The following is a 72,089-nucleotide window of genomic DNA, read 5'->3' on the forward strand; positions in this document are numbered from 1 at the left end:
TCCTCCAGAGGAACCGAACCAAGAGACGACAGGAGGATTAAGATCCAAGATCGAGGCTGAGGCTCATAAACACTTGAACAATGATGTCCTCACCCTGGTGGAGGATGTTACAGCTTGTACAGATTGTTAAGGTTTTACATAAGAAGTGCAACGCAGAGATTAATCCAGTAAACACAAACCTTAAGAGACAAAGGGACATCGGGCCCCTGAGCACCAACATGTGAAAGGACCCGACTCCGCTCACACGTCAGAGCTGGAGCCACAGATTCAAACACGTCAGACGTCTTCAAGGTCATTTTGAGTCTCTTGACAAATGTTTAATTGACTCCTGTGTTAACATTCACTTTAAACTGTGGCTCCCCCCCCCCCGACCTTGAGGTTTGTGCCAAGCCGCTGCTCGTTCGTCCAGAGATCATCAGACAATGGGCTCCAGGTCTCCAACAAACAACAACAACAATAGAAACAGATGTAATATCAGTCATTGTCTGTAGAACTGAGAGAGAAGCAGTTGCCATTAGCAACAGAGCATGCGACGGAAACTGACATGTGGATTGTATGTACAGTGCACACACACACACACACACACACACACACACACACACACACACACACACACACACACACACACACACACACACACACACACACTGCAGATCATTATGTGTGTTTACACAGTTGCTCTGGTGACATTATTCATGTGATAAAGGATGTTGCATTTAAAACTATACAACTTAAAAACAAAGAACCGACACAATCTTATTTTTATGAATAAATACTTCAGTTCATAAGTTTATAAAATGCACCAGAGCTCAGATCGATACACTCTTATTAGTCCTGGTGTTGGATCAGCAGCTGAATGACGTCACTCCACTTGTGTTTCTGTTAAACCTCAGTTACACTTCATTCATTCTGCATATTACACTGCTCTGTTGGTTTTTAACCATTATAATTTATTTTATCTTTACCAAAAATGTTGGACAGAGATTGTGTGTGACAGCATTTCGTGTGTAATGCCACTTTCCTCCATGTGGTGGGGCTACAAATCTGTGATATCACAGGCTGATACGTGGTGAATGGACGTGAGGGATGAAAATGTGTGAAAACATTAGTAACTGATTTGTGTCCAAAACGTCGTTATGATTTTTTAATTACTTCTATTCCAACAACGATTGTAATCACTAAATTCAAATGAAGTGTAATTACTTTGAGACGTTTAGATATTAGTCGCCCACAGGGGGCATCACACCTGTGTTGTATTTATTAAGTGCTTATCAGTGAAGAGTAAGAATGGGCTTATGACTAGTGTGTGTGTGTGTGTGTGTGTGTGTGTGTGTGTGTGTGTGTGTGTGTGTGTGTGTGTGTGTGTGTGTGTGTGTGTACCAGTGCCCAGTAAGACATGTACTGGGTAGCCTGGTGTGATATTAAGAGGTCACCACAGTTCAATCTCTCTGCAGCTTCTCCCATTGGCCGATCCCCGTGTGCCAGCGAATGATTAGCCTTCACGCCGAGTCCCTGTCTTAGTGCAGTGGGCATAAGGTGGCCCCAGATTAGTGCTAAGTGGTTTGTGAAGATGGTGTGTGGAGCAGATTGGTGCGGAGCTGCTGCCTCTGCAAGAATTACTCTGATTGGTCGGTGTTGCACGTCAGGAGGCGGGGCTACGTTTGACTGACGCACGGCGAGAAAGGTTAAAGGTGCACGATGAAACTCAGGAATGAAAATTTGTTCGTAAACCAAACACTGTGTGTGTGTGTGTGTGTGGACGCAAACATTTACGTTTCAAGCACACACAATAAATCCAGGTGTTTTTCATCATCTGAGACAAATAGAAAACAGTCGTAGAAACAGTCGTTCGTGACACAACTGTCTTTACACGAGGCCGTCTGACTCCGCCCTCTCGTGAGCACAACTGGTACCAGCTGCTGGACCTTTTTTAACTTTCAAACCGTTGCTATAAAAAGACAACTCACCAGCACTCCCACTCCGGCAGACCTACACCCAGTTAAATATAGAATTGGTTTTATGGATTTTTAGAAGTTACTATTTGTTTACAAAGCTTTTATTCTGCCCTGCAGTCGTCTCTAAACTAAACCTTTCTTTGCCGTCTCCTTTTCCGCACCAGGTCTTGTTATTTCTTCACCCACTATTAATAATTTTCATTTTAATTTAACGCGCTCCCTCGCTTTATCGTCTTCCCTATGATTCTTAAATCGCATCATTATTTTTATTGTTTTCTCTTGACTTATCATTCGTGTATTTACTGTGCTTCTATCGCTGCGTTTCTTATCTTTGTTTCCAGGCTTCTCGTTCCTTTGCCATGATTATTAAGCTCCTTGGCTCCGCTCCTGCTGTTTTTAATGTTCTGTTTAAATAAACACGACTTGATGTTTTGGCAATGAAGTGTAAAAAGTGTTGAATCCTAAAAGATAAGACGATTGAACACGGTGTCAGGGATCAGACGTCTGTGACTAAACACTAACCTTTATTATTACTTTTAACTTCTTGATAAAGCCGGCAGGCTCGTTATCTGACTTGTTTCCGGGAAAAATGAGAATTAGTGAAGTTTAGAAAAGCTTGTAGGCAGATTTCTTTCAACCTTCAGATGGCTTGTGTTTCTCTTTTAGGGAAAGTAAAGTGTATTTGCAAAAATGGGAAACTATTCTTTTAAAAAACTAGAATGACGCTCAGTAGAACACACACAGTCCAACAGTCCCCTCACAAAACTGAATCTAGATTCACTAGGTCTGGATTTTTATTGGGATCTGCAGCACATCACCCACACTCATGAACATCTGTCCCCTAAACACGTCTGTAAAACGATTTCTTGTGTGATCCGCACTAAAATGTAATGAGTTCCTCTTCCTCTTCTCTTTTCCTGATCTGTACCACATCCCTCCACCGAGTTCTGTTTTTAATCTGTTCGGTAGTTTCTGTGTAATCTTACTTCAAATCAAACCAGAAAACTCACAGGGATGAAAACACGACCTCCTGGGTGGACACGACTTTATCAGCCACACGATGAGGTCATATTTCTACATCTAGTTTTTTATAAAGTATATATTTCTGACTCCACATCAGATTCAGGGGTTGGACATTTTTCCGCGGTCCAGCTGTGTTTCATGTCACAGCCACTGCGAGGCTCGAACTATTGAGACGTAGAACAAAGATGAGGAGAGACTCCACTGGAGAGGCTCTACAGCACTGAATAGGAAGTTGGATGAATAGGATTTGGAGGGGTGACAAATTGAACGAGGGATTAGGTGTGTGTGTGTGTGTGTTGTGTGTTTGCGTGTGTGTGTGTGTGTGTGTGTGTGTGTGTGTGTGTGTGTGTGTGTGAGCTACACCAGCTGGCTGAGTCCTCCTTCCCATTAAGTGAGGGCGCGTGTGTGTGTGTGTGTGTGTGTGTGTGTGTGTGTGTGTGTGTGTGTGTGTGTGTGTGTGTGTGTGTGTGAGAGGCATGAGCTTCATCCCTTGTACTGAGACACATAACCATGAAGTGTATAAGCCCACTTTGGATGATCCCCTGGAAACATGTGCGTTTCAGAAGTTTCTCTATTGTTACAGTGACAGTGAAGTAAAAGCACAGTGAAGTAAAAGCAGTTATTGTCAATATGTGCATATGTTATATTTTATGTGATGGATTGGTTTCTCTCCTTCTCTTCATTGAATTCCAGTCACCTACATGTTTTAGTAGCGAACTGTCAGCCAAAGTTCCCCCTGAGAGATTTGATCAATATTAGTCACATTACTTCACTAAGAACTATGCAGTAAAATATGGTCATTGCATAGTTTTCTTTCTCGATTCTAGTCCAAACAATCCATTATTTCAAATTTGTTTTTATATTTGGCTCAGATTTTAAGACTTTTCACAAGATTATATTGGTTCTGTGCTTGATTTATTTCTCAGTATTTTCTAAGGAGCTTTAGAAAACTTTGCAAAGACAAAGTTCAGTCGTGTTTTGCAGGCTACGGAACGAGCATGTTTTTAAGTTGCCAAACGATGTGCTCTCGAGTGAGCAAAGATAAAATCATGAATTACAACCTTTAAATTGTAATAAGATAAAGAACTGTTCTTTTATTGCTGTGTTGAATTAGTGTTCATTTCTACACTATGTCACTGAATAATGGTTTATTTATATATTTCCCTTTAGACCTTGAAACTTCAATGTTTTTACATTTCTTTCTCATGATTATTATTTACTTATATATTACATATGCATATTATTTTAACACAACCAAAACCGCATGGTGCTGCCACTGCAATGTTGTGTTACGACAAACCAACTAGCAAATAAAACACCATCTCAGAATCTGAAATTCACCCTCAGCCATCACAGTTTATTCACGTTGTGCTTTGATAAACCAGTACTTACGTGTTCTGCTCAGATTGAAATGAACTGAATGTTAATAGTTATGTATTCTTCAGCTGCAGTTTCACGAATGCAAACGAATCAACAAGCCAATAATAATTATCCTCGGGCGGCGTGTAAAGACTCGTCATTGATTGACCAATGACTGGCAGGATTCGCCCTTGTGGTAAATTGCTTTAGAAAAATTCCTCTTCTGCCTCCTCACATTGATTTCGGAGGGACAATGGGGAAGTCAATAACAAATCTAAGGTTTCACCAGCGCTGATTTAAACGGGGGCCGAGCTCCATAAAGAGGTGTTTCATTCTAACCTTGCACAGACGAGCTTAAGCCTTTGCAAGGTCAGTTATTGTTGCAGAAGAAGCATCTGAGCGTCGGCTGAGGCAGCTGAGCGCTCGGCCGATCGGAGGACGACGTATGGTGGCGTGCACGAGGACGACAGGAGTCAGAGCGGGACATTAAAGACAGCGGATGACTCACTAAACCTCAAACAAGCAGCGCGGTGAAGCCGTATAAGCCTCAAACTAGAATGTCACTCAGAGCACATTCCTCCACCGAGGCCCGACAGCACCACAGTTCTCCAAAGGGTAGTTCTGTGAAAAGAAAAAATCCCATTTATTTTCTGTATAGAGAGTTTGATTATCAGCCATAATATTTTAACCATCCAAGGTAGACTCGCCACAAACTACGAGATAGGGGAACTATGTTGAATTGTTCCACAGGTTCAAAGGTTTGTATTATCAACTGTGTTGTGAGGAAATGTTTTATTTGTGATGTCAAGGAGAAGAACTACTCTACAAACATCCTTTGTACCAGAGGTACCCTGTGTCTCTGATTGATGCAGCTCACCGTTACCATGGAAACGTTTACCACAACTCCAGAAATCACTAGGTTACTACACAATACAAAATACTATAAATATATATACAAGATACAAACTGCAATATAATGCAACACCATATAACAAGGGACAATTCCCATGGTTTATGGGATGTGTAGTTCCTTTACTCTTATACACTGAGAACCTTTTTTTCCATTTTCCAATATTCTTGGCACTGAATCTGATGTTTTATGGTCACGATTCATCTTGTAGCTGAATCGGCCTGGTTCCAGGTTTCACAGTCTTTTTATCAGGATTTTCTGATTACCTACAAACCTAATGGGCACAAAATGACATTAAATAAATTGTGAATATAGCCGAATCCACTGGATGTTCACTTCCATAATGAATCCGTGAACATCAGTCATGTGGAGCAGTTTCTGAATAAAGGTAATTGGCATCACTCGGTTTCGGGGGGGAGGGGAATGGAGTACCTGGCAGACTTTGTCTATGTGGACAGTAAAATACCTTCTTTGTGATGCAACACTCACACGTGCACAGTCCTAATGCATGTACACACACACACACACACACACACACACACCCCCACACACACACTCACACACCCTTTGAATTCCCCGTGCGTCGGCCTTAAGAGGAGTTCTGTTGCCGGGTAATGAAGAGGAGGGGAGGCGGCGAGGCAGGTGCTGCTGCCGGGGAACACTGGGCCACTTGTGGCTCCTCTGACCGTCGCTCCACGCTCGACCATCCCTCTGCCGCCGCCCCCTCCAGACACCCCCCCCCCCCTGCACGCTCCACATTCACTCCATCTCACCCTCATCATCACAAACAGGAGTGAGGGTGATTCCTTTCCTCTCCTACCTGCAGCCTCTCATATGATTTATGATTTATTCATTTAAACAGGATTATTTCAGAAGTTTTATATTAAATTCTACTCACTGTGGACAGCGAGGATCAAGGGATCTGAAATAAAAGGAAATCAAAGTGATCAGACTCCCATTTAGATCAAAGTACAGCTCAGTTTATTGCGCTTGGATAAACGACAACAAAAACTAAATCTGTGTGAACTTGAATCACTTTAACAGAAAATCTATATCACATATTTTAGAGTCATAGATACCGACACACAGGCCTTTGTGTTTGAGTTAAATATGATATATTTTAAATATAACAATTACTTTTCCTCCATCTCCACCACATCTGGTTAGCTGGTGGAGATGATACCCTCCATGCACGACTCACATGTACATCATGTACGATACAGTACGCAGCTCGTTCTCTCCTTCCCCCCCGAGGGCGGTAAAGAGACAGACGAGAGCCGTTAAAAACTTTATGGATGTTTTTCTGTCTCAGTGTGCTGAAGGGCCCGAGGGCCGGTACAGAACTGTGGGGAAACTGTGATGATTCCCTCCCAGACTCGTTCACATCATCACGCTCACTTACACACACACACACACACACACACACACACAGTATGTGCATCCACCACGATCAGTGCTTTGCAACACAGACAAAAGAACGCAGAGGGTGAATTTTTACGAGAGGAAGTAAATGGAGCAGATGCCTTTTCCTATAAGACTCGTTTTATTGCAGTAATATTCTACTGATGTGAAAGTTCTGTCACAAAATAGAGTCGTACACATCCAGTACGTGAACTGAAATACTGGAGCTTTATAGTGGCTGCACATAGATATATATATATACCTGCCAATCAAACAAACACACACATACATGATGAGACATGATTCTTCTTGTGTGTGTGTAATTAAGCCAAATATATATATATATATGTGTGTGTCTCCGTTTTGTTCAGAGAGTTGGTTTGTTAGGTTGTGTTTGAGTTTGGCTTTGTTCTTTTGACCAGAACTTAACTGCTTGTTTCTTGAAAATTGCTTTTTAATGTTGTCTTTTGTTAAATAAAGCTCTTATTTTCAAAACCCAGCCACGAATGTCGTTTCATTTTTCTTTTTGAATCATTAAAATATATAAAAAATGTTGATTGGATCAACAAAAGTATGACATCATCCTTGGCAGCCAATAAATCCACAAAGAGCACAGACAAAAGCACAAATACAGAAATCATAGCAACAACTCAAAGAATAACATGATTGGAAAAAAGCAAAGGACAAAGCTGCAGGAGAACTTTATAATTCATGTCACGATGCACAAATTTCACGTTTCAGCCGTCACTCAGGATGTAGAGATAATTTCCTCCCACGGCCCATCAGCCAATTCAAAGATCATTGTATTTGTTGTGTGTATTTTCACACCGGTGACGACTCTCAGCGATGTGAAGGTTGTTTTCCATTCAGCAGAGATGACAGGTACCAGTGTGACAACACAGGAGAGACGAGCTCGTCCACGAGCGCTGCTCCCCGAGCCTCGAGGCCGGCTCACACCAACGAGATTCACACCCCCTCTCCTCTCCAGCGACCCGCCGCAATCTATTTCTCATTCTCTTCTCATTGTTGACACACTGTCATTGCAGAGGCCTCGCTGCCTAGCAACAAAATCCGGGTGGACGTTTTTCCAATCTTCTGTCAGGGGGAAGCTCCGCCCCCCTCCGTCCCTGGAGGGATGATTGAAAGGTCACTTCACTCCTCGCCGTGTCTGACAGTGTACAGATTGTCCTTTGTGGAAACTGGAAGTGTGTGTCTGTGTGTGTGTGTCTGTGTGTGTGTGTGTGTGTGTGTGTGTGGAGGAAGGGGACACACTTCTCCGTGGGTACAAAACACTCAGTGATGAGTGGGCAGAGCAGCAGGGGAGTGAAGTGTGTGTGTGTGTGTGGGGGGGTTGCTGCCAGATCGATGATGCCACACTTTCTTCATCACAGGCTGAGTGTGACCCCCATCGCACGGCTCCATTGTTGTTGATGCGGGGGTCAGGAGCCCTGCCGAGTGGAATTAAAGGATCGGTCTGTTACTCTCACTCCTTTTATTTCTCACAAGCTGCATCATAGAATCGGATTTTTCACATTTCACTCCCCCTCCGAACCAGCCGGAGCCCACAGGAGAGACCGGGGCGAAGATAGAACACTGCTTTATACTCTCACAACATCTCTACTTGATGTGAGCACGTTGGATCCCATCCACATGTTTTAGTGTAAAATGCACTTTTAAAAAGAGGCTGAAAAAGTTGGTGTTTCGCTTAAAACAAAATTCGACAAAGTGCAATGGAAGCTGTCTTAAGAGAATTAAATATGATGCACATGTTAAAGATACAATATTACCTCTGTTACACCACAGTTAGTGGGTATACACTAAATAAATACACATAAATCTGTGTAGTTTGATTTAGTTCGACTTTATTCTCAATATTTCAATTTTTTTTTTTTTTTAAGATTTAAACCTTATTTTTGACTTTATTCTCAAAATGCTAAAAATAAATAAAATATTCCTCCTCTCATTTTGTCTGATGTTTGACCATAATATTTTTCCTATATCTTGGCAATAATCCTCAAGAAAGATGAACAGAAAATGTTTACCAGTAAAAATGTAAAAAGATCTCATAGAGAAAACATGAGCTTCGTTCACTCTTCAGATTTCAAACTTGTTTCACTACAAAAGGAGCAGAGGTTTCTGCTTTTTCTCACCTGATCAATAAAGTTGTACATCACTGAGCCTCCTCCTGATGGATGGATGCATAATGGAGAAGAACTAAAGCGAGCTCCTCTCTCTCTCTCTCTCTCTCATTAACATTCCCCACAGTCACCTTCAACAGTACATTTGCATGGTGGCGAGTGGCGGCGCTCAGCGGGGAGATGGATTTCTCTGTTCTCGTGTTAGAATATTTGAATGTGTCATCAAAGTGGCAGCTCGTGAGCCACTGAGCTCGATCCCAGCACTGGAACAAGGAGTCTGAGGATAATATTAGCATACGCTGCCTCCGAGGAACCAACGCAGACAGGACTTTATTGACTCGCTGCAGTGACTGTGGACTTTTGTGCCACTGGCATGGAATAGAGATTGCAGAATAGTCTGTGGATGCATGTTGTGTGTCTGTCTCTGTGTGTGTGTGTGTGTGTGTGTGTGTGTTCCTTTCTCTGATTCAGTCAGAGCGCTGTGATAAATCTCTCAAATCCTGGTTCTGTTCAAACACATCCCAAGAATCTCATCACTGAGCTGCAAGAACAAGTCAAAGCGGATTCAATAATAATTATTTATATATTATATTTCATTAGGCTTCACTTTAGTAGTTAGATTATGAGGATGTTTATTTCAAGTTATAAACTGTCTTGTTTTGTTTTATGTTGTTTTTCAGTTCTGCTGATTTGACGTCTTCTATAAGCCCAGAGCTTTATTGCATGATTTTCTTTGTGAGTAGATTTTTGACATTTATGGGGTTAATAAAACCCTTATTTTAAAGATTAGATACAGCGATTAATAAATATCTATAATAATAAGAATTATTCTCCTTCAGTTGCTTATCATTGCATTTAACATTCATCATGTCAAAAAGATTTCTCACCCGAGGAGGATTTATTCTCAGTGCTCCTTGAAAAGTGAGACGACTTTTCATAAAATGACATAAATCATTGAAATATTCCGTCCTCCTTGTTCTCACTTGTAATTAATAAGCGTGTGTGTCACTTCCTGTTCTTGTTTACTTGGAAAGTGGAGTCGTGTTACACAGAACCAGACAGTCAGTCACCACCGGCTCAGTCGCTGCCTCCGGACTCGCACCTGTTGTCTCAAACTCACACACAAAAATAAAAGTGTGAGCAGCGTGAACAGGCCCGACCCGACCACCCCCCCTGACCACGACATCTGATCCAGTGGTGGCCAACAGCTGCACCACACACACACACACTCTCCGATCTCCCTGCATGGAGGCAGAAGAATGTCTAACTTCAGTGGCTACACACGACGAAGCTTTAGCTCGAAAACACAACTGATGCTACGTTTACGCCTTAAACGCAGAGTTTTAGTTTGAGAACTCTGCGGCCACGTTGTTGTCTGGACGGGCAAAAACTGAGATGTTTGGAAACCTGAGGATTGTGGGTAGTTTGGTACTTCTCCTTGAAATTGCAATTTAAAGTTGATACAATGCAAACTTGTGGCTTCTACCTCGGATGGTTAAAATATTATGGCTGATAATCAAAATCTCTCCTCAGAAAATGAATGGGATTTTTTTAACTATACTGTGGAGCTCTATAATAACCGTGTCACTGTGGCCTGAGAAGACAAATTACACAACAGTGAAAGAAACAAAACCTGAACTCACACGTTTCAGTTACAGACTGAATTCTTCGCCCGAGACGATTCTTTCATCCACATAAGTCAATTTGGGGGGAAAATGTGCTGTGAATTTAATGGGAAACCAAAAAGAAATCCAACACACGAGCTGCAGTTGCTTTCTTTCGTCGCTGATTTATCTCGGCCACAAAACTGCAGTTAACACCCGGAGAAGTTGATGAGAAAAACAGTTTGATTTCAGGTCTGCACCAAGAATCAGCCAGTGTAGTAATGAGAGAGCGGCGGGAGTGACGCCCCCTCCAACCCCTCCCTGAAAGACCGAGCTGGGCCACTTGTCGTCCTGCTGACTGATCTCTTCTCCACAACATAAACAATGTGTGTGTCAGTGGAGCTGGCAGCGGCCCAGCACGGCCAGATTGAAAAACTCTGGAGTAATTTGGCCACTGATGAGAAAGTGATATCTACACAACTGAGTTGCTACAGGGAATGTGTGTTGTTTTGCTTTCTGTTGGAACACTGACGCAGGGCAAAGTGTGTAAGTGTGTGTGTGTGTGTCTGTGTGTGAGGCACGCAGCTCCAGTCAACCGAGCAAGAACTTATTACTCCTTCCTGTTCTCCCTGAGCTGTGAAAAAGTAACCAACATTTAATTTGTTGTCATAAGTTTCTTTGGTACAGAAAAGTTTTGGAGTGAAGGGACTTTCTCGAGTCTTAATAAATCACAAATTCAACATGTTTTCGAACGGGCAGAAAAGAATTTGTTTCCCTCTGCTTCGCTTGCAAAAAAATTCTGAGGATCACTCATGTGTTTATGCTGAATGTGTAGCTGGAGGCAGCAGCTTCACATTAACTCTATTTAAAGTTCCTGATGCTTCTGAGAGAACAGACACACACACACAAACACACACTTTGATAAGGAGACACCAGAGTCCAAACAATTCACATTTAATGCCCTGGGCTTTATTGTCTTATTTTAGTGAGAGTTCTGTCACATTTTTTTTAGTCTTTTCAGCCTCCAGGTGGGACAAGTAAACCTCAAGGATATATCCTGCCATTGGACTGGGCATTCAGATTCTGACAAAGACGAGAAGCACTACTAAGTAATGCTGCCTTTGTGCCTAACTCTTCACAGAAGAGAGAACATTAAATTCCCCAAAGGAAGGCACCCAATACTTGTGGTTTTTGGCCTTGCAGCCGTCTGGAGATTCTTTTTTCAAAGAAAAAAAAAAAAAAGAATAAAGAAAAAGGGGAAAGAGAGGAGAGAAAATGTGTCGTTCTCTCACAGCCCCTCCGTCCCCCGTCATTAGCATTTTTTGTTTTTAAAAACTGGAATGATGAAACACGTACAGCGATCACTGCCCATTCACCTCCCTTATCACCTATGCATGAACAAGTAACAAATCAACAAATGAATGAAGTCTTTCAATAAACGAATAGCTTACAATCAAGTTTACCACAAGAACGAGAAAAAAAAAAATTACAAAAATAACTCATTTTTTTGTTTTACAAAAACGTTTGTGGGATAAAACAAATAGAAAAAGGGGGAGACTCCGCTTGCATGAAAAGGACGACCCCTTTGAAAACAAAATACAAAAGCAGCATTAGGATATTTATCAAAAACCATGAACAAAAACATCACGACAAAAAAAATAGTGCTTTAATCAGAAGCAGCAAAGGCTTCTGGGAAGAGACTTCATCCCTGTTTTGTTACTTGTGGTTGGGACAATGCTGATGAAAACTCCCACAGTCACACCACCTCCTCTTCTTCTTCCTCCTGGCTCTCCTGGTCTGTATGTACGTCACCATTGATTTTCACATGATTGACAGAGAGAAGCACAGGGACCCAAAATAAATGTGTGTGTGTGTGTTTGTGTGTGTGTGAAGGGGGAGGGACCTGCTTTGTGTTCACAATATACAAAAATACCCAGGAGTCCGTAGCTACCTAACATTTACTACAGCACATGAACCAACAAAGGTACAGTGTACAAATAAAAAAAACAAAAACAAACCAAAAAACAAAAAAACTGTAAACACAGCACAATAAATAGATAAAAACAGCAGGCTCCGCACCATGCACATGATGTGATAAAACTCCTCTCTATACAACTCCCACATCTCTCACACTCGCCACAAGTTACTTGGCTCGTATTTTTTTTTCCTTTAAGTTTGACTCCCAAGTGCAAAACATCACAAATGGACAGTTCTGTATTCAAGTAATATATATACAGGGGATATTACAAATATGTAGTTACTGTACAGATACTAATTTTGCCATATTCATAATTTACAGATGTCAATCTTTTACTTTTAACAGTAACAAAAAAACCAAAACAAAAAAAGGTTAAAAAGTATGAGAGATGAGAATTGCAAGCGAGCGGCCGCAGTCGCCCGTCGTCCTGTCAGTCTGCATCAGAGTCCTGCTGTCCCTTTTGCATTCCCGATGCTACGATGCACAGCACCTAAAGAGTGGACTCTTCACTGCACCGCTACTACGTCACCTCCATGGCCACTGTGTTGTCTGCTATACTGTTCAGTGCTGGCTTGTCTTCGTCGTGATTATCCCTGCGGAGGACAGGAAAAGATGGAGAGATCAACCACTTGTTTCTTCCACTGTCACAGATCTGTTCTGTGTGTAGCCACTGAAGAGCTCTGATGTCTCGATTTCAGCGTCTCTCGTGTGGATTCTCAGTCTCTGGCAGACGCTGCGTTTTAGACGAGATCCACCAGCTCCAGCTGATACTTAAACCAGGGATTGTTTTATTAATGCAACAGCTTTATATCTTCTGATTATCCTGACACATATTTTATATAAAAGCTAATCTGATACTGCTGCAACAACAGAAATGTACAAAATGTTCCTTTCTAGGTTTGCACATTTATGTATAAACAACATTCTTGGGTTTTCTGATTGCCGGAGGCTTTGAGGCTCTGCAGCTTTAGTTCTGGTGCAACATTATTTGCATTATTTCCCTGTGTTTCTTATCTTAATGCTAAGCTAATGGGATTTTGACTGTAGCGATGCAAACTAACTCTGTAATGTGCTGCTACAGTAGAGTCTCACCTTGAGCCCATGTCCATGGACGATGCTCCGGAGACTTTGGGCATCTGCAGGTTGGTGGCGGCGGACAGCTTTAAGGCAGAGGGCGGCACGTTGCCGAGGGTCCGGGGGATGTGGCGTCCGGCCAGGCTGGCGGCCGACGGCACGCTCAGACAGATGTTGTTCCCGATGAGGACCTGAGTGGTGGCGGGGGTGGCGTTGGCAGCGCTGCATCCCAGGAGCCCGAGCGCCGCCGCTGCGTGGGCGCTGGGGGTGGAGGTGAGGGAGGTGGGGACGGCGTTGGCTGGCGAGGGCGTGGCCGAGTTAGCAGAGGGCTGGAGGAAAGTCGGGGCTGCGGAGGTGGCGCTGTGTGTCGACTGGTTGGTCTGGTGAAGGGCTGCAGTTGTGCTGGAGAGGTGCAAGCCTTTGAAAACGCCTGTTTGAACAGAGAAAAGAGCTTTTGAGTGCAAATGGAAAAACAGACGGGACGCCACAGGAATCTGAATGAAGCACAACAGATTTCACGAGACACCGCTGCACAGTCTAATGCAATTTATCACAACATGCTGCAACAAACGCTGCCTCTGTGAAACTGATAATGATCCGTTTTTGTTGACATTGCTTGAGTGATGATGATGATGAAACTCTCTGGTAATTTTCCGAGCTGTTGTAATGGGCTGCATTATATTGTTAAGTGCTTTCAATGGTTTTCCCACCTTGGTTCACACACAAGGGGAAGAGACAAGTGATCTCGGGGCAATAACTGCTTCAAAAAGTCACGTTTTTACATTAACCACTTAAATACAGTTTACACCAATTATTCCCTTTGAGGTTGTAATGTTTCCCAACCTTTAAGGTTTCAATCAATCAAGTTTTATTACATTTTTTGTATTTAAAGTCTCCGGTATAAGTTAAATGAAATCAATAATAGAATAAGTGTCTCTCACCTGCGCCTGCCAGGACCCCGTTGACTCCACTCGCCAGCACCAGCTCCTCTTTGGACTTGAAGGCCAGCAGCTGGTCCGTGGTGACGAGGGCTGAAGCAGCGAACTGGGCGCTGGCCTGGTCTAACGTCTTGGACACAAGTGCCTGGATGGAAACCGGGGAGGGAGAAAAACATGTGGGTCTGTGCCAGAGACTTTGGCCGCTCTGTTTAAAATGTATCAAACTGCTGAGCTCTGCATTTCTGCTGGCAAACAGGAACCACCAGTGGTATGAATACTGCTCGTGGGAATGAGGATGTCTCCTGTTTCCTTAAGGATGGGTGAACTGACCTTCAACTCTAAAATTATTTCCATATCTGGGAGAACTCTGGCTTGTGAGCCACTATTCAGGACTCAGGAAACGACCCGGTCAATAAACGTAGGTACATAAAAATCAGATGCTGACCCGTGTAAAGATATCGACACCTGGGAGTTTTATCTTTTTGCTTCCTCCTCTTACAACCCCTTCACGCCCATAATGGATGCTTCCTTTTGTTTTTAAAAGGAGAAATATGATGCTTTTTCAGTGTTTGTTTTCTCTAGTGTGTTATATAGGGTTTTTGTGAATGTACTGTGAAAGTTCTGCACAGTTAGAAAGCAGGAAGTCTGTGGTAAATAAAGCTCCTCTCCCCCACAGAAAATGTGGCAAACCTTCACCTCCTGTTCTATTCCAACCTGTACAGGCAATCGCAGCAAATCGTGACTTTGCATGAACCTGAACATGAGCAGAATCTCTCCTTTAATTAAAAGATGTTTTACTTCAGATGTGCAGCACAGGCTCTGGGCGGCGTGTGAATCCTCACTAACCTGTGTCTTGGTGGCTGTTGCAGGGTTGTTGGCTTGTTGCTGCTTTTGACTCTGCTCCAGCTGCTGTTTCTGCATGAGGGCCAGCTGCTCCTGGTGCTGCTGGTACTGCTCAGCCGTGAACACTGTGGACAGGAAGGAGAAGACGCTCCAGTCTGAGGCAGGATTTGGGAAAGTTGTGCATGTTGTGGCTTTCAACTGAAACTTTAGTCCAGATTTTCAGACACATTTACAAACTTGACGGGTCTGTTTGGACTTGCATGCTTTTGAAGGCCAGTTCAAGAAGCTGTTATACATGAGCTTGCTTTGATCTACATATCATCACGTTTAACATTCTTTCTCGGGTCAGGATGGAAAAGCACAGGTCAATAAAACATTGACTGAACTGATGAAAACTACATATTTTAAAGCTACACAAGGGGACCTTTCCCTTTTATTCAGTGATGTGGAACAATGAGCATTTAGCCTTTAAAACATAAAGTAAAAATGATTATTCACATTCTAAAGCAACATCATCCAACAGTGCTTTTAAATGGAAATAGCAGACATTGGCACATACTGATTTACAGTAAGTCTGTACAAAAGCAAAGCTCCTCTGGGAGCTTTCAGAGAGCAGGAGCATTGTGGCCTGACAACACACTGATCTATTGGGTGTGGGAGTGTTGCTCCGGGGTTCAAGGCAAGAAAGTCCGGTTTAACGGCAAAAACAAAGTCAGTTAAAATGGTTTATACTCCTGAGACCTGACTCTCCCGCTTTAATACAAGGTATTCAACCTGCGGTGCACGTACTAGAGCGGTCAAGAGATTTCTATTCATTGTGTCAGAAGAAGAATCAAGCCGGAACCAAACAGGGCTGCAAATATAGATTATTCTTCCTTTATCTGCTCCGTCAATTTTCCTATAAACAAACAGTTTCTGACAGTTCAAATCTTTACATTTATTTGTTTTATTTTACAAGCCAGATGCTCAGTTTACTGTCACACATGAAAAAAGACACGGATCAAACACTCATGAGAAACTGGAGCCAGAGAATGTTTGGGATTTTTTGCTGAAAATCTATTTCGGTATCAAAGCAGCCGGTTTTAACAGTTTTCTATCAATAGACTCATCGACTTATTGTTGCAGCACTACAGACTGTAAGGTGCACACGTCTTCATATGACGATGGTAAAACTGAACGGCTCAGAATAAACAATAAAAAACTGATTAAATGTTCACATCTGCACTAAATGAGATTCGAGTTGTTTCAAAACTGTCAAGAGCACTGTGGTATTCAAATATCTGGTCAGATTAATGGTGAGGTTTATTCTTTATAAAAATACTGAGCTCATGAATCTGAGATATTTTTAATTTTCTAGAAAAGCAGCCAAACAAAGCAACACTCACTACATCACTCAAAGCTTTGGTAAAACTCAACAAATTATCACATTTCATATATGTTCCTTCAATTTCATGTTTAATGAACGAATGAACCCTCAGGGTGGAATGTATTTATTCTTTTTTTTCAAATTAAAGCATTCATCACAAAGATTAAAAACCTCAGGCCTTTGCAAATCATTTCTCGATTCCACAGGCACAAATTCCAAAACCAGAAACCTTCACCAAGATTGGTCAGTATCTACTGTCACACAGCGGTGACCACAAAGTAAAACAGTAGGTTCGAAGCAACACAAACAAATGTTTATTTAATTCAAATTACGTTTTCATAGAGTCAGACTCCTAAGATTAGTGTAGAATATCCAGAGTTGCGGCCTAATGCTGACATCCACACTTTTTTCATCCTTAGAGTATCCACACTCGGGACGTTTGGAGAACAGATATATGACCAAACCTAAATCCAGCATAATTTGCTTGGCATTTCACCAAATAGCTTATATTCAAATATCCCCCACCTTGTGCTCTCTCTAGCTCTGTCACACCTCTCTCACATCTATTTATACAACAGCATTTCTGATCGACTCCCCCAAGTCACAGGAGCAGTAACTCGTTTAACATGATGTGGAACGAGGGTCTGAAAGCAGAGAGTTCCTGTGATTCCGCAGCAGCGGAGCGGAGCAATCTACCTTTGAGCCACCTCATCAAAAAGTGTTGCCCGAGAGAAGCAGCAAGCCTCGAACCAAACGCCACTCAGCTCAGTCGTCTGGCTTTAAAACCAAAACTTTCCCCTTTTATCCTCATCACTCGAGATGTACATCCACACTATTAGTGTTAGTTTAGAAACACATCACTGTGGCTACAAGTACGCCTCATGTCCATGCTCAGAGTTTTCAAGCATCTACAAATTCCAGGGCAGTGAAGGCAACACGTTGTGAACACTTCTAGCCCCACCTCAGTGTTTCTCCGAGAAAAGTAATTAATTGTCTTACTTTTTAATACTATTGTTGTTTCTCATTTGTAGTTTTTTCTACAAGTGAACAACCAGCTGCGAAGTACACAATCTACTTCCTGTTTACATCAGCACACACATCCCCAGACGTCTGTTATTAATGATAAATAAAAATTACATATACCAAAACAATGGTCAGGAATCTTTCAGGAGTAATGGGATCCGTATTGGCGGCAATAACGCATTAATACCGAGCAGCAGAAAATAGATGATACAGAATGCAGTGTTACCAGATCAGAATGTGAATTACTGGCCAGGATTGTGAATTAAAACATTAATAAAAACAACAAGACAACCTGAGAGCAGGCTGAAACCAAAAAGTGACACTGAAGACTTCAGACAACACTCCCACAAAAAGAAAGAGGTCTACAGTCTGTTGAAGACGGATGTTGACTTCAGATAACAGTTGCGAAATGAACTGAAGGAAAATTGTTTTTCTGACTGATGTTCGGCCTGAATTCAGCTCCTTCTTTAATTACAGCAGCGAGCGCACAAAGGACAATTGGGCTTTTGTTGAATTTACTCCAAGAAATTACTGCCAGAAACGCTAACCTCGTAGAATGACATCTCAACTATATTAAATGAGCTCCTTGTGATTCCAAGAAATGCAATAAAGCAATAAAATGAACTGTTCTGGACCAATAAAAATATTTAGCTGTGAAACTTTTACACGTACAAAACCAAAGACGTATAAGAAAACACCAAGCTGCACAAAAGAGGAAACTACTGACTCACCATTGACTGGGGTAGGGGCAGAGCCGGTGCGGTTCTGGGAGCTGGATCCTCCAGACAAGGTCCTGGTTAGTCCTGACACTGTCCGGCTACAATCCCTAAATCCTCTGCGAGACAAGTCTCCTCCACCCAAGGGGTGATGGGATAGCGTCCGTGGTCTGAAGTGCCTCCAGCGGCTAGATTTAATGTTCAAAAGAATCTGGCTGAGGTCCATTGGTGTTGATGATGATGATGATAACGGAGACGTCCGGGACGATGAAGAGGTGGGAAGGTGGGAGGAGCTGGCTGGGTCCGAGGTATTGGTTTCTGAGGTACTGGCGTTAGAGTTGCGGAGCGGAGAGCTTGGAAGTGGTGAGGTGAGTGGTTCTGGCTCCGGGTCAGAGTCCAGGCTCTGACAGATGTTGTCTAGATCTGTGTGCGCTCTGTCCAACAAAACCCTGAAACACAAACCAGCAATAAGCACAACACATCCTCAACAGTGACCACAAGTCATTTGAGGTCTGATGAAATGTAAAACATTTTGTAGCCTTCATCAGTGCGTTACAACATCAACATCCTTCAGTTATGTCTGGACCAAAGCACAAGTCTGGCTATTCCACGCATACCCGCCGTGTAATTAAAACGCCCAGTGGGCCAGTACCAAATATAGCATGGTATGACAAACGCATGCAATTTTATCAAGAGCAGAGAACTTCTGTAATGGAACATGACTCTAAGTTCACAGCCACGTGACGCTGTAATGTTTGTTAAAACCCAGAAAAGACTGTAGACTTTCCATTAGTAGGGCAATCTATTTTAGTTTGGTCTAAGGCTGGTGCTAGCAGAAAGGCCACGTTATAACCAGAGCCTGATCAATTTATACTGATCTTATTTCATTGGGCGACAAAAAATCTGCCAATCTGAAACATTTCATTGTTATTTCCTTCATTCAAGTTCTATACATTTGGTTGTATTTGCATTTACTTTAAATTTATAGTCATTTAAAGTTTATGGTTAAAGTGTAAAAATGTAACTAATCTTAGAAATGTATTTAAACATATAACGGAATCAGAATATTTTGACTCCCTAATATCTGCATCATCCCCCAAAAAATCCAGTTGGTCTCCTCGACAACCCCTGGCCCTGTGGAAGCCTCTGGCCGACTCCTCCAGTCACTGTGCTTTGCTCAATCGTCTGTGTAATTACTGAGGAGATAGCAGACAAAGCTGCGGGACACGCCGCTGTTTAAACTCAGCGGAGGCTAAGTTTTCTAAATTGTCTACAGGCCATTGTGGCAGGTGAATCCCAAACTGAAAGAGCCGTGTTCATCACTTTACCAGCCAGCTTGGTTATTTATCATAGAATGTGCCCGCCAAATGATCTCTGGGAAACTGCCAAAGAGCTGCTATGGTAAACAACCTCGGCAGCTACAGCCAACACTTGGCTGACTTTCCCCGGCTCAGTATTGATATTGGCAGCATTCCTACACATTTAATTTCATACTTCTAGTTTTTCTCAGACCTCCATTTCTTGACTTAATTTATAGACTTAGGTATAACACAGATAATTAATGTAAATAGCACATGAGCAGCTACTTAGTCTTTTACCTATCAAATGTCAGAAGATGTGAAATTATGTTTTAAAAGCTTCACAAAACATGTTCACTGTTTTTTAAATTTAGTTTGTTTAGGACCTGGAAACAATCCACTTTCATTTCGCCTGTGTACTTTCAGAAGGATCCAAGTTTCACTGATCATATCTTATCAAGTATGAGGTAAACCATTCAGCCAGACTGAACTCACCTGCCCCCTCTGCCCACGCGGCGCCGCGCCGCACCTATGCAGCGCCGCGGCGTGTTCAGCGACGTCAGACAGAAGCGGAAGCGTGGGTCGCCGATCCCGCCCTCTGACGGGCTTACCCAGGGCCAGTTGCCGCTCTGGGTTGGACGAGACTGGAGGAAGATGGAGAGGAGAGGCAGAGAAAGAAAAAAAGAGGGAAACAGACATCAGATATTAAAGTTAACCGAGCAGATAAAAAAAAAAGAAAAAGAAAAAGGGGAGCCTTTATTATTGGATTGTGTTGTCCAGCAGAGAGTGGAAGACTAACAGCCAGGGCAGCCAGACTGGTCAGCCTGCTGTTGGCACTATAAATAGAAGCATGGGAGTCACAGGAGGGCACTCACAGCGTAGTACTGACAGCCGGCCTTCCTCCTGAACGCGTAGCAGCCATCTGGGTCATTCTCCTCTTCTGCCTCCGAGGAACCTGAATGGATCTGCACAATAAAAACAACTTCAGTAAATCAAGAGCATAACGTTCTTTGAAACACTAGATATGATCAGAACAGTCAATATTGTCTGGGTGATAAACAGCTTCTTTCCTTTTGTTTTGAATCTATATAAATATTGTAATAACCACATCACAAGCATAGATGAATCATTCACATACGTCTGAAACGAAATCACGTTACCTGTGAGAATGGTTCTTCGTCTGAGCTGGGGAAATCGTACTGATTGAGGTCCTTGGGATTGAACACAGAGGGCCCTGAATGTTGCGGTGTTGAAAGAGGAGGGATCTTGGGTTTCTTTTCATATTTCCTTTTGGTTCGCACGGCCTCTGTCTTCTCCGGCTGTGAAGATGGGAGGGAGACAGTGATGAAATGTTTGCGCTGCAGACTGCATAATTAAAAAGGCATTTCAAGTTGCTACGACATTCTGTTGGTGGTGGTCCAGTGTTGGTGGTCTACGCACGGCTGCGGAGTGTGTAGAAACAACAGCGAGTAAAAGAGGCATTGATATGCAGATGGCAGCACGTGCCAGATGCCGCCGCCTAGCCAGATGGCTGCCCCCCCCCTCAATCCACCGTTGACCCTAACTTCCCCAGTGGGACGACCCCTCCCTGCCTGAACAGACTCCAACTCCACTAGGATTAGTCTGATTCTATTCAGTCCCTAGACGCAGGGGACAAAGCAAACAGAGAGGCAAGGGACTGCGGTGTCAAATCAATGGAAGAAATGAGGGCTAGAGTAATGAAGGGGGGGCAGAGTTAAACTAAAAATGAGCGTCTGTAAACAAAAGGGAAAAGTCAACCAGCTGGTAGAGGGGAAAATGTAAAGAGGAAAGGGGGTGGGGGAATAGTTGCCTCCTGGCCGGGCAGGGGGAGGGTTGTTGGACTGGACATTGAAGCTAATGAAGTTATAATGAGAGGAGGTGACACAGAGTTCACTGTAGTGCTGTGTAATGAAGTAGGATAAGATGGAAGCATGTGACAAAGCAGCCGTACATTAAATGTGTTTGAGTTTGATGGAGTCAGCACATTAACTGGGTACCCTACCCCCTAAATGACATAACCCTGATTAACAGACATGAACAGCGTGGTAAACAAATGAACAACCAGAGCATGGTAGAAGTGCTTCCTCTGATACGCATGTACAATCACAGGATTTAAAAAAAAAAAACCATTAAGCATTGTTTTTCCTTACTTGAAAAATAGATCATCAGTAACTCAACCACAAAATCAACCACTTTTTCCCAACAGTAAAACAGCCAAGAATCATTGAGTCTGAGCTCAATGTGAGATACACACTGCATAATACAGCTCATCATTTCAGCCAATGTCAGTACAGCAGTGTGTGAATTGACTCAGGAGAAGGACAAATGCAAAGTCAATAACATCTCCCATACTTGTGTAGACATTCTGTTCCAACACCCACAACGAGAGGCTGGATTCATTCTCCATACTGTTCCTCGCAGTAGGACAGTGTGTTATGGACAACGTGTGACCTTACCTTCTTGTAGTCCTTCATGTCCAAGTGGTCCTGATGTCTGTACTGGTTACTGTTGGACAGAGGAATGATGGGGATGGTGTAGACAGGCTTCACGAGAGCCCGCTGCGCCAGAGCCTCTGCCATCACCTCACTGCCATAGTCTGGCATGACATTCCTGACAGACAGAGAGAAGGAGGTGAGTATTTTAGGAGCTGCACGACAGTGAAAAATATTCACTTCATACTCGAGCCCGACTGATTGTATTTTTAATCTTTATTATAAATCACTATATATTAAAACGACAACCAAATACATAAAACTTGTAATAAGAAAGTACATTATAAATTAAATGTCAACATAAATGCTATTTCTTCTGCATTGTTTACTCTGTAATGTAATAATTTTCATATCTGAGCACATCGCCAAACAATAGCGCAGACACTGATGTCTGTGAAAGGCAATTTTTAAATCAGATAACTGATAAATCCATCAGGCTCTACTGTAAAGTCTGAAATATGGAGAAACCTGTATATATTATATTGTAATTTAAACTTGAATATTCAGCTGTATGACTGCACAGCTGTGGCCAACAGAACCACAACGTCTGTGCATCACACAGGCCAAAACACACAATTGTGGGACGCGTGGCAATTGTGACCTGGATCACTCTACACCCGCATGAGATCATGTAGTGGTCTAGAGAAGCTATCTACCGAGAATAGAATGGACCAATCTGTGAGTGAACACTGGCAGTGATGCGCAGGCAAAAACCAGGCTGGGGATAACAAGAGGAAATTGAAATGTCACTACAAATCAAAAGCACTTCAAGGAGAAGGGTCCAATTTAAGCTCGCACTGACAGCTACTTTCAGAGGAAATTCATTCCATTCGGATGTCATGTTTAGATGGATCACTAAGGCTCCACGGAGGAGGAAAAACAGGAACAATTCAAAGTGGAAGTCGGTAGAGGAAAAAAAATCAATCCAATACACAAAATAAGACAAACATATAGTTCACTGTAGTGCCTAACAGACTGCGGGGGGAAATGAAAAGACTATAACAGCAACAGGAGTCCATGAGCTAATTTGTTTCTGACACCACTGAATAAATAGGGTGAGTTTTAAATTAATTATATATGCAAAACGGTGTAATAACTGTGGCCCCAATTAACACGAGCAGCGAAGCTTGACTTATCAGAAAATGTGGTCGACCCTTTACACGATCAATCTTGAGGACACAAGCTTGGGGTTTCAACTTGATGAGTAAACAAAAATCTTATAAAACATGGAAGTTAACCACATAATCCATCCACAACACCACGTGTAGCAAAGGCCTGACACCGTGACGATCTCATTTTCAAGAGGACAAACATGTTGAGTTGTTCAAACCTATCAAAAATTATTCCTTACACAACTTTGGAAGAAGAGAACGAGGGCACAGCTGCACAATTTCCTCATATTCCAAATCCACATGAAAAAATAATAGCATCCAGTTGCCTAACATGGTAGTTGATGTAATGCAGACAACTTTAACAACCGCTGCCAAACTCTCTCCCGGCCGGTTTCACACGCTGCTCTTTCTTACCTCTTCTCCACAATCTCCAGCGTGAGGTGCAGCAGTTCCCTCTTGCTCTTCTCTCGCCTCTTGATCATCTCCAGGATGGTGACAGCTCGGCTCAGGTCCCGGCGCAGCTTCAGCATCTTCTCGTACGACGCCTCGTCATTCTTTCGGTTCTAAAAATGCAACCAAACGGCAACATATCCAATTACTAGTGCGCAGAGACACCAAAATTTGCGTGCAACAAGTACAACAGCATTTGTCTTCTTCATTATCCGGGCCACAGGCTCGTACCTTTCGGGTCTGCATCTTCTCCGTGCGTCGGCGGAAGGCCACATAGGGGTCGCTGGTGCTAGAGCCATCCCTCTTCTCCTGTTTGACATTGGGGATAAGGGAGCCACCCTTGCAGACTTTCCTCTTGCGGCTCCAGTAGTCAAAAACCTCCTTGATCAGCTCGTCGTCCTCTTTCAGCAGTAGTTTGGCTTCCTGCAGGGTTACGAGCTGCGGAGCAACACAGGAGTAACCAAGTTAGTGCAGGGTTACGCATCTCGGCAACCTAACAAGTATTCAGGTGCCCCAAGTATAATAAAAAAGTAATAAAATAGAGAAACCTGGTGTTTTAAACAAGCCATTTAAATTCTGGAAAAGAAAACAGAAGTTGTGCCCCAGGCATACCCCATAAACTCATACCTACTAAGGTTTACAGGTGTATTAATTTAAGAATCTTTATTTAAATCAAATATTACAATAGCTCGTGAAAACCATTAGCTTTCAGTAACTATTAAAGAAACTAAGGTCTTAAGCGATAACCCTCCTATTGAATTACTAAAATACAGTGTAAGACAACCAGGATTTATTCAGTACAGAGGCAAGCACAGTGTGAAACCTTGGGTTCATGTATTCTGTGTAAAACAAGGCCATTAAGGTGTTTGTGCAACTACCATGCAAACTAGTGAACTTGCACACAAAGCACACATTGGACAAAGTACCTGTTGTCCACTGCCTTTCTCTAGCCGGTCAATCATTTCTTCAAACTGCAGGGCGGTGATTTCCATCTTCTTCTTCAGCTTATTCACAAACGTCTCATCCTCTGAATCTAGGTCGTAGTCTGGCTGCTCTGTATCCAAACTGAAAGCTGCGAGAGGGAGAAGAGTTGGTCACCGGAGAGCCAGACACAGGAAAAGGACTGTCTCAGCTAAACACAGCTCCACTTGTGTAAACACGACTACAGGAGGCTGCACCATGCAGAATACTACCATACCAAATGACTGAATAATCATTTCACATTTAATTTTATCTTCCACAGGCAAACTCACATTTTGAATAAATTATGTGGCTACTGTTGAACCAAGATAAAAATGTCATAAATGCCATGTCATGATTTTATGATGCAGTCATTTGTATTTAGCAGCAGTACATTTCAAGCAGAGTCAATAAACGCAGTTTAACCATAAATAATAGAAAACACACACAAAACAAATAAGAAAAAAAAATTTGGGAACAAATGCATTTCTGCACAGTGAAAATCTTCATATCAGACAAACACTGAAATGTCTATGAAAGAATATTGATGGATTTTTATTGAGCAACCTAACTCCTGCCAACTGTTAAAAAAACCGAAATTAAACCATTTTATCATGACTAACTGTGCTTGTGTTTGCTTCTGTGCTTCACCACCTCAATAAAGCAGTGCTGCAGGACAAACACGAGCACCCGGGCTGGAAACTTTACCAGCCGCTCGCTCATAAATATTCCCTGTGACTTTATTTTCATTTTGCCCTACCAGTCTGGCCAGAATCTCCAGCAGCGGACTGGAAATTCTCCAGACAATAACATATTAGTCTAGTAAAACTGGGCAAGTGGCTGTCTGCTGTAATCCATCAGCTACTGTGACCCCTGGATGAGCGAAAGAAGTAGGTTCACTGCACTGTCAGAGCACCACTATAATCAGCACATTAACCTGTCAAAACCTGAAGCATTTGGAAAGTATGCAGCATTCCCCCTCACAGCCCCATATTTAAACTGTTGGGTAATAGAAAAATAGAGCTGCAGGGTTCTGGTGAAAGATTCTGCTCCAGTGGTCTCTCAGGTTTCCCTGTTAATTCAAACAGCACATCTAACAGCGGCAGTCCAAACTGAGAAATACTTCTTTATAAGATTTTTTGTTTAGCTAAGGAATCAAAGTTTCAGACGGCAACAGACATTGTTGTCCAGATGCTGGCACCAGTGTATTTGGGTGCATGTAAAATATTTGCAGAGGGGGGATGCGTGACGTTTTAGACAATAACACTGGTTACAATTAACACTTGGGTTGCAAACCTATCATTTCGCCTGTGCAAATGTGCCAAATTCAGTTTTAAACAGAGCACACTGGCAGGACAATCATCTTTTCTTTCTCCACCAATAACCAATCCCTAATTTGTATCACCCATGGAGACGGCTCAACTCTTTCACATCACACATCTGCTCTCACAGAAACTACAGCCAACAACCATCTTACTCACAGCTTTTCAAGACAGACAGAAACATGTCTAAATGAAACTCGTAGCCTTGTGCTCTCATTCATTGAAGCATCCGCCGCAAACAGAACTGTTCTTTAAAACCGGAAACTCAAACACGCAAGTCTCTCAAACATCAGCCTAAACCCTCCGAACACATCTGGCGCATCCAAACAGCAACATCACCACGTGCTCGCCAACCACGAACACAGCTAAGAAGTTAATCCCTGTTGCGAGTGGCCTGCTACTCACGCTGTATGTGAATAAGCTGCTTTGGCATCTTGAACTCCCCGGGGTAGAGGGACTCGTAGTGCGTGATGTTGCACTCTGCCTCTGGGACGGGGATAACCATGTTGTCCCGCTTCTCGCCGTACACCTGCTGCGCCGAGATGGCCCGCTGGAGATGGTGCTCCTGGAAGACAGAGAGAAAAGAGCCATTTAAAATACAAGGTCTACAATTTGAGGAGGTCTGCCGACTTTCTTCAGAAATTATTTTATTGATTTAGTTGTTTACATCCAAGAGACATGTTCACGCAGCAAAGTGTCCATCGGGACATATTGGTAGACAAGGCGATTATTCATAAAAATGACCTCATTACATGGATATGCACAGATAAATGATTACAGTCCAGAGTTCTCACTGGACTCGCAGTATGATTTATTTGCACAATAAGCTGTGCGGTGGGAAAAGCTGAAAAGTGTTGCGAAATGTTAAATCCAAAATACGCAACAGATGGAAACGACTCCCCGTTTTGTTGTCTTTATTTAGTATTAGAGCTGAACCATGATGGGGAAATTAATAGCAGGCCCATTTAAATTAGTCCAAGACATGATGGCAAAAACTGTATTTCAAAACAGGATAGTGCTGCCAGTCCCATATCCTCCCAAATTCGTTTAGCTGAATATCTTCCACAGTTAGTTTTTTCTTTTTTCAACCTTATCTCTAATAATTTGCTGAACTTGTCGAAGCAGGCAGAAAAGTATTTTTGCAATAGGATGCTATGCAAATAGAAACAGTCACAGTTCTCGCTGCTGTGTTGGAGAGAAATGTGTCATCGGTAGAAGGGTGTTATATGATTTGGTGCCTTGAATGGGGCATGAGACACACAGAGTATTGCTAAGCGTAGTGACAATCCACTGCGAGTGAGGTGAGCGTCACAGTCAGTGAGGTTGTGCTTCAAAGCCAGAGCCTCCTGGCAAACATGTCAGTTTAAACCCTGCACACAAACGTACCATCACAGCAGTGACTCACTGTTTCTCATTTGCAACATCTCTTGCTCGAGGAAGTAACAAAGTTAGTTGGAAAGACAATCTGTCCGACGGGTTTAGAGAAAAAGCTGTTGCACAATCTGAGAGTTAAGATGAAACACCTGCGAGTTTCTCCAGAAACAAATCTTGGACTTTAACTAACTTGGCAGAACAAGCAAATGAGTCAGTTTGACTCTTGAACTCTGCAAGCACAGAATGTTTTCTCATTATATAATCTGATGTTGTATAACATACCAACATTATTTTTATGCTGGGCGAAGGCTAAATTAATTTTAAAATGTTCTATGATAAAGTTTTCCTAGTGTTTGTTCATGACACATATTTTAACACATTGAAAAAAAGTCTAACGTTTTGTGAGCACTCCATCCCACCTGCCACAAAACACAAGAAGCGCACAGCCAGGACATCAGGGTTAGAGTGACCAGAACGATGCAGAAATTAATTGCTGATTAATTGTAATCGAGTTCAAAGTTTGAAATAATCATGATATTGATTTAAAGTCGCCAGCCGTACTGCTGATATACGCCTGAAAAACATAGTACTGCCACCAAAGATCTTAAGTGTTGACTTTTTTCAGTAGTTGATGCAACAGATGGTCAATCCAGTCAAAGTGACTGAGGCCAATCTTTCTCTAAAAACTACTTTAACAGGACGCCTACTCGTTTTGCACATTACACACATTTCTCTAACCACGGGTTTCTTGGGTAGATTTTGAGACATAGGTCAATGTTCCATGACCTACCAAATGTGGCTGGCAAACAGAACGATCAACGAAAGCAAATCTGTGTGTAGCTGATTTGCCACTACCCGAAAATGATTCAATTTTGGACACTTCGTCATTTGTGTGGGAGTTTTAAGTGGTTAGGGCCTTAAGTATAATCCAAAGCCGTGAGGAGCTCTGCGTGGAGTAACAGGAGAACCGATTGAGAGCTGTGAGCTGGCATGAAAGGACACAGCATGTGTCCTAAGATAACCCATCTGCCCCTGGAAAGCCTTTCAACAAGCCCCTTGTTGTACTTTCTCTACAACCAATACACAAACAGAACAGTTTAATGTGTCAACTGGACTATAGTAAATTTAACCTTGAGGATCCTGGGACTATGCCTGTCCAGGTGAACCTCTCGCTCAGTTACAGCTGGAACCCTCAAAGGACAAGTGGTATAAATAAGGGAGGGATGGACCCTGGGACTGAAGCAAAAGTGTCCAAGTCTCCCACTGACGCCCAGCCTGGTTGCTGATGGCTCTAAATGAGTGTGGGATGTAAAAATACTGCCATCTATTCCCAAATGACTGGTAATTTGTCAGAAAATTAAGCTGGCGTGCAAGTCCAAAAACAAATGTTCACACATGCAAATGGTCCATTTTGTTTTTCATTGTTCCAGTGTTTTCAGACCGCCTGGCCAAACTGAATTCTGCACCGCCTTTTACCCACAAATACACAATCGCATGCAAATAGCCAACAGTTTCATGTAATCATACATTTAACTATGCCTTGCTTTGCTTGGTTCTCCAGCCCTGGACCATGCAACTTTAACTTGAAAATAGTAAGCTTTGAATGCAGTTAGGTTGCAGAAGCACACTTGAAATCGTTTCTCGATGCATCATGGCGCGGACGTGTACGACTCTGCATCGATGCAGAGACACAACGTAATAGATTTTTTAGCAATGTCCCGCTGCTGCATAATTATAACCACTGCTGCTTCATGATCAGGACAGACGCACATAAAAGGTCCGGTGGTCTTTTACCGCATCAGAGTCTCCTGTCTGAGTGTCCTCCCTCCACTCTCCCGCTGACCTGCTCTCACTTAAAACTTAAACAATAAACACTAACACTATTTAGAAGTTAGAGTTAATGACGCACGTCTTTAAACACGTGCGCACCTTAGTTGATCTGCTACACACAACAAGAGACGTACAGTCAGTACGTCAGGGTTCAATTGACCGGACGATACGGAATCATGATCCGACACCAACGATTAATAACTAAATACATGCGGTTATCAGTTTTTGAGAGAGACCGAGACGGGCAGACACACAGGCTGCAGACAGAGGTTCTTTCCCACAGATTATCAAACAACGCAGATATTTTTTTAAACTTCTTTGTTGCAGAAGAAGCGACGCACCTTTATCTAGGAACATATATATGAATTCAGCAGGTTTTTAAAAAAAAGATCAGCTCTGAATGTTAAAGATGAGATTAGCTGAGGAGCAGCCTCTCTCGTTGACAAGTGGAGTAATGCACCTCGATGCTGCCAAAGGGGGTCAGGTGGAACAACCCTGATACAGTAAAGGCTAAAGATAAAACAGACAAGTCTAAACTGAAAGAATGTCAAATCAATGTGGAGAGGTCCGACCACTTATTAATTATTAACATATTTAGCAAACTAAAGCACACGTGTAATAACCAACAGTCTAAGATACTTTTTTAAAGCACAAATCATGAGGCTAGAGAAGATGCACACCTCTAGTAGTCACACAGTGATGAAAAATGTATCATGTACACATGCATCTGTTATCGTTTTGTAATCGAATCTTGGCCATCAGATCAAATTGTGATGTACCTAGAGATTCCCACCCCTTGTGTAATCCTGCTTACAAACATTCCCTCCTTGACAGCAATTTGCCATGCTAGTGGCAAGATGACAAACACAAAGGAGTCTCCCGCAAGTTCTCTGCTGAAATGACCCAATGTTTAACGAAGCAGTGCAAGATTTGTTCTCTCATGTAATTTGTCAAACTCCTCCACCAAAAAATTTGCCCTTTGAACCCCAATGTCTGACATGCTGACGAACCCTTAGTCTAGTGAGTAAAAGGAGCTGCATCAAGGGTGCGTGTAAGGAACCAATTAAGGCTGAGCCCGGGCCAGACCTGCCATTGCACACTTCTGCAGAGGATATCAGCTTGGCAGATTGCAGCCGGTATCCCTGAGCCGCCCCCTGACCTAAAGATATCCTGATCTTACGCAGCTGTGATCCTCACAACTGCGGTTCACAGGCTGGGATTTCCTCTGCTGCGGAATTGAGGGATAAAGGGCTTTTGTGAATGGCACATGGGAATGGATAAACTAGGTTATTCTAGGACGCATCACGTGAATCTCTTTTAAGTCAAAATTTTAAGTTAAAGTGTCACTACTGTACGTTTCCTTCTGGAAAAGCCTAATTATTTTAAGTCTGTTCATGCACATGACTCAGCAGTCTTTATTCTCATTCTTCCCAAATAAAAATACATGAAAAGAGGCAGCATGCGCACTTGCCTCGTGCTATCTCTTCATGAATGCACAGTGGGGACAAATTCTGAAACCCTTTGATTACAGGGTAGCTTCTAACTACACATTCCGAAACACAAAGGAACACCCATCTTTCACTTCCCTCCCTGCTACACAAAATGTTCTGGGACTGTGGAGACTTCACAGCAGCAGCGGTGCTTTGTCATGGCCACAGATGCAGATAGAGGGGATACAAATGAAAATCTATTTTCACTGCACCACGCGCTCCTTCCATTAACTGTTCCCAAGGGAAAGAAATAGTTGATTCAAATAAAAGTTGCCATGGCAACAAAGTGTGGCCTTCAGCAGGTGTTTTCTGCCCGAGCCGACAGGAGGATAGGCCAGGAAGTGTTGAGGGTGGCGATCGGCTCTGTGAGTCAAGGCATACATCCCGTTTTCAAATCCTGGAACGCATGCAATCAAAACCAACAAGCAGACCAAACAAGAAACAGCATGACGAGCTACCTCTGCATTCCAAAGAGAAGACACAAGATTTACGTTACTCCATCAATAATTCAACGGAGAATCAGTGTTCCCTTGATGAACTACCACAAAACACCAAAATTACATACAAGCAGTAAAACACGCAACCCTGTTTGGGAGCTATGAAATTAATGTGGGTGTGTTGCATTAATTTGGCAAGTTATCATTACTGTGATTACCAAGGAGGTTTTGTTTTCATTGTTGTTTGACTAACTGTCAGCAAAGTACTCAAATTTCTCAAGAAATACAGCTGCGCTCTCGGAACACCCTTCTAATTGATTTCTTTTCAATTAATGTAATAATCCTCTTTACAAATTCCGCACTGACAATTATGATGCAAACAATGTACCGACTTGTGAGATGTTTAATTTCTTCACATGTCCTTTTCTACAATGAACACTCTTTCCTGTCATTTTCAAAAAGTCGTTGTGATTCCTCACAAGCTTCACCTGCTCATCTGAGCCGGACTTTATGAATCTCTGAATATTTAACTGTGTAAATAAAATGATTGCATACTCCCTAATTATATGACGGGACAAGATGTTCCTACTATTCACCACCATGGCGATGATTCTACAAACCGCAACAGGAACAAAATGTCTGAAGACAGAACACGTAATCACGTAAGGTCTCGTTATACAGCCGCAGCAGGTGAATTGAAACGCTGCATGTAAACGTTGTGCAAACACAGATGATTAGTTAATGAAGCACCATATCTCCAGTTCCACTGCAACCAATGATGGCACCGACATTGGTCAGTTAGATTTTTCAGTCAGGTAAGACAGCATGAAAGCCGATTCTTCACACCAGATGTTTTCAACCCTTTGCCAAACCCTGCTGCCAGCAGCAATGAAGGATTTAAAAAGAAAAGAGCATCCTCATGCATGAATATTAATGCGATCAATACTAGCGGCGCACAAGGTGTGCTTACTTGCTTCTGTGAATCAACATAACACTTAAGCCAGCTTGTGGTCATTCAGTCGGACACAGCACCGCTCCATTGTTGCTGGACAGGATGTAGGTCAGGGAGCTAAGCCATGCACAGCCTTGTAGTAAAACTGTCCTCTTTATCTCTTCTGTCACTCTGTTATGTAATGCCGCTGTGTGCATGTGTACAGTAGGTGGGGGGAGGGCCGGAGGGGAGGCGGCGCAGGATTTCTGCTGACTTCGCGGGCCCCTGTCTGTGCTTCCCTTGTGTTTGTGTCTGCTGAGGCAACTCGGCTGCAAACAGGGGGGGGGGGCCTCTCCTGCTGATGAGGTGCGGAGAGGAATTCAGTGGAGTGGGCCAGGACGAGTAATAAACACAGATAATACACTGACCCTCAATGTGCGGTCTACAACCAGCAGTAATAACCACCAATCAACTGACAATGAAAATGTATGTCCCATTAACAATCTAGTATCAAAGCAGCACAGCTACAAACCAAATGAGGAGCGTTACTTAGAAAACCCTTTTCTACTTATGCTGGGAATTCTCATGCATTATCTGAGCTTTATCCAACCTGACAAGCTGTGGTCTTATAGTAATGGCTTTATATAATCTTCCCACAGGCACAGGGCAAACAAAACATTTATATAATGAATTATCTCCCTGCAAAAGCCAAGAAATAAACTACACCAGATTAGTTTAAAAACTGAAATAATAGTGAATCTTATCCAAACTATTTGCAGATCAGTGCAGCTTTTAGCACCAAACTAAACGTCCATAAGATCCAAGAAGTCCTTTAATTGATTTTTAAGTATAAACTGCAAAAATTGTATTTGCAATAAACTCACAACTGTTCACAAACCACACGCTGACAGACGCAGGCACCGATCTGCTGCAAGGTGCAAAGTTTTGCATGCACCATTAGTGCAATTAATGAATAACTAGAAACACTAAACGCGGCTGCAGCAATAACCAGATGCCGAAAACTTGAGTGAATCCGCCTTTAAAACAAACACCATCTCCATCCATAACTAATCAGACTTCCGCATTCCAGTGCTGTGCAGCCATGCAAATATATGCTACGGTTAAAGAAAAGGGCTTGCTCGGTACACGCGGCCCCGGCTCGCGGAGCTCAGCCGGCGCTCGGCACACATGGCGGAGCCGGAGCTGTCAACAAGCAGCACCCAGCTGTCAGAGCGGCCGCGGCGGGCTCAGTGTCTCCCCCTGGCCTCCGCTCGCGGAAGCTCCGGCCGGGGCCGAGGCCTGCGCCCGCTCCTCCGCCGCCGCCGCCACAGAGAAAGTCAACAAAATGGTGGAGCGGAGAAAAGTCACGTGACTCCTTTGTGCCGTCGAGCGCACTTTCAGGTGAAACAAGTGAACACAACCGGGCTCGCGAGTAAAATATCGAATCGTCGTGTTCTTACGACGGCGCCCGCCGGTGGAACGGGATCGGAACATTGCGTATTCGTCGAGAGCCGTCGTGTGCAGGAAAGCGCAGATATGGCGGCCATTTTGCACAAGCTTGCGCAGGCAGGCACCGCGGCGCCCGTCGACACGAAAACACGTCCAAAGAGATCCAGCAGCGGCCGGGCAGCAAATGTAAAAACATACCGATTCCTCCTCCTTCTCCATCCCGGTCGGCATCTGCGGCACCGCCCGGTTGATCGAGGCATATTCGTGCAGGTCCGGCAAATCCTCGCAGCGGAAGACGGGCAGAGGCTTGCTAGCATCCAGCGCCCGAGCCCGAAACGACAATTTACTCATTTTTATATGAAAAGACGCAGCACAAATCTACTCGATCCGCTCGGAATAACAGCAGCTCCGCCTCGAGCGCTCATGGAGGAATCTGCCGCGGTCTCTGGGAGTCAGCCGGTCGATCGAGGGCAGGCTCGGGTCCGTAGCAGCGCGAACAGAGCCGGGCAGGCCCGGGTCTCGGTCGCTCTCTGTCGGTCTCTCTTTCCCCTAGGCTCCGCTGTTCCTCCCCGGTTCAATACGCCATGGCCAACATGGCGGACATTACAAACTCATGCAGCTCTCTGCGAGCGGCCCAACCCCCTCGATCACGGCAACAGCCATTCCCACGCAGTTTCGCACGCGTGCGCGCTCGCGAGGCCCTTGGGGTAGGGGGTGAGAGAGAGAGGGAGGGAGGGAGGGAGAGGGTGAGGAGGAGAAGGAGGTGGTGGTGGGGGAGAGGAGGATGCTGATGAACTTCCCAGGCTCCGGATGTTCTCATCCTGTAATAACCCGGGATGATGCTGACGTACCGGGACAATGTTTATTCTTTACGTGGAAAAATCAGAAATGAATATAAAAACACAACCGGACTGCAACACCTCACCGTTTATAATAGTGTTTCCAAGTGAACGCCCCCCTCCCCCTATTAAAGTCAGGAGAAGTGTGTTGATCCTAACTTTCCAAGGTCACGTTAAAGGTCAAACTTGTGTCCTGTGTTAGAATGAACATGCAATTAAATCATGAGACACGTTCCTTCATTTAGATTCAGTGGTTTTGCAAATGTCGCCATCCGGTGGTGCAGAGAGCAACCGTCATCTTGTGCTTCGCTTCCATGTTCAAGTCAAACCGGTTCAGACAAAGCTGGAACACTGTGTGAACATTCCCTCTGTAACCGTCCTTTGTCTTGATGTACGCAGGGATGTTCACTCACGTACTATATAGGGAGAGGACATAATGTTGTGTAACAAATTTAAAGTGGTATGAGGAAATTGAGCTAATTTCCTTTAACTTTAAAGCCTGCAAACTGATATGACGCTTAGTTATTTATAATAAAACAGTACAATTGGCAAGATACCAAAAGGTAAACAAATACAGCCAGAGAGAACATTCTGAAACTACCCCGCACTTTGTATTCATCAAGTCATAAACAAGAGCAAAGTCCTGGAGTAAATGACTGATGCTCTTTTGTAATTCTGTGTATGGCCATTAACAATACTTATGCTATGGAGTTCTTATAATTGACCATTAAAAAGACAAAATAGTTTACTGTTCACTTTCTTGTGATCAAGTGAACCGTCATCCCAGAGCCGCCTCGCCTTCTTGTTCGTGGACGTCATAAAATCATCACAGTCGTCTTCTGCCGTCGCCAAAACCGTGAATCCTGAGAGATCCCACCACACATGACTGATGCAGTGAAACATTACTTTCTATTATTCTTAATAGTTCAGCCTACAACTGCTGCACATTTTTAACTTTTATCATATATTTATATTGGATTTAAATGCATCAAGTAGCCTGCAAAAAAAAATTTAGTTTTAATTTGGTTAGTGTGTGCAGAAGCCTTGACATCAACACTGGCTCCCAGACATTGAGCGGTGCACACATCATCTCACCAGGGTTCTTTTAATATTACAGCTCCATGCCTATAATGTCAGATGGAAAAGTAAGTATACGAAGTAAAAATCAATATGAAAACCATTTATATAATCTCACTCTTGCTCAACTTGCTGCCTGCAAGATGAGAGTAAGATAATTCAAAGTATTATGTCCAATAATCAGTCTTTTATCCCTGATTAGATAAAGTGGCATTGCAAGAGAACTCAAGCACCAATGATTAGACAGACAAAAAGTTAAGATTCGCTTATCAATAAAACAAATCTGCTGGTAAAAAGTTTGCAAGCTGCCACTCAGGAAGTAGAGCGGGTCGTCCACTAACCAGGGGGTTGGTGGTTCCATCCCTGGCTCCTCCGGTATGTTTGCCAAAGTGTCATGGGGTAGACAATGAACCCACAAATTGCCCATGTAAGCACTGCGTATTGAACTGCTGTATGAAAGTGTGAATGGGTGGATGTGACCTGTATTGTGAAGCACTTTGAGTGCACAATACACCAACACCGAATAGTCGGAGTACCAGTTATCAGCACATACAAGGTGTAAAGATAGAGATAAATATGTAGGGTTTTATTTAGTGGTTTGCCCCACTGTGCATTACAACCTCAACCTTTAGCTACCTGCTTTTTACCTCAGCAGCTGCTCTCAGACATGCACTGAACTCCGGATATTCTCCTGAAATAACCCCGAGGCATTGTATGCTAGAATGCAAATGTCAGAGTCAGTTGCTCCGGACATTGTTGGAAGTTTTTGTGCCAGACCCCTGTCAAAACTCCAGAGAATGTCTGAGTGAGCCCACAAAGAGGTGTCCTACATGTTGAAGATGTCAGCTTGGACAACGAGATTCAAGAGCTTTTGGTGATACAGGCCAACGCTGATGTTGTAAGCGGAAATGTGATTTTTGCAGTGGAATATACATGTCGTGTCCTGTCTCCTGCATGTTTTCCTAGACTCCACCCCTCACCTGAATGTTTTGGACATCTTCCTGTTTTTGTGAAAGTACCTGACCCAGAAAAATCTCCCTATGACATTATTCACATGTGAAAGTCAGGAGAAAGTCCAGACCCAGTTGTCCGGACATTTTCTAGTGGTGACAAACGGGAGCTCAACATATGTAAATAATACATATCCTAGTATTTTATCAGAGTGGAACAGGAAATTCAAATAACCTGCAGGGCCGGGTGAGGGTTCCCGTCGGCATGAGTGACTGATCCAGGCGTCGCCGGCTGGCGTGATAATCATCATCCATTCGGGAGCAATAGGCTCACAACTGAAGACCATAATGGAGGCCTGTGAAACAGAGCAGTAAGAGATACAGACTAATATCAAAGAAATATTGTTAATCAGGTCAAAATACATTATAATATGATTTATCAGAACCACAGATGAGAAATATCCCAGCATTTCTTGTAATATTTTCCTTTAGTTACAGTAGTAAAAGGAATACAGAGCTGAAGATTTGACAATCTACTCCAAAATACATTCAGTCAAGATCACATTTAATTATTTAGCAGTTTAAATGTCCATTTGAATGAATTCACACGCCCCTGCCTCCACACTGTGTTTAATCATGTAGAACAAGTTTAGTTGCTACGAGTGCACATTAGTACAAACCCACATATGGAGGAGCAGAGAGGGGGAAAAAAAAAAAAAAAAGAGGATCAAGACATGGCAGAAAAACCCAGCGGATCCCGGAATCATCTGGAGGTGGACGTGGACGTCGAGCCCGCATCGCCACGGAGCCGATTACAGAGCAGCTTTCCGCGGGGTTATAATTCCCGTGGAGCCCAGAGATCAGACACAGCTGTTTGCTCAGCGACACCGAGGCTAGCCCTGGGTGCTAACGCTAGCTTAGCCCACTTACCCTGACCCTGCGCCATTTACAGTTCGCGGACACGCTGCCGACAGTTAACTCGCCGCCAACTTGTGCGCGATCACACGCGCGTCACTTTCGAGCCCCGCGCAGAAAACGCGGGCGAGCGATGAATTAGCAGGAGCCGAGAGTTTTTTTTTTTTAACTTACCTGCTGCTAGCGAAGCCACAGGGGAGGAGGAGGAGGAGGAGGATGGCAGCTCTTCCTCTGGTTGTCATGCTAGCGCGATGCTAACGCTCGTTAGCTCCCTTCGGGTCGCCTCAGAGGAGGAGGATGCACGTTTCCTCCTCGTGTTGTCACAGCAGATCGATGGAGCCGGTGGGACGTGAAGCTGAGGAAGAGGAGGACGCGTCCTGACGATGAAGGTAAAACTTAGACACTTCGATAAAAAAACACACCAAACTGACCACAAGACACTCTGCAGGACAATTCTGATTGGACGGCGAGAGCCACCAATCACCTGTGGAGAGCTCCGGGAGGCGATGAGCTCATTGGTCCCCCACCCCGCCCACCCAGGAATAATAATAATAATAATAATAATAATGATAATAATAATAACCACCATCATAACAACAACAATAAGAAGAATAACATTATTGTTATTAATAATAATAACCTTAATAACAACAACAATCATAATAATAATGTTATTAATAATAAGTAAAATAATTTTAATAATAACAATAGAAAGAACAATCATATGCATTAACAATAAGAAAAAACTAGGCTACAAATATCAACATACTTGCATTTAAATACACAGGAAGTCATTGAGAAAATGTGAGTGAATAATATAACACTTGCAATACTACTATTGGTACCATGACCATACTTCTACTTCCAATAGTACTACTACTACTACTACTACTACTACTACAATTAATGACAATAAAAAATTATTACAATAACAACACCAATAATAATACATACATACAGTATTACTTTTATTACAGTTCAGTGTTTAACATGCATTCAAAGATAGAAGAGCAATGGTTAAAAATAAAAAAAATAAACTAGTTATTAAAATACATAGGAAGCCATTGAGAAGTGACTGAATAATAAAGATACTAATATTACTCCTCCTCATCATCATCATCATCACCGTCATCATTATTATTATTATATTGCAGTTCAGTGCTAAAATGTCGCATTTAAATGTAGGAAAGCAAACAGCTACATATAAATATATATTTGCATATAATTCCATAGGAAAATGAGACTTGTTTATGATTTATTTATGCCACTCACAGACGTGTGATGTAACAGCTGCAGTGCCTTCTCCAAAAATGATTATTGTGTTATGTAACTGTCTCCAGGGCTGGTGGTGGTCACCTCCCTCCGCCCCTCCAGACACCCTCCCTCCCTCCCTCCCTCACCCTCCTCTCCTCCTTTCCTCCCTCACCATCTCTGTCCCCCTCACACGAGTCTTGTCGCAGCACAGCCTTCGCCGCCTCCTCTGACGCTTTTATTTTTCTGCAACGTGCATTTCTCATGATCAGACACGGATGAAAGAGAATGCTGCATGGTGGAAGCATATGGAGTCATTTTCTCTGATGCTGCTCCCCCACCACCAACACCACCACCACCACCACCACCTAGTGAGTGCCTGCCCAGTGACTCTGGGAGTGGAGGAGGCATCGCTATGATTAATATCGCTTTGCTAGTCTCCCAGCAAGGTCATCAGCAGCCATCTGTAGGCAGTGGAAAACCCCTAATCTCCATTTAGATGTGAGCATTCCATTGTTTCTCTGTGCTAACACGATTCAGCCCAGTGCACTGGCAAAGTGGCTGGCACATACACTTGCAGAATTTTTTTTTGTTGCACTGTATATTGCACAATCTAAAACCTGCGGTGCTCATGTTGATGGATTCACAGGTGTCTCAAGGTATAGCGCAGAAGAGTCTGCGTTTCATGCCGCTGTCAAAAATAGCATCTTCTATGACTGTGGTGAATTGTAAATGAATGGGAAGTTGCCTCATCATTACCAGCAGTGTGTCACTTTCCTCTGGTCTCATCTAGAGGGCAGTGGAGACCCACGTAAAGACCCGAGACCCTGCTGGCGTTACAGTGCAGAACGCTCACCTCACCATCTCCTGCCTTCTGAGACCCATGTGACACCGCTGAGCGCAACATTGTCAGCATGTACGGCAGAATATTCCTTGCATACGTCTTGCAGAATATTACACTATGTGCAATTAGCTTTCATGGATTTTAATAATGTGGGAGCATTAAAAAGAACAAGTGTGGAGAAGCAGTGTGTGTGTGTGGGGGGGGGATGCTGCTGTTTGAATTTGTTTGTGTGCAGTGCTCGAGGGAACAGTTAGAGCCCGGCGGTCCGGGGTTGAGATCAAAAGGAGCAACTCAGACATCAACACCACCACCAGCCCCCCCCCACTCCCCAAACAAGTTGGACCAACAGCTGAGATGAAGGATGCTGTTGTATCTCTGCACTACAGGACATGGATCTACACGACATGGATCCAAATCCCAATCGGGGCTCTCACTGTTCTCTGTATTTTGGTCTGACAGTTGTCGTGATGGCTCTTTTGTAGCTGGGGCTTGTCCATCTGCACGAAAGTGGAAATGAGTCCTTATACTGGGCAGTTTTTTAGATACTTATTTAGTGTCACATTGCTGGTAAATCAAAGGCTAGTAGTCATCAAGCATGACTTTTGAATTTTCTTGGCATATGATTTAGCAAACAACGCCACATGTAAGAATTCGTTCATCCTCTGCTCTCACTTTTTTTTCCTCCTGTTGCCTCTGTGCCATATTTACAGTCTGATCTTGTTCCACCGTGTTAGTTGTCAGAATGTCCCCGCGCCAGTGTCACCGAGACAAATTCCTGCGTTTTACTACACAGCCGTCTGACTGACAGACAGGAGAGGAGGATGTGTTTGGACAGGTCTCACCCTGTTTCCAGCGTCTCTCTGGAAGCGGGCGAACTCCCTGCGGTCATGGATGCTGGTGAGCAGTTTCCATAGCAGCAACACAGCCACACCCAGCAGCACCACGACAGAGGCTGATAGCACTGCGGTAATCAGCGTCACGTCTGGACCTGATGGGCATTCTTGAGAGACACAGGGAAGCCATAGCTCTTCATCAGAAACAGACTGTCGAGATTGATTACAAAAATGTGTTTCGGCGCGAGCAGCACTAAGTGGATTACAATACACAGACCACTTAAAGTAATATTAGAGCGCCGCACATGATAAACTACGTTGTCAATTTGTGTGGGTACAGAGGGGGCCGCATGCAAAAAGAGAACATTTAAGGAATTTAATCTCACAGACAAGTTTCTGTGCTTAAGCCGCACTTTGTGTTTAAGTATCATGAAATATAGACGATGAATTTGTCGCAATAAAGAAAACCCCCCTAGAGCTGCCTTAACTGACACAAGTTACTGAATTGCTCTATCGTTCAGGAGCTAGGCATGGATGGAGACGTCTTTTTGTCCAGGTCTCAGCAGGAAGTGCACTCTGCAGCCGTCCACCTCCACACGAGGGCCTGAAGAGGGGGTTACTGTTGCTAAGACACCAGCCGGACCCACCAGAGTGAGGCTCAGGTGGGCACACCTCGTCTCACACTCCCTAGGATTCAAGCCTCGTGAGAAGGCCCTGCACATGATGCATTCTCTGTGGAAAAGAAGCATCAGCGTGGAAACAGTATGAGAGAGTCAATGAGGACAGAGAAGTCAGGATCCAGTAAATACAACATGTTGAGTTTTTAATAAAACTGTCACATTTGTTTTGACAGCTGTGCTTTTAAAATTAAGTCAACTAGTTAAGTTTACTAGTGGGCTCAACCACAACTCTAATCACCTATCAAGGCAACATATCCTCATCCGCACCTGGATCCCTATATCATCCTTCCCTCATCCTTACCTGGATCCCTTTATCCTCCTTTCCTTACCCCTACACCCCTTCATCCTCTCGTTCCTCTTCCCTTCTTATTCAATTCGGTGCATTCCTCTCGCATGTCTCGTTCCAGGTACTTGGGGTCACCAGTGGTCACCAGTTCATTCTGCATACATCAATTTCCATTCAAACCTTTAAATCACATATTGTTGGGGTGCGGTCCTGGTTACCTAGTCATTGTACCTGTGTAGGGTGCAGACGTTGGGGCAGGAGGGACAAGGATCTCAAGTTTGGCCTGCAGTGCTGCAGTGACAGTCCCCTCTGCACAGATCTGTCCGCCCTGAGACAGACAAGATCCAGGCTGAGGGGACATTCAAAAGCTTGACCAGAGAATGAGACACATACACACCCTGCAGACACACTTGTCGTTCCCTGGCAGCAAAACACGATAGAGGACATGAGATATGAGCACCTCTTGGAACATGTGACACATACTGAACAGTGTGTTGCCTCCTCCCTGCAGTCCTTGGTATTGATCACAGCTGAAATCTCTGCATTCACACAACTGCCCATAGTAAGCGTGGCTCCTCTGACAAACACACACTCAGCGTGCACTGCCTACGTCTCATGTGTTGTCATGTCCCCTCTCTCCCCTCTCTACGCCTGCAACAGAGACACAAGCATCTGCTGTTGCGTCCACCTTGAATGACTTGAAATCAGACTCGTTATCGATGCCGTCGAGCTTCACCTACTTGCTTGCGCCGCACTCCAGAGTGCCGTTGCCATGGCTACACGAAGGGCTGTGTGGGACCACGTCCTTTTGACATGAGTGCTGGCATATGGGTCTCAGCAGGACCTCAACCTCTTCACTATAGCCTTGGGGTTTAATAATAACATAGGACGGCCTTTGTGAAGCATTCACGCACAGGGGGGGCTGTAATGCTTACATTAAAGCTCACCTAGAGGGGAGGTAAGAATTCCCCGAGCACAATTATAATGCTCGACTAATGAGGTAATCATAATTAACGTTACCATCGCTTCCACTGCGAATGGCCTCATGGTTACAGCAGCACTTACACTTTACCACACACAGAGCCAGGTGCACGCCTCGTCACCTATGGAGATGTAGGAGCACCTCCTGCCTCCTAGGCTGTGCCTCGGCCTACGGTCCTTACACTGTGAAGTGTAGCAGTGAAACTCTTCAGGATGAAATGATGTCCGCAGCCTACACACGTGACTAATGACCTTTGGAAGAAGGGAGTTTCTGCCTCACTTATATTGAACTCATAGAATATTATCTGCAGGATGTTGTGGGAGTTGTGGCGTTCTGTCTGTACGTTTTGGGAAGATGCTTCTTAGGCCCTGTAGCATAGCAACAGTGTCCCATGATAATTATATACAGTATATATAATGAATACACAGTTTGTGCTTATTGACACTTGGCCAGCTACTCTTTCTAACAACTGAACATCTCAGATTCACTCGTTCAGATGCTTGACCTCCACAGGATGCACGTGAATTATATTTGATAGTCAACAAATAAAAAAAACAAACCAACAATGAAATGATCATAACAAATACTATTTGTATTGTCAGAGACAGATATTAAGGGTAATTTAAAGGGGAATAAATAGCTTAGATTTCAAGAATAAAGTTGTAATGTTATAACTAAAATACGTCTGTGCACATCAGCAGCACAGTGTCATAAGTATGAGGATTTTGAAAAGATAAGGACTTGGAGGAAGTTGCCTCTTTTGTGGAGGAGTTTTGTTCTAATCGACTGCATCTTTATTTTTGTAATATTACAACTTTATTCTCATAATTCTCATGAATTATGCAATATTATGCAGCAAATACAAATTAATCCACCACTAAAAAATAGTCCCAAACCAATGCTGTATTTACTCCTGATAGAGGAATGTTGCCAAGAACTACAGAACCCAGTAATTGTGAGGAATTATTCTGCCCTAATAAAGGAAGAGTATTGTGCTTTTAGTGTGTCTCCTGAGAGTAATAAAAGTACAGAATAGCAGCAGCCTTAACCTTGGATTTCATGGCAGAGAGGGTTGTGTATTTATCAGGCGTCTCAGGTAAAGGCTCCACGAGTGGCTATATAACGTGAAACCCTTTCTATTCACTGCTATGAAATTACTATGGGTTTACAACTGCGGTGTCACCACAGTGACTGAAGAGCAACTCACCATACAGCACAACGTATATATGCATTAAAGAAACGGCAATAAAACACACTGATGAATAATGAATGAACAGAGATGGCCTCCGATGTACCTCGTGCAAGCGGGAGACATTTTCTGTGACAGCGACGATGATCTGGATGTTCTTCTGTCTCAATGTCTCCGCGACGTGAGTCACCCAAGGATAGTCCTGACAGAGTGGGAGTCGGGGCCGAGGCAAAACACGATGCATAACACTCAAGCCAGAATAAATATGTGTAATCAGTAGCTAAGCACGCTCTCCCTCTATCGCCGTCCTCCCATCTAACAATTCCCTCCATCACTCATTTCATTCACTCTCCCTGACAGACTTTCCATTTCCTCCAAATAGATAAATAAAGTACCATTCAGCGAGGAGCGATGCACGCATCTCGCACATCCATTTTCAGCCTTGGGTGGCCATTTCGCAGACAAAAATAGATTAATAATATCTATATTCACTCCACCTGTCAGCGGCCGAGACGGCAATGAGGTCAAGACACATAACACTCTTATCAACTTCATCAGAGGGCGATATGGATGTTTACAATGCAGGGACAAAGAGATACTGGTGAATAGACACACTTGGACATTCAAACACCGTCACACACAAACACAGTGAGATTAAGAGATGAAAGCTTTGGTTTGGATTACTCCACAAACACTCCAGCTGTTTTCCCATCAGGGCGTTTCTGTCAGCATCGTCTTTACCCAGGGAACTGTGCTGTGGATTCTGACCTTTAAATCACTCGTCTTTGACTCCTGTGTGCAGCTGCCTGGACCTCGATCCCACCGCGAGGATTGCAGACGGGAATCAATTTGCCACGTGCAGCAATATCTGGTCCATAGGATAAACATCGTACGCTCCTTGGGGCCGTGGCTATCCATAGCGTGCACACACACACACACACACACACACACACAGCTGTCTTGTTCTGTTGAACCAAAGATTTGGTTTTTGACTTGAAGAAAGATATGTCACAAAGCTGCATTAATGTGTCTTTTTATACCCGACAAAAAATGAACTTGAAAACATACTGAAGAAAAACACCCCTGACCACCTTTGAAAATACAACTTGAGTTATACCTGCTTACATCGGAGATAAGGAGCAACATCATAATATCATTAAAATGTATTTCTGTCTACTAAATGAATATATATATATAACATTTACTCTAATTTTAGCTCCCCCTCAACAGGATTACAAAAACTACTGAATGGATTCACACAAAACTTTAGTGAGAGAAAGATCTTTTGGGCGTTTCTTTACATTTTCACCAGTTTACTTGGGAATAATTCATGGATCAAGGAAATAAAATGAAGCATGTTTAGAGGACTGATATCTATGAGTGTTTGCAATTTGGTGCAGCTTAATTAAATATAATGGGACTATTGGGTTATTGCTCTCTATCATTCCAGTTTAACTTTGTTTCTAAAGGGTTTTATAGAAAATTACCCACAGGGTATCAAAAGTAAACCGAGTATCTTATTGGATTTAGAATAAAATAAATGAAACTCTAGTCTGCCGTAGAACAGAAATAGGCCTGATGGGTTTTTTTCAGTGTTTATCTCCACAAAATGGCTGCATTCACTTAACAGAAAAAGCCATTTGATTAAGTGTTAAAACACGCTGCTGAATGAGGTTTCCCTCGATGCAGAACCTGTGTTTTTACTTGGCTGTTCACATTTTTATGCATCTGACACTTTCCATCGTTGGGAAGCACGAAGCTGCACAGCTTCAGCAGAAAACACCAGCAGACGAGTCACATTCCTCCAGACGACCTGCTCCTGCAAGTGAAGAACATCACACGGTCAATAAAGTGCCAATTTGCAGTAAATGCAGCACCTTCACTGACATAAGTGATTCTGATCGGCCTTTGGAAAGAAATACCTTCCTGCTTTTGTGTGTAATCAAATGACTGTGGATGAGAAATACTTTGTCTTCATGGTCTTAAATCTAAAACCTGTCATTATGGAATTATTCATGTTAAACTTTTAATTATAATGAGTTTAAAATACAAAACGGACATGGTGCAGTTTCCCATAAGAAGCTCAGCGTTCTGCGATGTCCCTCTCATCTCTCGTCTGCAGTCTCTCCACTTCCTCCTCACATCGCCCACCCGAACAAGAACAACAATCTGTGTACTGCAGCCCTGCACCCCCCCGCTGGGCATCCTCATATTACCTCGCACTCAGCGGCTTGCATCAGGGCATCCAGCCCCCCCCTGTCTGGTAAATCCAGGTCACAGGAGATCCACTGCTCCACCACAAGCTCAGCGCAGAGGCTCCTGTTAGCGGCGAGGCTCAGGACGTGGCAGTAGGTGAAATTAGGGGCACAAGGCCACGGCTCGGCCCTCTTACAGGGATTCCTACGCGGTGCTGATGTACAACATCGCTGACTTCTCCACAAACGCACCAAAACCTTTCAGAGAGGGGATGAATCGAGGGGAGTGAGGAGGAGCGGCGAGTTTTTGGATGTGATTTTGTGGCTGAAGGAAAGTGAATAACGAACGCTCCCTCTTCTTTCAGCAGTTACCAGTTGTCCTTGAGCAAAGCACTTAATCCCCAATCGCTCCAGTGGTGCTGCTCAGTGGCCAATAGTACGATTATGAGTGTACCGGGCAGCTCTCAGGAGTGTGACTGTGTGAATGTGACACGAGGGTATTCCATAAAAAGGAGAACAGAGGTATGAAAAGTTAGGAAGAAAGTATGTTGGCCTACATTTCAGGTGAGGATGAGAATGAAATCGAGGCGGTCGGACTCATTCTGAAGTCTCGGGTATTATTCATCATCTCGTCCATGAGGTCAGAGCCCAGCTACTTGATATCGATCAGATCGTCCTCCATGGAGAAGGACAGGTCCATCATGTTGTCCGAGCTATATAACAGCTAATAAGCTTATTATTTTGGAAACATAACACAGCATAATATGTTCCATATGTCCTGTGGATTTGGGGGTGTTACAGATTTGAGGAGGGGGTTTCCACAATCACATAAATCACATTTTTAATTGTTTTTTTCATTTCCTTTTCTAACTGAAGTATTTGTGCTCGAGTTTCTCCAGAACTCTGTCAGCTCAATGAAACAAAGATGAAAATGCACGACAGCTTCTTAATGAAATTTAAATAAGAAAAACTTTGCTTGACCCATCTCTGCCGTCGTCAGTGTGTTTGCTCTTTAGGATGGAAGGTGATCTCTAGGTTCCTCAGAGGGTCAGTGGCCCCTCTGGGGTCCTCCAGGCAGCCGACAGGACGACCTCTGTTCAGCAGCTCCCTGGCTGTGTCACAACGTTCCCACATGTGCTGGCCCACTTCTGGAAAATTCTTAAAACAGGTAAAGTCCTAATACAAACCCTCCGCCTGAAAAATGATAAGGTATTACTAAATGATAATATACTGTATATTTATGTTAGGACAACATATGTTCTTCATACCCTCTTCTAATATCTCCCTCATACCTATTTTCTACTTTGAATCCTACGATGTCATTTATATGGTCGAAGGAATTACAGATTGGGCCGTTGAACAAAGATCTCTGAATAAGCACCACTGCACTTAAGGAAGGGAATCGAACTACTGAGAAACTTCTTCATGGTCCCAAACAGTACACAGGGTTGCATTAACAGTGAAGAAGGCAGAGCGAGTTTCCGAGGCCTCTCACCTCCTCAGTAACACCAGACACCGTGTGGCCCCCGCTGCCAGACACTCTCTCCACAGTGCCCGACCCCCTGACTTTGGCGTCCGTGATCTGAATGGACTGTAGGTGCAACAGAAAGCTGTGTTTCCCCACTGCATGAAAGCACCGCATCACAGAGGAGAAGATTCTCCTTTGGTTCACTTCGGAAGCCTCGTGTTTTTTTGTTCCTTACTCTTGAGATTTAGATGAAAAATAGAAATCAATGATTAAACTCATCAGTCGTCATCGTCGGTCACTTAGCAACGGTTGTGTTCTCTCGACTGAAACTGGAAAACCACACACATCTTGAGTGCGTGACTTTCCATATCAAAACTACAACCTCACAAATAATTCCATTTGAAGGCAGCATGTGATCTGAATCATGCAGTCGAGGCCAAACAGCCAAACTGGACATCTACACACACTGGACATCTACACACATCTACACACATCTACACACACCAACTTCACATGCACTGGACACTGATTTTTACAGACTGGGCTTTATCGGGAGGGGGGGGTCCTTTAAAGTGACGCGACGTAAAACCAAGTGTTTCAGACAGTTTCTCTTTTGTGTGTTTGTGTGTGTTGTTTGTTTGTTTTCTAAGATAACATTAAAAATATATACATTTAAAAAAACTAGAAAATAAAATATGCATCGATACAGCCAGCAGCTAATTAGCATAGGTTAGCACCAAGGCAGAAAATGGGAGGAAACAGCCTGGTGATAATCTGACGCTAACAAAATTGGGCTATAAGTTAAGATAAGATAAGATAAGATAAGATAAGATAAGATAAGATAATCCTTCATTAGTGCCACAAGGCTGAAATTTGCAGTATTACAGCAGCAAGAGTCAAAAAGGCATCTGCAACACGCAACACTGAAGTGTGAGGAATATAAAACGTGCAGTCCATAATGTTGCTGCTTGTTGTTTTTACAGTCTTAGATCTGGCAGAGGATCTGAATCTGAGTGATTGGCAAACATCTGGTCTTATGGGCTGTACGATTTAGAGTTTGTAGTTGCAAATAAACCTTAAATTTCTCTCCTTTAAATGCTGATTGTGAAAATCAGGGATACGGTGAAGATGCAATTGGGATGTATAGTGTGAATTTAGCACATTTACCGGAGCAACGACTATTTCATTTGGATTCCAACCTGATTCCGTTTGTCAACACCGACGCTGGAAATGCTTCACAGATGGGAACACATGTCCACCAGCTGTCCCGTCACTTCTGAATCTCCGCTGCATTTAAAAACAGCCCTGAGCCCCGCGGAGATGACGAGAGCCAATTTTGAGTGGAAAACAACTGGTGGGATCCGGGCTACGATCTAAATGAGAATTTGTGAGTGGTAAGAATAATGAGACGGTTTACTTTTATTGCATCCTCAATGAGAAAAGTATTGACCCACCTCCTGTTCCTGTGGCGTCGTACCCACAGCATAATAACAGGACACCAGCAAACAGCAGGTTCATCTGGAGAAAAGTGGGGGAAGAAGAAAGAAAGCAATTTACTGAGTGAAAATGTGAACCATTCTTTCCTTTCAAATCACGGCGGTGGAGAGCAGTTGTAATTGTTGTTTAAGGAAAATAATCTCGACACGGAGCAGCTCACAGAAGAGCCTGATATTTGCTCCACTGGGTGTTTAGTCCACACATTGGAAATAAGAGGCACTTACCGTGAAGGATTTAAACAAACATGTGGGCGTCCTCCCCCTGGTGGATGGAGCAGATGCTTCCTGTGCAGGACATGAGCTTTTAGGACTCCACCACCATCACCACTACTCCCCCTGTTATCCTCTTCCTTACAGCAGCCACAAGTGGATCTGCCGGCTTATGTCTCAGGGTCCTGAGCAGCAAATGATCTCCTCAAGTAAGGCCAGAGATAAAGAGAATAAGTCCTTGGTTTTCTGCTGAGAGAAGCCGAGGGAAGGGAAAAAAACACTTTTCTGTCATACTTCCCCTTGTACGGCGCGGGGCTGGTGTTAGAGATCAAACGCTATATCTCTCGCAATCTTTGCTCCGCTCGGCTTTTCTCGATTGTTTGGCCTTGCTGACCACGGTATGAGACTAAAGCCTGTGCGGAAAGATATTGACCCGGCTTCACACCGGCTAAATTAGTTTTGAGGACACGTTTCTGGCTTAAAAATCCCTGCTGGAGAGAATCGGGAGGTTCCTTCTTGCACGAGCAGAACATTTGAACGTCTGCGGTGATATCCAGCCCTGCTGCAGAAGGTGGAACAGAGCTGATGCTCAGGTAATTGCAGAGTGATTTGCATCCAGCAGCTTATCCCACAGAGGAGTACTTCCCAGGGCTGTGTGTAAACCAAACTGTGATCACATAGCATCATGGACTAAAATAGTAGGATGATGTGCAGGACGCTATTGAAGATGGGGAGTAAATAGGCAGTGAATTTCCTTGAGATGGAGCCAGTTTCTCTCTAAACCCACTGCAACTGCAGGAGACAATGGAATTAGCCAGTGTGCAGAAATGAGACGGACAAAGCATTGAAGCGGCAGCTGGTCGGTTATTCCCCTTTGAAAGATAAAGGCACTGAGAATGGAGGAAGGGAGCGGAGGGAAAAAAAGACCACTTTCCATTATTGCTGACTCCCATTTGGTTTAATTCAATTCACATTTCTTTATCAGCCCATGAGTGGAGCTTTTGTTTGCAGACAGATTTTAAAATAAAAATGCATAACAAATGGCCTCTCCCTCGACCGGCAGTCAAACACCATTTGATGACAGCAGATATGGAGTCGGCTGCGTCGCACACAGTGCAAACAATTCAGGGGAAATACAGAACGTTTTTCCATCGGGCACATGAGGCCATATTATTCTGTGTGGAGGAAAATAAGTTTGAAAGAAAATACACCACACTGACCAAAGCATAAAGGAAGAGCAGGAAGTGTTTGCTGCAGCTAGTTAAGGAGATTACCTCGTTGCCCACTGACGTCCTACTTCGTCTGTCCTGCTGCTCGCTGCCAAAATACGCCCCGCACTTCTCGTCTTCTTCGCAAAGTGACATTGATCTCACGTCACTGCTCTGGGCAGCAACTTAAAGGCATTAACCACTTTCAGATGCTCCCTGCAGAAGGAACAACGCATCAGCCTCCTCCCAATGACATAATCAACATTTAGCGATGCACTAAGTAAAGCCTTGTTGACAAAACCATGTTTTATCTCGTGTTTTTCAAAGGAGTCATTTCTTTAGATTCTTGATTGCACAAAACATAAAATTATTCATATAAAGAGGAGAAGGTCATGTGGCATGTTTGAATTCCAGGTTCCAAAGGGTCTTTATATCTTTTGTCCATCTGTGCAGCTCCGGCTCCAATACACACACGACTTATCCAAAAACATTAATCGTGAATGATTAAAACAAAAATGGGAAGAATCCCCAATAGTATTATTATGTGTGATATTACTAAACAAGATTAAACTTCGCTGGTATGGCATCTAACTTGCACTTTAATGTACTATCAGGACCCCCCCCACCACCACCTCTCGCTTTAATTTCAAAGTTCTCACAGGAAAGAAGAGGTTTATTTGGAGGATTGTTTACAGCTTACGTTTGGGGAGAGCTCAGCGCTTCAGTTTGAACTTGATAGAGCCCAGTCACCAAATATCTGGATTGTGCTTTCAGGGGGTTTCTGTGATGTAGGAGGACGGGCAACAAAAGGAAAGACTTTAAGGCGTTTGCTTTGCTTTTTTTTATTTGTGTCATTTGTGTCTTTGGTTGTTGGGATTCAAATTCTATTATTACAAGTGTAAAAGGATCAGAGAGGAAGACACAGGGTTTCTTCTTCTTTCTTCCACAATCCTTTGCTAATGTTCAGTCCCATTCCTCAACTGATGAATTTCTCATTTTTTGGAATGGACATCTTCACAGGAAAGTATATTGTGGTGACTCATAATGGCCCCGATGAGACCCTGGGCCCATTAGTCTGAGCTGTGTGAATAACCAGGGGCTGGAGACCTTGTGGAGGTGGACAGCTCAGTACAAGCCTGGCTCTCACAACTGAAGGATAATCACCAACAGCTTAACTCGGCCACAATGGAAGATGGAGCTGAGCCTTTAGGGGAACCTGGGTTATTAGAGAAGCCTGGTTGAAGTCCAGAGAAGAGAGAGAGAAACTTTTTTTTTTGTCTTAATACCCGTCCCAGGCACTTTGGCTCCCTGTCTGGAGCTCTGAGGTTTGGGATGGCCGAACACACCGAGCTGTGGCAGCTGGTCCCATCCCGTCATTAGCCTTCCCATGAATCTGATGTTCTCGTCGGATGGCTCTGATGCTCCTGCAGCCCCCTGGCCAGATGTTGTACGGCTCTCTGAGGCTGAATCAGTGTAGATGCTCGGCCTCGACGCTGCTTCTGTTTACTTTCCAGACACATTAGCTTTCCCCGGCTCCGCGCTGCCGGCGTCGCAGGAGCTCGCGGTGCTGCTCGGGCACCGGGAGGAGCTGCGTGAAGCTCGCTGCCGGAGGTTCTGGGAAATGGATCGATGGAGGTTCCTTGTGGAGGAGCCGGCTGCCATGGTGACCACCCAGGAGTGACGGGTGGCTTGGTCAGCGGTCAGGCGGGTGGCCGCGTCCAACGCCAGCAGGCGCTGGATGAAGTCCTTTGCCAGGTTGGACACTGAGGGCCAAGGCTGTGGAGAAGAAGACGCAGCACAGAGTAATTACCATCAGGGTGAAAATAAAAGCTCTCGCCCCAAAGGACGTCAACTGAGCCGACACACACAGACACTCTGGGAAACTCCTTTAAAAACTTTCTGCTAGGTCTCAAGACGAGATGCCTGCACAGATTCAAAGCCTCTTCAAAGTCAGATGCATGATTTCATTCATAAAAAAAAGCAATAAATCTATGATCCCTGTGCTCTGCAGGCCTAACAAGCAGAACTAAACTCAAAAGAAAGCTAAATGTCACTGGACAAAGTGAAGCTGCAGTCTTGGCTGAATGAATGTGAAGCCTGGGAGGAAGCACGGCCCTGCAGTGTGTGTGGGATTTGGGCACATGTTTGTCTTTATTCAGCGTTAGTTTCACAATAAAAGCACCACAGACGAAGCTCATTGGGATATTTAGCTCTTTGCAAATGATTATTCTAGTTATGACCCAAACTGACATAGAAGAATATCTTGAAATCTACCGAGTCATCTTTCCATCGGGAGACGAGACACAACAATCCTTGATAGAGAATCATTAAATTATTCATCATGCCTTTGGTTCTTTGTCGTCCTACTTTAAATAATATATTACTGATATAGACATTAGATTAAACTGAATTATCATCTGGTTGTTGCGTATCTTATTTGTTTGTCCTAAGATGGAAGAATATTTGCATATATTTGTATATAAGTCACCCAACAATCACTTCAGATGTTTCTATACAAACGTCTGGCTGGTGAGAATAGAAGCTAAACACAGTGAAATCTGAGTGTGAAGAATTCTCTCATTTCCCCGCTCAACCTCGCTCGGACTACATCTCACTCTTTAGGGAGTTCTCGCTCTCCATTTTAATCCTGAAATGCATTTCTCTCTCCCCCTTTTTTTGTCTCTCGACAAGTAATGACAATTAATCAAGCATGAAATTGACAATCGCGAGACTGTTGCCAGTGAGAGGAATTCAAAGAAGCAGGGTCTCGCTCATTCTCACAGTGCACTGACTGGAGAGGAGAGTGTGCGGCGCCGGGCGCTGAGCCGCCTGCCGAACGAGCCATAAAAATGCTTCTCGCTCAGGCTTTCTTCTCGCTGTGTTGTCATTTCACACCTGAGAAGCAGGCGGAGTGACACTCGGTTTCTCCGGGAACAAGAGAAAGTGTTTGATTGAGCTCCCTCGACTAACAAGTCTGACTTTCCTCTTCATCTAGCACCGGTGTTGATTTGGCGAGACTCCTCATCACCGTGCCACGAAACACACATCTGATAGCAGCCGTGGTTAGCATTTCTTTCTGGCCTCGTTGCAATCCTGGCTATGCTCGAGGAATGGTGACGCTTTTCCTCGACAAGAATGATGCAGGGAAATATCTTTGAGTGCACAGCAGAAGTTCCTCCTGACATCAACAAGGTGAACATAAAGAAGAAGAGATTTAGCTTTGTTGTCCTCCTGGAACCAAGCCACCTGCAAGAAGTTTATCCCCGTTTCTTATTTCCAACATTTTTCACGTCAAAATACATAAAGGCTTTATTGTGTTTGGAGGGAGGGGGAGTTATACATCACTGTTCAGCAGAGGGCTGAGAGGAGGGAGAGCGGGGAGACAAGTGCTGTGCAGATATGGCAGGAGAAACCTACAGGGCTCGGCTTATTGAGCAACATCTTGTTAGAGTGAATGAGAAGCTCCGCCGACTCGGTTTGCGGCGTGCTACATCTTTACCTGACAAAGCCGTAATTGCACCAAATGAAGAAAACGCTAGAAGGTCGGATTAACATGATCACGAAGGATAATGCACTTCTGAGTAATGAACTGCTCCACACAAAGAGCCGCCGCCGCCGCGTTTACCTTCCACAGTTTATTTCCTGAGTGAGAAAGCCGAGTTTAAATATGCCTCATCATAATGAGTCCAAATGGGGGAAGGTGGCCTGTTGCTAATTCGGGTGAAAGTCGCAGCCATAGCCGCAGTAATCAAAATATCGATAGCCGGATGCAGGCGAGATTGGGCTGTCATGTACAATACACTGTGGACAAGTGGAGGGTGGCTTGTGTTCACGTGGCGCTCACTAGGGGGCAGACTGGGCTTGCTGTTACCCAGGTTGCACTGCTGCTCAGAGATGCAGATGTTTAGGGTTGGGTCAGGAAAAAGAGTGGCGTCAATAAACACAGCAGCAGAATGCAGGAGAGGGGTGAGCAGGGCGCTGTCTGGTCCGAGCTAACGCCAGGATATGTGCTTTACATGCAGGAGGGTGCCACAACACACACACACACACACACACACACACACACACACACACACACACACACACACACACACACACACACACACACACACACACACACACACACACACACAGACTCTCTGAATTCCACTCACACACACCAGATGCGATGCCCTGATTCTGTGTGAGGGAAACGCTCCGTCCTACATGCAGCCGTGATGAGGTGAGTGATAAGGTGCCAAAATCCCCAAGGCTACACACATTTCTCCCCCCACCCCACCCTCCCACCATCTAGCCTCCCTCCTCCCTCCCCCACTGTCGAGTGAACACCTCAGTGTGAGTCTGCACTACAGGTCTTCAGGCCAAGGGCTGTCCCACCTGTGGGGGGGAATGTATGCATGGCAGGTGTGTGTGTGTGTGTGTGGTTGTGTGTGTGTGTGTGTGTGTTGCAAGGGGCGGAGAATACCGGGGACAGAGGGACCCATTTCGTAGGCAGGTGCCAGCGGCTGTTTGCATTTGTGAGTGATGCTACACCACCTCCAACACACACACACACACACACACACACACACACACACACACACACACACACACACACACACACACATCTTTCTATAGTTGTGAGGACACTCATTGACCTAAGACATTCCCTATAGTCTCTCGTCTTAACCATCACACTTAAATGCTTAATCCCACTTTACCCTTATCTTAACCCGATGCCTGTATGTGTTGATGTATGTGTGTATGTGCATAAGCATGTGTGTGGGTGCATGTATGTGTTTGTATGCTCCCATACATATATTCATATATATTTATAGCCTTTGTACTTGTTGAAGTGCAGAATACCTTCAGGAGGAACTTGTGCCATTGTGCTAAATATCCTCACAATACCAAAATGTCCTCACAATGTTTAAATGTCCTTACAATGTTTAAATGTCCTCACGTCAAAATGTCCTCACAATATCAAACTGTCCTCACAATGTCAAAATGTCCTCACATCAAAATTGTCCCTCAAAACTATAGAAAGACAAGTCCTCACCCCCTGCACGTCCCTGCTCTGTTTCCACAAACACACAGGTTACTGATTCTTTTACACAGACTGTTTGTAATTGCAGCCCTCGTGAATTAATTTGCATGTGAGAAAGAAGAACTTTCTAAATCTCTATTTGTCCACCTGGAAAAATGTAGGCGCCTGAAGTTAATCCCCATTTTCTCTGCACTGCTTACGTTGAATATATTTATTTTAATTTCCATTTCTTACAGTGACGTTCTATGTTAATGACCATCGAACCCACGTGTTACATAACTCATATTTAACTACACAGTGAGAAGAAAGACACATGAGACACAGGTGCAAATTGTGCACTGTCCCCAAACAATAGCCCGTGTGTTATTTGGCAGCACGGTGGCCCAGTGGTTGGCACGGCGGGTTTGAATCCAGCAGCAGGTTAAAGGTGCGGTCACAGTCGTCTCCCATTTAAGTCAACTGTCCTGCACTCTGCACCAAATGCTATGTCATGCTTCCTGTGTGGGCAATAAATCAATACTGAGCACAGCGATACTGCAGTTTGCAGTGTGACATACTGAACAGGGGGAGGATTCATTGTTAAAAAATGATACTGTCTGTCGGCCGATGTGCACGATCGTGTGCACGTGTGTGGCTGTGACACCGAAACAGTTTGGTTTGCTTGAAGAGGGAGATCAAACACCTCGTAGAAAAGGGCCGTTTGCTTTAGTCTGGTAATAGAAACCCTTCAATCCAACCTCTCAACTAATATATACGAGGACAGGCTGAAGTCATTTTCTCCAGCGCCATCTTGGTTCTATGACGTCGCCCTCTGCTGGTTAATTGACATTGAAATCGAGGTTTCAGGCACTTCCACTGGAGTCTACGTCCATTTTTAATAATACAGTTTACGGATTGGCCTCAGCAACACAAACAATGTCAAAATGAAACATGAAAATGAAACAGAAATATAAATCATTATCATTAGCGATTAAATACTCTTCTACTGTCAATCTCAATATTAGTTTAAAATGTTTACGATGCTGAAAGTACGTTATGCTGCGGATTCTTTGAAGCACCAATGATCCCGTCAGTGTTATCTTCACAATTAATTCTGTGAAAGACACTGTGGGCATTTTGCACATCTCTCTGTCAGCTCGTTCCATTGCTGGACAGCTCATTTCACATGAAACTCTTCAAGTCCAGTTTAATATGTGAGGGGAATTGCTCAGGCTGCCGTAACTGGTCTCGTCCCAAAGAGAAGCACCCTTCAGAATGACATGAGAACACTTGTGGTACTTTATGGATACTTGTGAACCTTTGTCAGACATTACAACATTATTATCTCAGTGTGTGTGTCTGTGTGTGTGTGTGTGTGTGTGTGTCTGCTGCTGTCAGTCTCCTTGAGAGCAGAGTAGCTTGCGAATGACAGAGAATAAGTGTCTTGTCAACGCAGAAATGTGATTGATGGCTGATCCATCAAGCCCTGGACCTCTACTCAGCCATGTATGATGTCTTCATATTGTCATCATACAGTACGAACTTACACGTCGATGTCTTTACCGCATCGCACTGCGGCGCATGAGATTCTATACGTGAGCGTAATTGTATTTGTTCCCCAGGATTTCTCTCCACCAGTGTGGCTGTGTGGAAAAAGCCACCGTGAAGAACGTGAAACAAGCCGGCGCATAAACTCCAGAAGGATTTTTGCACCATTGTTCAGATGGTGGTCAGTGCAGCGGTAAACACAGGGATAATAGTCCAGGGTCTATGTAAGGGGAGCCTCTTGTATGCCAGACTAAAATGTCAAACTGCATCCCTGAGAATCGCAGTGCAGGCCGAAAGCCCAGAGAATAATCCAGTAAGTGTAATCAGCGTGAGAGAACAAACCCAAAGTCAACACTGAGGCAGTTAAAAATACCCACGTTAGTCATGTGACGGAGGAAAAGGGGTAAAAAAAGACGGGCAGGGTCCCTTTACCCCTGAGTCAAAGCCTTTTCCAAGCCGAGATGCCAACGCTCTCACACCTTGTTGAATTTGATCTATTTATACCAGGCAGGGATAGAACAGCTATTTCTGTGAGGTGTAATACGGTAATAATTAAAGTGTGAATCGCTCGTGTGCAGCGTGTGATTCAACACGATCAGACTGCATTGTGGGTAAAAGGCCGCATGTCAGAATGATGAATCAACCGTCACGTGGTCAAATAATAACAGTGCGGCTGACTTTCCAGGCTAAACTCTTGTGTCTTCTCCTCAGCTCCTGGTTAGCATCCACAAAACAAAACCAAAAAATAAGTTTACCGTTTGCACTTGCGAGACAGCTGAGTGCTGCGGAAGACTGTCATAGGACTGTCAATCTCCTTATTCTCTTTCAGCCGAGCAGTGGTGAAATACAACTTCTTGCTTCACTATAGAAGCACAAGTCAAGTCAACATAATGCAAAGGCGTCCGCGAGCATTAGGAGAACGACAACTTCTGGCTGTCAGTGAGGGAATATCTCCGAAAAACAGCTTCTGTCGGGCTGCATGAGCTGTGGTTCAGTTATTGAGCTGGCTGCTTATTTTCTCCACCAAACCCTAATGCTTCTATAGGGGCAGCTGTGGCTCAGGGAGTAGAGCGGATTGTCCACTAGCCAGAGAGTTGGAGGTTTGATCCCAGGTGCCCGAAGGCTGTGCTGGCAGTGTCTGAGTGATGTATGATATAGAGAAAGTGCTGCACATAGATGCTCTGTATGAAGCTCTTTGTGTGGAAGAGCCCCATAATGATACTGGACCATAAAGGCTGGGATGAAGCTCCAACACAACAGTGAAAGGCTGAATAACTTTTGGACCAAATGCAGATCCCAGGTCAGATAAATCACACAATGAAATCAAAAGCTGCTTAGGGTATTTGTGTCACTTTCTATTGTAACTATATAAAGCTCGCCCCAAACTTTTGTGTTTATCGAACCATTGAGTTGAATGTGTTTCATGTCCATACATCACTGTGACTTGGGACATATATAGAGTCCTTTGATTTTGGGTGCAGATAATAACATTATTTCTGCTTCTGTTTGCTACCATATAGCATTTAAATCAAAGTAAACTTACATCTCCGTGGAAGCTGTACTTTCCCCTCAGTATGGATCTATAGAGTCGTGTGCGGCTGTCGTCCTCAAACGGCATCGATCCACTCAGCACGATGTAGGCGATCACCCCCAGGGCCCACATGTCCACTGCACACGAATAGGGTCTCCTCAACAACACCTCAGGGGCCAAGTACTCCGGTGTCCCACAAGTGGTCCTCAGGGACCATGAGCGCCCGACGCTGGTCCGATCTCCCTCGTCGCTTGTGTTGTGGTCAGAACGCTCTGGCCCTGTGCCGCCAAAAGTAGCCAGTCCAAAGTCAGTGACCAGCAGCCGGGACTCGGCTCCGGGGTGGTAGTACAGAAGATTCTCAGGCTTCAGGTCTCTGTGGGTGATGCCCAGATTGTGGAGGTATCCCACCCCGGCCAGCGCCATCCGCAGGGCCTGGGTGGCGTCCCGCTCGGTGAAGTGGCCCCTGCTGACGACGCGGTCCAACAGCTCCCCGCCGGTCGCCAGCTCCAGCACCATGTAGACCCGCTGCGGAAACTGAAACACCTCGATCAGCTGGATCACATTAGCGTGGCTCACCCGCTGCAGCACCGCCAGCTCCGAGGCGCACACCTCGCGACCCTCCGGGGCCTCCACCTCCATCATTTTTATGGCAAACGGCTGGCGAGTCGCCCTGTGCTCCACTCGCACGACGCGGCTGAAGCTTCCACGACCGATCAGAGCTTTGATGTCGTATCTGACGGGGCAGAAGGGGGGGAAGATGACTCATTACAGCGTAACTATCTCATGATACAAGGTTGAAACGCAGCTGCAGCGGTGATGTATGGAAAGGGATCTGCATGCAGTGACGGCTACTACAGCAGGAAAACTCACGTATACACACAAGGATTCAGATCACCAGAGAACACGGCCATATTTTAAATAAGCCGTGACTAATCAGATGTGGAGGGAGACGTGCACTTCTCTTAAACGACATCAGTTTCCCTGCTTCTCGTTGTTTTCTAGCTTTCAACCGAGTACAGTGAGGCGGTAGTCTGAAGGCAGGACAAGACCCAGGCTTCTAAAATCAATGTCTGCTATTACTGCTAATAAATTGTATTGCACAAAGGTTGGTGGTGGAGAATGAGAAAGCTGCTGACAGCGAAAAGGCTCCCATGAATAATTGCAAGGCTCTTAAGACGTTTCACCTTGCATTGTGTTGCAAATTATCTAGTTTGGAATGGATTTTTAAAAGTGGCTGCTCACCGCGTGGAGATAATATCACTTGTTTACTTCTCTTGTTTCTTTCTTCGTCCCCCTTCTTTTTTTAAAAAAAAGTACTTGAAATTGAAAATACAAAATCAGGTCACTCCTCCAATACCAAGTTTGAATAAAACATGGATTTTGTTTTTAAGTAGAAATCTTATTTGATATTTTAACATAACTGCTGTTGGCAAAAAATAAAATGATCAGTTTAACTGCACAAATAAGCAGTTTAATACTTTAAACTGCTCTATTTCTTTTGCTCTATTTCAGAAAATCCTACATAAACATGAAGAAATAGAAGATTTTTATTCAAAACTATTTTACTTTTAAATCATGTTTTAACAGTATATATAAGTTTATATTTAAAAATGACCTTGCTGTGACGCGTGGATCAAACTTGTCCTTATACTTGGCAGCTTTGTCCTGTTGTCGTCCATCCCTGAGTATCAGCTGCTGGCTGCTTGACGGCGGCTCATGATTCTTGACCCCGGTGGAAAACCAGGGCCCTCTTCGTTTCTCCAAACATTTCTTTGGCTCATCGCTGTCATTGTGCGCTTTGCTGAAGGCCACGAGCGACTGCACCACACCGACGTAGCCCTTCTTGGACGCCTCAAGTGGCACCTTGCTGTTCCCACAGCCCATCACTCAGAAGGAACCAACCATCAGCATGGAGGGAATAACAGAAATCCTACTGCTGCTGTAGCCTGGAGTTGAATCCTACATGGTGGCAGCTTGTTTCTGCTGGATTGTACTATGAGCGTGGGGGTCAGGTGTTGCCGCAGCAGTAGCACGGACTCCTCCCCAGAGGCGGCAGGTGTGTGAACCCACTCTCTCACTCAGTTGTGATAAAGGGGTCAAGCAAACAGAAGTTGTTTTGAAGCCATTGTCATGGAGCAGATTACCTCAGTGGCAACAGAGAGTGTTTGGTGGACGAGGGACCCCCAACAAAGCCAAGACTCCAATCACATACCTGGAACAGTGCAACACAGTCCATACTAACATAATATATATTTTTAAAGATGCCTTTCAAATGCAGTTTGATCAGTTACATCATTAAAATTACCTACAATTTGAGATTGTTCACCACAGTCAATATGAAACATGTAACGCTAGCATGACTCTTTAAATCAGATCAATCACGGTTCAAAAGAAACCAAATGACCTCGGACCTGCTCACAATTCTTGGTTTTGCTTTTCACCCTGAGACAAAGCTGCTGACAGCCTCAGTAACGTTTCTATTTACTGTAGAAAACACTGACGTACAAACCACCACCATCACATAATTGACTTCAGCATTTCTAACAGATTGCAGATTGTGCCTCATTGTGTCAGGAACCAATGCAGGAGACACGTGTGTCCAATGTGTGCTTTGTATTGTTGAGCACATGCCGTGTGCATGTAAAGGTTGTGGCTATATAGCACGACTTTTTTTCTATTTTCTGCATTGTGTGGTGCTGCTGTCATCATGTGTCCACAATGTTCAGAGAACGCAACAGGAGGAGGAGAGAACAACGCGCAGCAGCCTCGTCTCCTCGCCTGCATCGGCCCCGCTCATTGTTTAAAAGAGCTAAAGCTTGCAGAAACTGAAAACATGCACATATTTATTCATACGCGGCTGCGGCGAGGAAGCAGGGTATCAAAAAGAGGTGAGCAGCACCTTTTTAAACACAAGTAGAGTGTTGCACACCGAGTTGAAATTATTCTTTTTCACTCGAGCATTGCTGAAATAATGTGGTTATATGAGGTTCGCATAATGAGTTCATGTTTATGAATAAATTGTGTACTTGGGGAGGTTTTCGCTTCCAAAACAAGTCATGCTATATTTGAAAAAGCGATACCTACAGACTTGCAATGCTGCTTCTGTGACGTGTTTTAATCGGAGCTTGTGTTGCTGTTGTGATCACGCACTCCTGCTTATAATAACCTATTTACTTCCATATCTTTCTACAGATACGCTGCTGTTGCTGCACGAGGAAACTACACAATCTCCTGGCTCATACAAAAGGCCGACCAGACCCAGCAAACGAAAAATCTTTCATGGAATGAGCAGAGGTTTAATCGCTATTGTGTTATATCCCCTGGCAGAGCGGGAAACGTTTATTCATATCAAAATGTCATTGATGCTTTTATACACCGTCTTTTCAAAAGGCGTAAATTGTGTTGTCACAGGACAGAGGAGGAGGCTGCGTGATCAGTAGCTCGTCTGCTCCCGAGAAACCAAAGGTGATGCTGCGCCTGTTCTGCTGTCACACACACACACACACACACACACCACACACATATGTTTATACACACAGAAAGCAAGAGAACCCCATCACCTCATATACGCAGACACGCAGAGCCAACAGAGGATAGACATCACATCAGCACCGAGGTGGTAAATCGCCCTTCAGAAGCCTTCCTCGGGGGAGTCAGCAGTTCAGCGTTTATCGAACCACTATCTGATTACTAAAAGGCTGTCCTCGGTTATAAATGAACCTGCAACATGTGTGTGGTATTGGTAACGCCGGGGCCTTGGGAGTTGAAGCCATTATGGGCTGCTGTGAATCCGTTTAGGCCAGAGGGGGGGTTGGTCAGAGAGCAGCTGCCACTTACCAATCAGTTCATTACGGTTGTTATTGTAGTCTGAGGATGTGGTACCTGTGTGTGAGGGCAGTGGACTGCAGCCAGAGCAAACTCAAAGATCTGGACTCGAGTGGCTCACAAGCACCAGATGCCACGGAGCTTTTGTTTCTAGGTTAAATGTGCAAAATTAAGTTGGGTTAGAAAAAATGAAAAATAACTCAATGAACACTTGAACTATGAAAATGTAAGCATTAGTCGGGGGAGGCGGAATGGAGCCGATTTCTAATGTGCACTTAACTTTATAACTAGCAGGGATGATTGGCAAATATATATTATAGAATAAAAAAGCTGCACCTGCATAATCCATCAGCAGTTTCCTGTTCTACCAAGCTGGGACTAATACTCAGTATTAACTGCACACTCAAAGCTTTTGGTCCCGGCTTGGCACCTGATATTTCAGACGATAGTGTTCTTCCAATTATCTGGCAGCAGTTTGTGTTTGGTCCTTTCCCATTCCAACATGATGATGCCCCCTGGTCCCTGGAGAAATTCTTGCCTTAACAGCCCTGACCCCCCCCATTCAACACCTCTCCTATAAAGTGGAACTACCACTGGGAGTCAGGTGTTATCACTCAGCATCAGAGCCTAACCTTGATAATCCTTTAGTGTTTGAATGGGAGCTGATCCCTGCATCCAGGTTCCAGCATTTTAATGCCTATGATTTTAACATGTTACACCAGCAGATAAGGATGTAATGGTTTTGATCATGCAGCATTAACCTGGAAACATTTTATTTTACAAAGTTGGACAGCTTATTCAGAGGCCACAGATATAGAATGAGAATAATAATTAGAATACAATAGGACCTAGAATAATGCCTTGTGGTACTCCACAGCTGACAGATGCAGAGTAAGTCCTTACTTTCAAAGTGAATTTTCACCTTGTATTACATATTAGTGTGGACCGACAGTTTCAAATCAACTCAACTTGAATTTGTCAAGAATGGTAGGTAAACAATTGTGGCGATATTCTTTCCATGTGAGATCTAATAGGTGAGTTAATCAGCTTGAATATAATATGTCACTATAGGCAGATAATATATTGAAATACTTTTGACAAACCTGTCTGTGGATTTTCACTAGTGGTTTTCTCAATGCCCCTAAAGTCCTGTGCACACCAGATAGTGTAATTACACCCAGAGAGCATGTGAGGGCTGGTAAACTCACACTGCTGCTGTTGATCAGTCTCTGAGATTTGCTCACCCATCCACGACGGGCCCAGCTCCCTCATGACCCCTTTCATTTGCACATTTGTCCACATGCAGCATTACCCGGCTGATTGATTCAAGCCATACATGATTTATCAACGGACCACTGGCCTGTAGTTGTTGTTTTGTGCAGTGCTGGACACAAGAACTATGTTTGCTTATTACGAGCCGTTGAACGTGGGAGGAATCGATGCTCGAGGAGAAAACGTGCTTTCTTCTTTTTGATGTCGGGCCATGTAAAGCCAGCCTACTTTAATACAACACTGTGGAAGGAGTCCCGGCTGCACACAGCTAGGCAGCAATAAAGCAGGGCTGCTGAGCACAATGGCAGCGAAACAAAACTAATTACAGTGACAAGTGAGGCAGGCACCAGGTCTGTCAACAGAAGGGGAGGATGCTACATCTCCCAAAGGCAGGACCCTTAGGGATGGCTGACGGATACTTTAATTTTCTTTTCTGTGAAGAGCTCGGAGGTGGCCGAGGGATGAGGCGCGCCAGACAAATTGTCTGTGACGTCTTGATTGAACAAATCATGAACGTCGTGCGAGTGGGTAAAATTGGATTCACTTGACAGATACAGTCAGCTGCCCAGGCAGCGCTATGATGTGGGGCCCACGGACTCACATGTGTAATTAATGAGCAGCTCCGCTAATTACTCTTCAGCAGACAGCAGCATAGAGAAAACAACCGAGGGAGGGTCAGCAGGTCTAATAAGAGCCACTGTGCCGTGGCTTGTACAGGGAGACGCTTCCTGAGTAATCCCTGGAGATTCGGTTGAGCTTTGTAAATTAAAAACATGTATCCTCTCAAATTTACTGTCTGACCTGTGAGAAATAGAAAAAGTGAATCTCAATGACACTGAGTTTCTTACTATTACAATTTACTTTAAAAGTCACTTGGTTGCAAGGACCCAGTTAAGGATGGTTCTATAACATAATATACATAAACACATCAGATATAGTCCCTGAAGGAGGCTTGTTTAATGTTCTTACCTGCTAAATTCCCAGAAACCCCATGGGTCTAATTTGTGTGTGTTTACATCTCGCGTGAAATCTCCCGTCTGAAGTTTAAAAAAAGGTTTATTCATAATTTCAGATGAGAAAACAATCTCACCATGACGTCCTTTCAGAAGCTGCTCAGCTGTTCTGCTGCACATTTCACGCTTGTCATGGATTTGAGGAGTTTTGATGTTTTCAAACTGCCTCCGAAGTTTAACTTTAAAGTTCATTCTTGAGAAAGGAATCGGTCGCAGAGGCGTCAACGACTCAATGACAACTCGTCGAGCCCATCTGCCGATGAAGGTCATGTGATGTGATGGAAAACTCACAGATATTTCACATGTTTAATAAGCGATCAATTAACATGGAAATGGAAAATAAACAACATTATTTTAACAGTACATTATATCATCTGAATAATGGTAAACGTTTGACAAATTGCAGGGTAAGACATCTGACAATTTAAAAGTATGAAATCGTAATGATATACAATTTAAAAGTTTATCATAACATGTCTCAGAAGAAAATGGACACATACTTTGAGGAAATAATTGCCGGTGTGGAAGTGAGTCATTTCTACGGCCTCTGCTTACAGAACAGTTCTGCTGCCGGGAACGGACTCATCCCTACTTTTGAAATATTGACTGATAAATTTGAGGAAGCAACATTTTTCTCAAGCAGATATATTGCGTTTTTATGGTCTTCAATTATTCAGTCACCCAGTGGCAGAAACTTCAGAGTTTGAAGTGATGGAAATCTAATATCTGTATCACCTCCATCGAGCCCAGAGGGAAGTTATTCAAACGGTGGATTTGCTTCCGAGAGGCGAGCGCACACACACACACACACACACACACACACACACACACACACACACACACACACACACACACACACACACACACACACACACACTCCACTCACCATGAACACCGAGATTTAATTTGAAAATGGGCAGCAGGATTATTCCCATTATCCTGCTCCCAGACTCTCATTTTTGAATGACGGACAGAAATATGCGAGCTTCTAATTATACCGCAAACCGCAAAACAGGTTTTACCTCTACCCCCGTCCATCCATTAATCACACTGCTGGTGGTTTGTAGAGGCTGCGTGATGATTTAATCAATCAGGCATTCATTTTCATATCAACACCTCGGAGTAACACAAACAGGATTCGGATTCTGTGTTGATTATTGGTGCGATTATCTTGTTTTATGACAAATCTTGAACAGCAGCAGCAGCAGCAGTGTATTGTATTATTTGTGATCACATCTGGACGTACGTACATACATTGAAATGTAGGTAGCGAAGTCATGAAATCGTTCAGGATGTTCCTTTAAAAGGAGAAATACATTTATGTTGTTATTTGTACAGGTTGTGAAATGTACTCACACATGAAACATCACATCTTGCAGTATAATTTCACTTGTAACGACTTTGGCATTATTTAACATCTTAGACTTATATATAACACTTTGTTAAGTCGAGGGAAAGAGGCTCAGGCTATTACCTGGATTGACGTATACCATTAGGAACAGATGTTGATGCTACACAGAGGAGGAATACTGATGAACTTGGTAATCCTCCTTGATTAATTGACACCAATTTTTAAAAGCTCATTCATTGTTCCACTGACGGCTTTGGTGATCCCCTGATTCTACTTCGAGTGCCACCAACAGGTAAACATCTTTCCACATTTAATGGATGGATTTCCATTAAATCTGGTGTCGACAATCATGCAAACCTCCGCAGGATGAAATGTTAAATCTTTTATAATCCCTTCACTTTTCATCTAGCACCACCCTCAGTTTAAAAATGTCTTCTATATTTTAGTTTACGACAACAACAAAATTTCCATCAGCCTCAGCAGTACTTTGTGTTTACGGCTCAAATGTTATACAATGTTAATTTTACTTTATCATGATTGATGAGTAAAATCTTAGCCAAACTGAGGGATACTTGCAAAAACTTCTTACACCCTCAGTAAAAGTGCAGCCAAAAGTTATTTTGCTTAATCACTTATAGCTGTATGGGGATCGTAAAAACTCTTTTCTGCTGCTTCATTGCTTTGTGTCGTGTTTGTGTACAATATAATTTCCGGTGCATCGAATTCTCAAGGTTATACACAAGGAAGAAATAGGACGAAGGCACCATTGGGATTCTAATAAAGCAGCTGCAGCAGTTCTGCCACCAAGGACCGACTTGACAACAAAGTCTGTCTGGTTCTAAATTTGAACATTGTGGACATCAGTTAAAAACATTGTGAAGGAAGGAAAACAACGAGTCACACACTGCTGCCAGAGATTCTTATTATTTTCATAAGTTCGGCCTCCTTTGCCCGAATAAAAGCATTTGAACTTTGCGTATGTGCGGTTGGACATATGACATCACTGAGCTGAAGCATGCATACATCACAATCTGTGATAATAGGACAATGCCTGACTGTCCCTGTCCCCTCACAGCATTGCTGTCAAACCCACAATCATAGTAACGAATGCCCTCTCTGGTGCTATAACACGTCCGTAGCAAAAGCTACTATCTCTCTATGGTCTTATCATCTCCCAGCAGCTCTAGCGTGGAATATTCGCCTCCGGGGGTGAGAAAATGGAGTCATGCAGTCAGACGACTTATTATCAAGTGAAATCATTGCCGCCCACTCGGTGAGCGCGAGGTGTCAATACAGAGTCTGGAGGAAACATCCGTCTTGATGGAGTGACGCTGCATGTGAGCTGCCTGGTTTCGGTGGGGGTCTAATGTAAGGTAAAGCAATCAGCGTGCGAGTACAGCTCCGGGTAATGTTCGGATTAATCATCTTCTGTAAAGCAGTGATTGTAAATAGGTGCAGCCACTGCAGCAGGAGAGGAAATCTAAATAGGAGCCAAAGTGTTGATAGTGTAATCAAGGCAGACTCATTCTTTAGGTAAGAAGTGCTGGAGCGGAGGATGTCTCAGGATACAGGACCGCTGGTGATGCAGCGTTGCCGATAGCAACCTGTGACCCTTTCAAACAAAGCCATGTCCCCCTATTAACAGGCCGTGTCAGTTGTCCACTTTCAACCGCAGAGCGTTTTCTATCTGATGGATTTCTCTATGGGCTGTAATTGTCAGTATGTCCATAACCAGCCAGCCGACCATCAAAATGTCTGACAGCTGACCCTCCACCTTCCCCGTGATACAGCTTCAAATCCTTTAAAAAAAAAAAAACGAGCTGTCACATCCTTCAGTGTTTGTCCTGTGCAGAGACGGACTCAGTTGTCTGAAAGTACGACGGTTTAATCAGGTTGAGTCATAATTGCGGTTCATTGATTGATAATCGTTTTTGATTGACGAGCAGTGAGACACTAATTGGGAGCTTCTGGAAATTAGCGATTGTCCTTTTTTCTCCTCCTCCTACTTCAGACTTTGATCATTATGGCGCTTGACATATTGATTGATGGACAGATGAATAGAGTCTGCCAATCTAACTCGAGTGCGTCAGAACAGAATGATACATGTGCACTCGTTGAACTCACGCACGCTTCCACGGTCTCTGAAATACAAGTGGTGACAGTTCAATTCTAAAAGTGTGTATAACAATAATTGCAACACCTATTTTTTTAATCGTATAATACCTGGATTGGTTTGTACTCGATTTTAAATCTAAGCTTGGGTTTGAAAAACGTCCGAGAGCCAGTTTCGAACTTTGGTTTACATTTTGTTTTATTAGTTATTAGAAAACATCTGTAGCAGGAAAATAACTTGAAAAACTCAATGTATATAATTTAATAAAATATATGATTAAGCTAAACTAACAGGAATTAACACGTTTAGTCACATTATTGGAATAACATACACACACACACACGTAAACACAAGCTTCCCCCACCCGGCTGCAGATCGAGGGCCACAGCCTTTCTGAAGCCGCTGCACAATTCATTTGATCCATGGTTCCATGAGTCAAAGGGCGAACACTAACCTTTCACTATGACACGACCACGGGAGGAATCACGACATGGACGGCGGATCATCTCCGGGTTAAAGACACAAAGTGAAGGGAGAGCAGTCCTGATCTTATCTCAGACTATACTGCCGTCCTATTTGTCTTTTAAAGTATTACAAATATCTCAGATTAGATATGAACATTTTAATTGTCTGGGAACTTTGCCACAACAGTTACTTTTTAATATGCAGTAAATGTAACGTGGAAACCCAAAGTTTGTGGCTCATCAAAGGCCAATTGTCGAACCGAATTGTTTCCTTACTGTTTAATTCCCTCCTTTAAACAGCTACATCAGATTTATTAAGTACAGTTTGCTATTAGCACACAAGTCATCTGCACTTAAGCAGTTTATGAGTAATGAGTGGATGAGCATTATTCAAAGTTTAAATACAGAAGTTAAATCTCATTCTCTCTGGTGTAGGAGAGTTTATTTTGTTTTGCCTGAACCAGTCGAGGGTCTGTGCTGATTTGAGAGTTGTGATTTCACCCATTATCCTGTTTACCTGCATCGATCTGATCCACAGGTTCAGAGGCGGTTTTTCTGTCAGTATTTCTCAGATGTAGCTGTTGTTCTGGCTCTGGCACTTAAATAAAGCTGCGATTGATTGGTTGTTGTTGTCGGGGATCTCGGCTCCAGACCGATTGGGGGAAAACAAAATTGAGATGTGAGAAGTCAGCTGCGACCGGGCCGGACCTGCCTCACATCAAAATACAGTGATTCAAGCACACGTGACGCAGCAGCTGTTTAAACCTCGAAGGGAGGAGAACTATTAAAAAGGCTTGCAAATCACAGAATCGATGCTTGAAGTCGGGTCGTTCCAAAGCAAAACACTTCAGACGGCACAGTCGGATTCTTCATCAATATTTTTCTCACTTTAAACGTATATTTCTGGTAGATACAAGTTTTATATTTCCTCGGATGGAAACTAACATTCGGGCGAACACGCAACATTTTCTCTCATCTTTATTTTGCCCGTCTAGATGCTTACTCCACTCTTCTTCCTTACGGTGGACATTACACTTACACGTCTATCGCCTGTTTTAGCGAGTATACACGTGTTTAAAAAAAAAGCCTGTGTCTTCCTGCTATTTGTGGTATAAAAGAAACTATTCACCTTTGAGTGGATATACTGTGAATTTTATTCATATCTATGATTTGAGATTAATTTGGCTCTTACAGAATCAACGTCTGTCTGTGGTTGAAATCCAAGGAATTTCTGGGAGTGACACTGTTGAGCAACAAAACACTGGAAGATGGAGCACTAAAAATAATTTTGAGATAAATTGATATTCCAGGCTGTGAAGGTCATAAACTCCTGGGATTAAATGCACACCACCATGTTTTTGTTGATTGATTTTTGGTTGGGGCTATTTTTCTTTTTACGGGCACTGACGTACTGTGCATTAAAAAACACACACACACACACACACACACACACACACACACACACTCGCCAGAGGAAATGGTAGTTTTAACAGTCAGAGAAAGAAAATCGTTTTCAGATGCGGTTGCGTTCTGAGGGTTCGAGGCTCACGTACCTGAGGGCACGTGTATAAACGTAAAATGCTGAATGTGATGAAGATGTGTTGTAAAGTTGCTTTGCAAACATTTCCTCAATATATGACGCATATCGTCAATATGTACGAAGTCCTTGATACGTTTCCACTTGCGGCTTAAAGCTGTAATTTTCTACATCCTGCTCTCAGCAGTTTATAGTTCTGCAGTATTTCAGTTTCTTTTCGTATTGGATTGTACTCTACTATGTTTTCTTTAGGAAAATTGTTATTTGCAGTCAGTTTACCTACAATTATTTTCTTTAGCTAAGCTATTAGCTATATAAGTTACTTAATAGATAACATATTGCCAATTTGTATTAGCTGTAGCTAGCAGCTAACTATAACTATCTATTTGTAAGTTAACAGAGTATATTATTAAACTTGTGTTAGCAAGTTGATTATATAGAAAGTACGAGTATTGATTCTGTCAGAACATCAAGGATATGTTAAAATCTAGCTAGCAGCTAACTATTAGCTATATAAGTTAGTTTATAGAAAGGATATTGCTAACTTATATTAGCTAGAGGCTATAAGTCAGTAAATAGAAAGTAGTAGTACTGATACTAAACTAATATACTAGTTAAGTTTGAGTAGCCTACCAGTACTATACAGCTGCAGGGGGAGGAAGTTGTTGAGATGTGTCGTCCATCTTGGTCTGGGATCATAACTGGGAAAGATATCGTCATAAATCTTTGTGTCGCTGAGATCAAAATGAAGGCAGGAGTTGGACGATAACTGATCTGAACCACAAGTCGCCTCCTGAATAATCTCCTCCTCCAAAGAGGCATCAACAAAACTCTCCTTTGCTTCTCGGACTCAACGACTGAAGTCCTGTTTTTCCTTTAGAGCAGCTGAGCAACACGTGGATGTGTAGAACTCACAAACACAGATTAACTTGACGGATAAGGTCCAGGACAATAAGCCTCAGTGATTATTCCCATGACCTGGTTTTTACACGCAGCTCTGAGACGTCCGTGTGGAACTGTTCACGTTTTCTACATATAACGTTATAGTTTGGAGAACGCTGATAAAAATGCTATCCTTCATGTTTGCTCCACCTAAGCAAATCAATCATGCACTTTCCAATTACAACTCTACAGCCACCCGCCCATTCACACCCACCCGAGCGGAGACAAACAAGAAGATTAGAAATAAATGATATGACACACAATCACATCTCGAACCAGACCATGACAGAACTAACCAACACGGGTCTACTCTTCACAAGAAAGACGGGAAAATGGAAATCTCCTTCGGGAACAATCTGGGGGCAAAGTGAACGAAGAAGCAGAAAGATTTGCGGTGACCACAGAAGTTGTTGTGATTGATTGCATGTGATGTCGCACAATTAAAAGAAATTAACAATTTGCATTTTAATAACATTATTATCATCAGTTAAATGAATTCATTAGTCTTGATTAGTTTGGTATCAGTATGACAAGTGCAGCTCAATAGAGCGTGATGACACTAATAGAAGGCAAAGGAACGCCACAGAGCCGAGGCAGACAGGGGAGACAGGGGGTGCTGGTGATGAGGAGGAGCAGGGAGAGGGGTGAGGACGGGAGAGACAGACAGCAAGGCAGTCAATAAAAACTGTAATTAAAAAGACGTGTTTTGGTTCAATCTTGCATCGTTTTTTGTCCGGGATGTCGAGCTTACAAATGACACACAGGGAAATTGGGCTCCAAAGATTTCTGCATACGTTAAGGGTGTCATCATTAGTGCGACTGCAATTATCCAGATTAAATGATTGATCAGTTTTTTAAGAGATAAAAACATCTGAAAACATCAAAATAAAAACCCACCCTGCGCCTGAAAGGAGAAAACATAGACTACACTGTATTTAGAGATGGACGATGCATCTGCACTTAAACCATCAAGTATTAAGAATTCTGCCATATTGTGCTTTTGACATAATTTGACCTTTTAGTTTGGTCCATTTACCATTTGTTTACATGAAGGAGGTGGGGTTTAACAGCTATACTGCAGCCAGCCACCAGGGGGGCAACCAAGATAGTTTGGCTTCACTTTTAGGGAACTAGTCTGTGGGACGAACACTAATTGATGGATGTATCTGAAACGTGTAATGTGGAGAGTCGTCAACCACCATTTTATTTTACTGCACATTATTAATTGGTGTGTGTTTTAAAACCTTTATATTGTCCATTTCGAAATTCAATTTTTAATATCTGACCAGGAAATGAATCAAAATCTGCATTTTCTCCACACGAGATCATTGATCTGTACAATGAATAATTAAAATCCTCTTAAACATGTGGATGAACGGTGAATTAACAGCTGATATTTTGCTCTTTGTGCAAAGAAAGAGCTGTTTTCTCCTAAATCCAATGTGTCCCATCTGCACTCCATAATTAGAACAATTACCACGGCTCTTACATGTTCACATATTCACTGTATGGCTCATTACTTCTTATTTCCCATCCTCCATTTCTCAACTTCCTCTCCGTCCCCATCCGAC

At 43.5% G+C, this 72,089-nt stretch overlaps 2 protein-coding genes across 3 annotated transcripts; both read right to left on the minus strand.

Moving 5' to 3' along the window:
* Positions 1 to 11,337: 11,337 nt before the first annotated feature.
* Positions 11,338 to 37,715, minus strand: epc1a (enhancer of polycomb homolog 1 (Drosophila) a). 2 transcript variants are annotated; one of them, XM_035142314.2, is made up of 15 exons: positions 37,450 to 37,715; positions 36,596 to 36,716; positions 26,389 to 26,548; positions 24,628 to 24,773; positions 23,933 to 24,139; positions 23,666 to 23,814; positions 22,104 to 22,257; positions 20,787 to 20,945; positions 20,502 to 20,591; positions 20,122 to 20,270; positions 18,344 to 18,777; positions 15,227 to 15,348; positions 14,384 to 14,525; positions 13,461 to 13,872; positions 11,338 to 12,961 (listed from the first exon to the last, which is right to left on the minus strand). In XM_035142314.2, the coding sequence occupies exons 3-15, from the start codon at positions 26,486 to 26,488 to the stop codon at positions 12,889 to 12,891; spliced, it is 2,337 nt and encodes a 778-aa protein (XP_034998205.1). In that variant the 5' UTR covers positions 26,489 to 26,548; positions 36,596 to 36,716; positions 37,450 to 37,715; the 3' UTR covers positions 11,338 to 12,888. The 2 variants fall into 2 exon arrangements, with proteins under 2 accessions (XP_034998205.1, XP_034998204.1); XM_035142313.2 differs by lacking the exons at positions 36,596 to 36,716; positions 37,450 to 37,715 and adding an exon at positions 33,693 to 34,188.
* Positions 37,716 to 51,420: 13,705 nt separating this feature from the next.
* Positions 51,421 to 59,885, minus strand: LOC118098927 (serine/threonine-protein kinase H1-like). Its single transcript, XM_035143184.2, has 3 exons — positions 59,617 to 59,885; positions 58,014 to 58,734; positions 51,421 to 51,693 (listed from the first exon to the last, which is right to left on the minus strand). Exons 1-3 carry the CDS (start codon positions 59,883 to 59,885, stop codon positions 51,421 to 51,423), a joined length of 1,263 nt encoding a protein of 420 aa, XP_034999075.2.
* Positions 59,886 to 72,089: the final 12,204 nt, after the last annotated feature.

The sequence above is a fragment of the Hippoglossus stenolepis genome, chromosome 19 (genome assembly GCF_022539355.2).
Source record: "Hippoglossus stenolepis isolate QCI-W04-F060 chromosome 19, HSTE1.2, whole genome shotgun sequence".
Lineage (NCBI taxonomy): Eukaryota > Metazoa > Chordata > Actinopteri > Pleuronectiformes > Pleuronectidae > Hippoglossus > Hippoglossus stenolepis.

What these genes read in the sequence shown, in the direction of transcription:
- epc1a (XM_035142313.2), bottom strand. Translation starts at nt 33,845, where the DNA reads ATGAGTAAATTGTCGTTTCGGGCTCGGGCGCTGGATGCTAGCAAGCCT. An exon ending in AGAAGATGCAGACCCGAAAG is followed by an intron (nt 23,815 to 23,932) that starts GTACGAGCCTGT and finishes TTGCATTTTTAG; the next exon opens with AACCGAAAGAATGACGAGGC. An exon ending in CGCGTGGGCAGAGGGGGCAG is followed by an intron (nt 18,778 to 20,121) that starts GTGAGTTCAGTC and finishes TTTGTGTTTCAG; the next exon opens with GGTTTTGTTGGACAGAGCGC.
- LOC118098927 (XM_035143184.2), bottom strand. Translation starts at nt 59,885, where the DNA reads ATGGGCTGTGGGAACAGCAAGGTGCCACTTGAGGCGTCCAAGAAGGGC. An exon ending in GATCCACGCGTCACAGCAAG is followed by an intron (nt 58,735 to 59,616) that starts GTCATTTTTAAA and finishes CTGCCCCGTCAG; the next exon opens with ATACGACATCAAAGCTCTGA. An exon ending in AGTACAGCTTCCACGGAGAT is followed by an intron (nt 51,694 to 58,013) that starts GTAAGTTTACTT and finishes TCTTCTCCACAG; the next exon opens with CCTTGGCCCTCAGTGTCCAA.